Source organism: Centropristis striata, chromosome 11 (genome assembly GCF_030273125.1).
Source record: "Centropristis striata isolate RG_2023a ecotype Rhode Island chromosome 11, C.striata_1.0, whole genome shotgun sequence".
Taxonomy (NCBI): Eukaryota; Metazoa; Chordata; class Actinopteri; order Perciformes; family Serranidae; genus Centropristis; species Centropristis striata.
The window spans coordinates 16,980,224-17,037,653 of NC_081527.1; the positions used below are offsets into that span (position 1 = coordinate 16,980,224).

The 57,430-nt window shown below is 38.8% G+C and overlaps 4 protein-coding genes across 5 annotated transcripts; 1 reads left to right on the forward strand and 3 right to left on the reverse strand.

The window, feature by feature from the left end:
* Positions 1 to 6,147: 6,147 nt before the first annotated feature.
* Positions 6,148 to 14,420, reverse strand: LOC131979761 (zinc finger protein 28-like). Its single transcript, XM_059343777.1, has 5 exons — positions 14,035 to 14,420; positions 12,744 to 12,843; positions 12,534 to 12,660; positions 12,185 to 12,443; positions 6,148 to 10,304 (listed from the first exon to the last, which is right to left on the reverse strand). The coding sequence occupies exons 1-5, from the start codon at positions 14,320 to 14,322 to the stop codon at positions 8,940 to 8,942; spliced, it is 2,139 nt and encodes a 712-aa protein (XP_059199760.1). The 5' UTR covers positions 14,323 to 14,420; the 3' UTR covers positions 6,148 to 8,939.
* A 3,964-nt stretch (positions 14,421 to 18,384) lies between these two features.
* On the forward strand, positions 18,385 to 23,828 carry LOC131980274 (serine/threonine-protein kinase pim-3-like; the record flags this gene model as incomplete). The annotated part of the gene is made up of 7 exons (XM_059344492.1): positions 18,385 to 18,484; positions 20,418 to 20,512; positions 20,607 to 20,654; positions 20,761 to 20,979; positions 23,095 to 23,272; positions 23,366 to 23,533; positions 23,642 to 23,828. Coding segments are annotated over 7 exons (900 nt in total), but the record flags the coding sequence as incomplete, so codon positions are not given.
* Positions 23,829 to 31,560: 7,732 nt separating this feature from the next.
* LOC131979771 (zinc finger protein 3 homolog) lies at positions 31,561 to 39,265 on the reverse strand. Its single transcript, XM_059343786.1, has 5 exons — positions 38,858 to 39,265; positions 36,990 to 37,089; positions 36,791 to 36,893; positions 36,435 to 36,693; positions 31,561 to 33,893 (listed from the first exon to the last, which is right to left on the reverse strand). Exons 1-5 carry the CDS (start codon positions 39,134 to 39,136, stop codon positions 32,523 to 32,525), a joined length of 2,112 nt encoding a protein of 703 aa, XP_059199769.1. The 5' UTR covers positions 39,137 to 39,265; the 3' UTR covers positions 31,561 to 32,522.
* A 4,440-nt stretch (positions 39,266 to 43,705) lies between these two features.
* LOC131980897 (angiomotin-like 2a) lies at positions 43,706 to 53,226 on the reverse strand. 2 transcript variants are annotated; one of them, XM_059345210.1, is made up of 10 exons: positions 52,978 to 53,226; positions 51,659 to 52,456; positions 50,983 to 51,151; positions 48,917 to 49,061; positions 48,480 to 48,569; positions 47,024 to 47,319; positions 46,742 to 46,917; positions 46,341 to 46,600; positions 45,471 to 45,602; positions 43,706 to 44,996 (listed from the first exon to the last, which is right to left on the reverse strand). In XM_059345210.1, exons 2-10 carry the CDS (start codon positions 52,375 to 52,377, stop codon positions 44,911 to 44,913), a joined length of 2,073 nt encoding a protein of 690 aa, XP_059201193.1. In that variant the 5' UTR covers positions 52,378 to 52,456; positions 52,978 to 53,226; the 3' UTR covers positions 43,706 to 44,910. The 2 variants fall into 2 exon arrangements, with proteins under 2 accessions (XP_059201193.1, XP_059201192.1); XM_059345209.1 differs by having other exon boundaries at positions 46,341 to 46,648; positions 52,978 to 53,225.
* Positions 53,227 to 57,430: the final 4,204 nt, after the last annotated feature.

Genomic DNA, 57,430 nt, shown 5'->3' on the forward strand with positions numbered 1-57,430 from the left:
CAAATGACTGTAACTCGGGAATGGGAGGGGGACAGGAAGCAGATGTCAGGTCTTGCAAACATTAACAACTCTCTCTCTCTCTCTTATCTGTCTCTATCTTATACAGACAAGCCTTTTCCAGTTAGAATAATATTAAAGTGTTTTGCTTCCGTTTGGTAGCACCACAAACTGTGAAAAGGGGAGGCAGGGGACATTTATTCTTTCACAAATCAAATGAGGAAAAAGTAAAATTATATATGAACCTGAGCAAGACACAGCAAGTCAGTGCACTTGAAAGCATCTGACAAACTTGTAATAATCATGACATGGAAAATAGGTTTATACTTGTATGACAGATGCAGTTTTCTGCAGTTTTGCAGTTATTATCTATGAGTTATACCTCAAATGACTTCTTTCTCTGTTTCACTTGTAGTCAGAGCGCATTAGTATGCAAGCCACTGGGTGCTAAATATTTTTATGTTATGAATATTTTCATCACTGGAGTTCTTTCTCTGTGAGTGTCTGAGGGTATTATCTCTGCCACGGAGAGAAACATGATGCTGAATGAATGTAATATGCAGGAGATCCTGTATGTTGATATTATCTGTCAGGTAATTCCTATTACACCAGAAAATTGTTAAACAAGAAAATTGACTGATCAGCAATCGATATGGATTCAAATATGCAGCTTAAAACCTAAAACAACACTTATCTGTTACATCTCTCAAGTGGTACCAGTGAGTATTAGGGCTTTTGTAGGTAACACAAAAAAGGCAAAAGTCTGAGAAAAAGTCTTAGGTTGAAGTGGTTACTTCACATGAAAAGACTTGAATTTTTTTTTTGAGATTCTAGTCATACTTTTGTGGGAGAAAAAATGGAAATATTTTGTTTTTTGTCAAAAAAAGCAAGAAAAAAAAGCACATTGCTTCATGTTGCAAGGTTGGATAATATCTTGCCGGTTGATCCAACCTTGAAAAGTGAAAAGTTTTTTAGAAAGTGGTGATGACTATTTTTCCATCTTTCTTTTTTAATTTAATCTCAGAGAGGTTTTTCCTCATACACATACATTTACAACTCTATCTTTTAGAGAGCATAAGTTTTATCTTGCAAATTTACAACTTAACCTCAAAAATTAAGTTGTTTTTTTTCTTTGAATATTATCATGTACCCGAGCTCCTAATTTGTTTTTAATTTACTTTTTTTGTGTGCGTCATGAATTGATGAGATAAGGCATGCATTGACACTAAACAGCTTAGTCCTCAGTCCTGGAATACTTATATTAATGTTCCATAGGAGCTAATCAAATCTGCTTCTTCATTTTAAAAGTCACAGCTGAATGCACACAAATAACTTTACATGTATCTCTTCTGTTAACAGTATAGTTGACAATCTGACACTCACACAGATGCTGTGAAAGGTTTCAGAGTGCTGTTTTCTCATGTGGATTTAAATTCAGAACTGATAACAGTATAGATTTTTTCGGCCCCTCTCCCGTCAAATTTATGCTCGGCTCTGACTAAGATCTAACACATCTCCCAACTCACGGAGAAACTCGCAGACATCCTTGACATACGACTCAGTCCCTGCTGTTTTGGATTGCACTGTGACAGAGAGAGCAAACTAATACTTGCCAGTCAACCAGGCTGGATAGCAGGAGACAAGTGATTGCACAGTTGATGGGGGTAATTCTGCACAGATAGAGGGTGGGAGGAGAGGAGGGGGTGCGACAAATAACAGAATACAAATGCCGCATGATTGATAGATTCTGTATGACAGCACTCTGTCTTCTCTGTGAAAGTCAGCAAAAAAGTCGGCCATTTCAAATCAATGAATGACAAAGAAAACTGCTGCAGTGAAACTTTACAGGAGAAGAGATATACAGATGCAGATATGCAGATACAGACATGATTGCAAAAAAAACAAAACACTTTAAAGATAGACAGCAAAACATTTTTTCATATGATTGGATCTTTAAACAGTTCAGGTAGATAATCCTCAAAACAAAATCTATAAATCTATACAGCAAGGCTTCTTTCTGTATTTTTGTAACTGTTGGAGGTGCCCCCTGCTGGACATTACAAAGAATGCAGGTTTAATTCACACTGGCTTCACTTTTCAGGCCTGGAGGTTGCCGCTTGGCCTTAATGCTGCCGGCTCCAGCTACATATTAAAAATGTTCTCATCTAACTTTAAGCAAGAAGAAGAATAAGCATATTTCCAAAAATATATTAAACTATTCTTATAGTGTGAGGATTATCACATTGGACTGTTCAGTTCAGGGTATGGAAAATACTTATGTTGTTTTCCTACAGTTATTCAACCTACAACTTGTAAATGAGTTACTATTGGACAGAGTCAGACTGACTTTTTCCGACTGTTTCAAGTCTTGATGCTAAGCTAAGCTAATTGGCGACTTTGGATTCACATTTATTGTATATTCCTGTGCCAGTAAGGGCTATATTGTCTTTGTTTGCTGTGTAAAGATTGCTTAAGTTACTATTCATTATTCTTTATAATGAGAACATGGTGATTTATTGGTAATTGGAAAGTGGCATCAATCTCCTCTTCTAACTCGCAGCAAGAAAGCAAATATCAAAAGAGTGTTTTTAGCTTGTGCCCACTAAGAATGGAGAAAATATTATGATTATAATAATATCAGACCAAATATGACCAAACAGCACATAGACTCCTGTAAAAAAATAAAATAAAATCACGTATATTACAACAAGACAGAAAATAGTCCAAATGCTGAGTGAATTTCAATAAACAACCATGTAATGTTATCTGGGAATGAGTAAGCAAGAAAATGTCATTCGGCCCAGGTGGATTTCTATCTGCTTGGCTTATGACATTTTGCAGGCATTTGAGTTCCCATGTGGGAAACCCATTTTCAAATCTGATTTAGTTTTCTGAAGTTTCTAGTGGCTCGCTGCTCGGGATATACTGCTTACTTTCTAATCTCAGCTCATGTTTTTTTTTTTACCACTCTTCATCCTCCTGATGTTCCTGTCTCTCTGATGCACGCTGAGGAAGAAATGAACACAGGGCATCTGCACTCTATCTCAATCAGTAAATTTATGGTGCCAAATAAAATACTATCCTCTCACTGATGCTGCCACAACATTTATTTTCGGCAAGATGAACTCTTCATCTCAAGTCTGCTTAAAGCATTAATCTAGTCTTCTGACAAATGTGAGCAGCTCAAATTATCCAACTGACATCTGAAAAAGACCAGCTTCAAATCATCAGAGCCAGAGAGAGACAGTTACACCAGTAGAGGAGGAGGGACATAATATGTGCACAGCCATGACCTAATAAAAAAACAAATAGAAAGAAGTAGAGAAAATAGCTATCCTTGTGACGTTAATAAATGACAGTGGGCATTGATTTTGCGAGCCTCTGCAGCTGGCTCTGATGTCTTAGTTCTTATTTAATACTTACAAACTTGTCGAGGGGTGGCTTGAGGATATCTGCAAAAACAGGAGGTCACCTATAGAGTACAAATAAAGTGGGAGAGACGCTGCACTGAAAATCTGCTTTCCCCTCATCGCTCCCGGAGGAAAGGACAGGGAGCAAGAGGAGAAAAAGAAGGAAAAAAGAGAGATAAGAGACTCGTTCAACAGCACGGCTCAGGTTCTGCAGCAGGAACAACCGTTACCATAGTAATTGTGTTGAGAAAGATGTCTCACTTATTGTTTCGCTAAAAGAGTCAGTATTTGTGGCACAAGGGGGACCTCTAGTGGTAATCCCGACACTACCAGGACACAATGAATCACTTTGGATGAGCAGTTACTGTAACTGTTCCAACATGGTTTCAGCATTATGAAGGGATGAATCTCTAATGATCAACTGTACTCTCATCTTGCATTTCCACCCTTAAATTTTGAGATAAATGGTACTGTCGCAAAGGATCTTTGATTTGGATTTAATAGTAAAGTGGTTCATAGAGTTGTGCCATTATGGAGCCAATGCTCCATAGAAAGGTTTTGGATTTTTCATTAGTTATAGTTTTAATTTCGTTGTGAATTTTTTTTTCAAATTAACTTAGTTTAATTATTTTTTAGAGTGAGTTTTTTATTTTGTTAAAAATGCTTTGTTTTAGTTTAGTTTTTATTAGTTTTTGTGTTTTAGTTTTTTATGTAATGGGGTATTTGTTGGGTGCAAGATTCAAAAGGGTCACATTAAATTTTGCCTTTATTTCCTTTGCCTTATCCATCTTAGCCCCAATAAGGTTATTAACTTTTGCAGCTCCAGGTGTTTTGAATTTTGGTTCGAGTGAAGTGTTGAACTTTTGCAGGCACTCGACTATCATAGTCGTGTAGACATCCCAGTCTCAGTGAACAGATTCACTTCCTCCCACTTGCGGTGTTCCTGCATGTTCGCTAACCAGCAGCCATTTGGTTACAGCTAAATAAATAGATTTCATATCAACCAAAAAGGTTTCTGTATGAAAAATTTGACAAAGACGAAAATGAAGAACATTTTCACTATAATTTTAGTTTTGTTACCACACAATACCATTTTAGTTAGTTATCGTTTTTTTAAAAACACTAGTTTTTAAAAAAAGTTAATTCTAGTTTTCGTTAACTATAATAACCTTCCTGAACACCTAATAATCTAAAAATCAAAGAAATATTCGTTCATAAATCAACAACACACCTTATGTTACCTTGAACTCTTCAGGAAAATGATATCCAAACATTAATTTACCATCTCTGTCACAACTCGTGCAGGACAATCTCATGTTTCCAGTCAAATGTTCAGTACTTCCCAAAAACATTTTCGCTAGTCTGTGCTGGTCCTTGAGTCTAGACTTGACAAGAAATGCACCTATGTGAGATTGTTTATGCAGTTTGTGTGTTTTAATTAGGAGGGTTTTTAATGAAAATGCATTTGGGAAGTATTCAGCAGAGTTGGACTGGGAACAAGATCCAGCCCTGGCAATTTTCATCTGAATCAGACCAGTTTGTACACTGATATTTTCTGAGTTTTGCTGTTGGTAAACACGGTGCCTATTAACTTCAATTCATCACAAATTTTCAGTTTTTATATTCTTTGTTCACTGTGGAGGCAGGTGAAAAAAATCAAGGTAACACAGGGTGAGTAACTGATGAATGGATATTTTAAGGTTAAAGTGTTATTTTATGTGACCACATGGATTAACCAAGCTTGGAGCAGGATGTGCTGATAACAGACAACTGATTGTGTCTTGCGCCTATTAAATTGTGATGGGTTTTTTAAACAAGATGCATTTCACTCTAAACAGAAAACTAGAGCTGAAAAACACAATTTACAAAATAAATGTTTTATTCTCACTGAACCATTTACCACTTTATCAGTTCCAAGCAGTCTGTCCTTAACATCTAACTTCAGTAACGGAAATTGACTTATGAGCCAAAGTGTAGACCGCTGAAATATTTTTTCACCAGATTAAATTAAGGTCTTAAATTTCCCAATACGTGACAGAACGATAAGATCAAACAGGAGGTTCACTTTGTATGTTGTCTTGTTCCTCTGACCTCTGAAGCTAAAAACTTGTTTTTCCATTGAGGGCTTTTAGTCGATTCACATTGAGTTTAATAAACTCCATCAAGTATCTGATTCAGACAACTGGTGAAATGAGGCTGGATCAGTTAATGTATCAGTAAAACCTTTAAGTGCAAAGGTCTGTCGCTCATTAAAAGTCAAAAGAAATTCCTTTCATTTTAGTTCTCCAAACATTAGTCCATGTTTAGACCTGCATATCTAATCCACTAAGCAGCCTTGGGCGCTCCCCGAGAGCAAAGCTGATAAAGTTTCTCCAACACTTGAAAAAACTTGATGGGCCTTGAAGCTAGCTTAAGCACTGGCACAGAGAGAGAGAAAGAGGATAAACATGTAAGCAGGGGGGATTCATTCAGGGTTTTGATCAAAGTGGGAACTCTGAACACCCGTACATTTAAATTCAAGTGTTGCAAGGTACGGAAAAAGGTCAACTGTGCAATGGTTGTTTCTCCTTTGGCGAGAACTGGAGCAAGCCAAGGACCAGTTTGTCTGAGATTTTTAAGTAGAAATGTGCAAAACTTCTTCCTTTACCATATCCTGTGAGCTGTTTTTCTTTACCACACTCTGTAAGGTAATGGACCAGGTAAGATAACAGACTCTCAAATAGGCAGTTAGATACATTTATTTTGTTTTACTTTTTCTAAATGTAAAAATCTGCAATCCCTTTAAGGCCCATAATATTTTTCATGTTTTATACAATTTTCTACAAATTACATAATACAACCTTGATTCCCAAAAAGTTGGGACCAGTGTATATTTACAAAAAACTAATTAAATATATTTGAACATCTATAATGTACAAATATAATGTCTTTGTACAGTTTTCAATTGAAAATATGTGACATATATAGAAATAACGGATGAAGAATTAGCAAATTATCTATAATTAATTCTGTTTAATTTAGGTTTTAGACAACGTCCCAACTTTTTTGGCTGTACTTTTACATTACTTGCAATTAACGTGCAGAACCTTGAAACTTTCTGTGGACAGGTGGCCGAGTTCAAAAACAGTAAAGAAGTCTCCAGGACTTTATTTATTCATTCATTACCTCATTTATTTATTTCTTGATTAAAATGTATTTTACTTCCTTAGACTTGTTCGGACCATGATAATTGAGATCCACTGGATCCACTGACATTTTTAAGGAGAGTAGTATTTCTGGCTATGTGTTGCATGATCGATAAGACTTTATCCAAACACACCAGGCTTGGGAAACTCAGATCAAACTGTCAAACCAGGCAGTGCTGATCAAACATGAATATATATTTTAGCGTGCTGTTTAGCTGTATAATGAGAACGTTTGTGAACTGACTGCCATGTTGCACTACCCACTGCCTGGAGAAAGAAAAAAAATATCTCAATTTATCTGCTGAATTCAGTGCATCTCCACCGTAACAGAACCATAATAAACTTCTTCTAACTGTCATCAATGAGTTACTGTATCTAAAACTAGTTCCAAGTCTCAGCAAGCTGATTATTGTCACGTTTTATAGGAAAATTTAAACCAATTTCAACCTAAAAGTAGCAAAACATCCATAATGTTCAGCAGCAATGTGAACAAAATCAATTTGTAGTTAAAGGGCTAAACAATACAAAACCATATGGTCCTTTAAAGTGTTCTTTGATAATTATCTGAGGCCACATTGATTATGACTGCAACAACATTCCTACACTTAAAAGGTTACAATCAGTTGGAAAAATCAAACTTTTAATGTGTTTATTTTAATTGAAGGCATTGTGTAAAAAGATTATCATTGATTGAGTCTGATTTATACAGTTAAATGATGGAATATTGATTCAGAAAACAAAACATGTAACAATGAATTCCTATCTGATTACGTCTACAGACTGACAGATGCAGCTTTACAGTGAATAAGAAAATATACAAACTGCCACAGTGTCCTCACCTCATTTAAAAAATCATTTTAGCTTCAAACCTCCATGTTATAATACATGAATATGGTACACCTTTCCCCAAACACTGAAACCCTTTTCTCCTACATTTGGTGACCCAGATTTTCTGATGCTAATTTGCAGCTACCTTCCCCTGCACTGTCAGTCACGTTCTTATAATGCAACCAAAGCTCAGTATTAAATATCTTCGATTTTTAAAAATGGCTCTTACTGACATAATCCTCCATTACTTCACACTAAATGGATGTGGATGTTTTCAAATTAGGGATGCACGATTTATATTGGGCCGATAATTTATCAGTCATTAATGGGAAATTCTTCTTATTATGTATTATTTCGATGTTAAATTATAGCTGATAAACAGAGCTAATAATACAAAGCCAAATTGCTTTTATTGACTTATGCAGCAGTTACAGCAGAGGGCAAATTGCAGTTAGTATTCAAAGAGGAGGAAAAAGGTCTGCGAGTTTTAACCTGCAAACCTTTTAAGTTTGTTTATAAAAGCCTTTTGTATTTGTATTTAATATACTGATGTGTGATTGGACAGATTGCAGGTGCATCTCAATAAATTAAAATATCATAGAAAAGTTTATTTGACACTAATTAAATTTAAAAAATGGAAATAACACATTATATAGATCCATGACACACAGAATGAAACATTTCATGTCTTAATTCATTTAATTTCTTCTAATTATAATGATTCCGGCTTACATTTAATGAAGACCTAAAATTCAGTATCTCAAAAAAAATTTAATATTACAAAAGACGAATTTTAAAAAGTATGTTTAATATGTAAATGTTGGCCTCTGAAAATTATGTCCATCTATATGACTCAATACTTGGTTGGGGCTATTTGACTTGAACTACTGGAAGTGGACTTTTCCATCATATTGCAATTTATTGAGATGCACCTGTATATCAAAGCATTTAATTCCAATTCTAAGACAAAATTCTAGTATACAAAGATACAAAGTATCAGTCTTTTCAAATATGATTCCCTCCTCACTGATACCAAGCCTCCACCTTTCTAGCCCTAATGGCTAAAAAAAAAACTTGAAAATGTTTTTTATGTCTTGTTCAAGGCCCCACTGGGTTATTTTTTTCTCCATTTGGCTCAGTCAATCCAGGGAGCATTCAGCACCAAGTCTGACTGTGTTTCCATTTGTTGCAATAAATGGTAAAATCTATGACCAAAGTGTTCCTTACTGAACAATAGAGATGCCAGATAGATTCGGTTATAGATCAGAGCTGTGGAACATTAAATCATCCATCTTTGCTCATTCCATCTCAGCTGGTGAAGATAAACTAAAGGTTATGAACTTTTTTCTGAAATACAAAAATTTGAACGTGTGTTTATCGGTACCAGCAGAAAGAACTCCATATCGTGCATCCCTATTTCAAATTGTTTTAATATACCTAGTAAAGACATCTCAATCCAGTTTTCTATGGCTACTTTCTTTTCCCAGTAGCTCACACCAAATTAATTCTTCAGCTCTTTTCAGAATTCTAGATTTCTCTTTGGTCTTCCACTATGTTTCTCGGAGGTCTTATCGCTGCTGTACCTTTTTTTCTTTGTTTTGTCTTCTGGGTCAAAATCACTGTCACTGTCATTTTTTGGTCTTGCTCTTGATCTCCTTGTGCTCTTCCTCTCTGTCTCCTTCTCCTCTTCTTCTTCTTCTTCTTCTTCTTCTTCTGCCGAGTCGTAGGACATGTCACTGTATGATTGTTCATCCTCACTTTCCTCATCGCTGGAACCTGACTTCTTTAACTTCTGCGCCTTTGATTTTGCAGTCTTGCGCTTTGAACGTTGGCCTTTCAAGTTCCCTTCTTCATTTCTCTTGGGCCTTCCTCTGGGTCTACCCGTGCTCCTCTTTCTACCTTTTCGCACTTCTGTTCTCTCCTCCTGCACCTCCTCTTCTGTATTTTCTTCGACATTGTCAAACTCAGAGTCGGAGCCTTTCTTATTCTCGCTGTCCTCAGCGTCACCGGTGTCGCTCGCCCTTTCATCTATCTTCGCTTTCTTCCGTTCGCGTCCAGAGCCGGATGAGTGGTACCGCTGGACATGACTCTTCAAGCTCACGTTGTGATTGAAGCTTTTGTCACAATGCTTACACTTGTAAGGTCTCTCCCCTGTGTGCAGACGCATGTGGGATTTCAGGTGGCTTGTCTGGTTGAAGCCCCGCTGGCACACTGAACACTTGTACGGTTTCAATCCTGTGTGCACGACAGAGTGTCTCCGAAGATGATGCACATCCTTGAATGCAATCCCACAAACTCCACATTTGTACTCCTTTTCGGTTCTGTGATTTGCCAGGTGGACGCTGCGTTCCTTACTGGACTTGAATGTCTCGGGACAGTCCGGACATTTATAGGGATCTTTGCTGTCTTGATGGATCTGCTCATGTTTAAGTTTGTCCGCCCGTGTTTTGAAGGTAACGTGGCAGTATTTACAAGGATGGTCGTAGGTTTCATCGTGGATTCTGCTGTGATTCTTCAGAGACGTCTCAGTGACGCATCTTTTGCCACATATATTGCAGGAATAGGGCTTTATTTTGTGCTCACAGGTGTGAGGCTTCTGAATATTGAAAAAACTTCCACACTCTGTGCAGAGCTCATTAATTTTGAGGCCACCCGGGGAATCCAAGTCTTCTTCCTCCTCGCCTTCATCTTCGCTTTCCTCTTCAAGCTCCTTTGTGAGCTCTTCAGCCAGCAGAAAATCCTCTGTTGGATTCCATTCCCCATCTGAACTCACCTCTTCTTCATCACCTTCCTCTCCTCCGTCTGACGGATTGCTTTCTTCATCACTAAAAGTAACAATCTCAGAGGTAACTGCGCTGCTGGGGTTGTCGTCTGTTGGCATTTCCTGTGAAAAATACAATGATGAGAATGAAAACGTAGCATGGGTAAAACTTTTCCAAGTCCATACAGCACAGAATATTACCGCCAAGAAAGGAAACCGATTGAAGTGAATTCTACATGAGCAATCAGCCTGTGTGCAAACGTCCAGGCAGTAATGTACTGCCAGTTTTTGGAAACGCTCTGCGGCTTTGACAGAAAGTAAAGATGATGTGTCACTTTGTGAATTTATTTCTCATTACTCCTTTCAAAAGAACGAGCTGCGACAGTAGACGGCCACTGTGAGCACAGCTGCAGCTGCTCTGTGTGGCTGTGATGTTTGAAGCTGAGGATACGCTTATTGCTCCGATTCTATGATGCCATGAAAATAGCTAGAGTAGTTGTACTGTGACTACTATTTGCTCCTAGTACCATTAGCAAAGAAAACATCATTATTGCACAAAGGATGTTCACCTGCAGTGCTTCTGTCAGACATGACAGATGTGTTACTAATACACCTCAGGAGTTCAGAATGCCAGCAGCTTCTATATCCAGCCAGCACAACTATGTCAATTCACTGCATGCAAAAGAATCCTGCATGGAGTTAGTGTTACACCCATTATAATAAACCCATAATTGTAACAACCAGAGCAGCAATGGTGCTATAGTCAAAGGCCATGTTCAGACCCCACTGGGATCCCCGGGCTCTCACTGTCAGTAGTGGAAAAAGTATTCAGATCCCATACTTGACTTGTGTGGTATTTGTACTTTTAAGTACAAATACCACACTGTGAAATGAATTTAATCCTGTGTTCAAAACTTACTTCAGTGAAAGTACAAAAGTATCAGCATCAAAATGTACTTAAAGTATCAAAAGTAAAAGTAGTTGTCAGCGTGCATGTGTATGTATGTGTGCGTGTATGTATACATAGGCCTATATAATTTCGTGTAAATCTACCTGGTGTGAATGGGTGCGTGTATGAAGGTTTGGGTTCTGCTCTGCATTCTTTATGTATGTTATCATTTACTTTTGTTTGTTTGAATTTTATTGTAAAACTTGAAAACTAATAAAAATATTGTTAAAAAAAAAAAGTAGTTGTCATGCAGAATGGACACACTCAGATCTTTTATATATCCCAAATATATTATTGTATTATTAGGATTATTGTTGATGCATTTATGTATGCAGCGTTTTAATTTTCTCAAGGTAGGTACATTTTATCTTCTTAACATACTGTTATGAGGTCAACAAAACTCTAATCACTGTAAAAGTGTCATGTTTATGTTAAATCTCGACCTGAAAAATAACTAAAGCTGTCATCTAAATGTAGTGGATTAAGAAGTACAATATTTACCTCAAAATGAAGTGGGGTAGAAGTATAAAGTTACATAAAATAAAATAAAAAGTACAACTCCATCAAAATTGTACTTAAGTACAGTACTTGAGTCAATGTATATTCCACCACTGCTCACTTTGCAGGAAACACCAGATATTCAGTGCATGGTAATACCAGCTTCTGTTCATTACTGTATCTCTGTCAGTGCTGCTGCTGTATTTTTCATGTTACAGAAACCACTGAGAGTGAATCTTGTGTTTATCAAACTGTCAGTGATGTGAGACACCAACACATCCATTACCTGGGGAAAAAAGAGTTGATGGCAGCACAGAGGTCCAAAGGGACTGTCGGTTTATGATAAACATATTTTTTTAGGTTTATGAAATGTATCCAAATTCACAAATATGTAGAATATTTACAACAGACATTTCTGTAATCTGCAAACAAATTCTCGTAGTTACTTCCACTCAGTAAGGCATACAACTTATTAACTAAATACGAATTATGTCAGTCCGTCAGATCAGTGCATCCCTACAACATGTTGTGGAATATCTGACTATTTAAGTCCTACCTGTTGGATGTCTGAGGTTACTCCTGTGCCTCCTGTCAGATTTGAATCTTCAGCTGTTGGAACACTGGTGTTGATTTGGCTCTTCCACTGGTATCTGTACTCACACTGAAGACACTGCTGGTTCAACATGATGAGTGCCCCATAGGTGACCTTCTCCATCTGAAGTTTACAGCCACATGAAGGGCACTTACGGCGGAACAGCTGGAGGAGGCACTTTTCATTTACAACATGCTTTCCTGTCATATGTTGAGGCACAGCTCTGAAAATGAATCAAAATTAAGATGAATAAAGCCAAATGAATGTAAACTGTGAAGAAAATATGCAACACAGATGAGAAAGTCAAACTTACTTTTCCTTGTTCAAATCATCCTTCATGCCTTTTTGTTTCTTCCGTTTGGATCCAGAACTGACAGAATTCGAAGCATCAGGTACATTGGACACTGAGACAGGACTTGACACAGGACTTGCTTGCGAACCTTCAAAATAAAGTTCAGTATTCACATGTTAAGAAATTGTTTGAGATAACTTCTTAATCTATAACATACATACGGTGTCTTACCTGTTACAGTATGTTCTGATTTTTCAGAGTAAGAAGTTGGAATAATAATTTTAAAGTCATCTTCCCACTGATGAGGAGAATCTGTGGTTTCTTCAGGCTCCTACACATATATCAAAAACAAAAGCATGAGGCTAGACATAAATACATAGACATGATTTGCTTCATACAAGGCTGCATGTTGTGTAAGAGGAAGTGGATAGTAAATCTGTATTAAATGCAGGATGCTGAGTGGTAGCATGGCTGCATATTTAGTATAATTTGTACAGTTTATTGTCAACGCACAAAGGGAACAGGTATTACCAGTTATGAAGTGGTGGCTTCCCACCTTATTTACGGGTGGGTTAACATATACCTTTAAGACAAAATTAAATATGTAAGACAGTATGCCCAACTCAACTACCACTACACCACAAGTTATTACTACTTATGACCCTTGCTATGTCTCAAATATGTGCCTCTGACAACATTAAGTGAATTGTATAGAATAAAGGAATTAGGTGTAGTGTAAACACATTATCAACCTGAGGCTCTGAAGCCACATGTGGCTCTTCAGGCCATTTGCAGTGGCTCCCTGTCGCTGTGACAACAAAATGATATGAAATGAAACATTTATTTCTTTACACTTCAATGTTCATTTATCTTTGGTGTAGGCCCAAAGCAAATTTGTATTCATCAGTTGTAAAAATGTGTCAGTTATATATGACATTAAAAAAATGTTTTAACATTTTAGTCAACTAAAATGCTTAAGAAAGTCTACGGCCCAGCGCCTTAAACTCTAAATATTGCCAACTTCAAGTCTAGTTTTGAGTTGCTGCATTCTGACAAAATCATATCAAGAAATGGTCATTACGACTTCTTAGTGATGTTGGTAGGATAATTTAGACTTAATAGGCTGTAAGAATGAAAATAAGGTTTGTGGCTCCATTACAACAGTTTTTCTCCTTTTTTTTGGCCAACAGTGGCTCTTTTGTTAGAAAAGGTTGCCGACCCCTGATCTAGGCTTTAATACTGAAAAGAAAAAACTCCTATAACTATGAGTAAGATGATTAGATTCTGTATTTGCCCTGCTTTTACAATGGTGTCGTTTCTTTATTTGATCAACATAAAGAAGCAATGTTTGTGTACATTTAATAGGGGTTCTGTCATGGACAATGAAAGCAGCCTTTGTAAACAGCGAGTCAGAGTGAGAATAAACTATCCAGCTAGATGTGTTTGACATGTATGATCCGGTGGTGTGTTGGGAGGGAGGGGAGGACGGGGATAGTAACAGATGTTGTCAAAGCAGACTCACCACATATTGTGGGCTCTCCAGAGGCTCGTCTGGTTCTGACTTGACACACAGTGATGGGACAGCACTGGGCTTTAGCTGGACCGTGCCAGTCGGAGTCAGGTTTACGAAACAGTCAACAGTAAAGTGTTCGTGACAGATGCTGATATCAGTCCAGGACGACTCTTTAAGTCTCTGCCCGTTGACTTCTAAAATGAACTGAACCCACTCCAGCCTCCTCTCTGGGTCCTCCGGTAACTTAAAGCCTTGCGCACTGCGACGCCACGAATCACACCCGACGACGGAGCACATCCTGGATTTAAGTTCTGCCTTTCCAGTTTTAAACGTGATCGGACTGCGTTCAAGTTTACTGGCAGTGAAGTGGTAGACGGAGCCTCTGGGTCGACTAATTCCCCACGCTAACAACAGTGGCGAGCTAACGGCTAGTCGTCTAGCTAGTGGCTGTGGTGGTAACGGAATGGGCGGGGCTCAACGGCCGGGATCGCGTGATTTGTGATACGGCGTGCCCCGGTTTTATTTGATACAGTCTGTGGTTTTAGGTTCAAAATAAAATTATCATCTGGGATGATTACTTAACATATTTCATGCTCAAATGCACGTATAACAGTACATAGTAGTCTAGTCGTAATCCCCATTGGCCCAATAGTAAACCCAGAAATGTTGAGTACCCTAAAGTTTTATTGCAGACATGTCATCTATAGGCCTAATGGATGGAATTTAACTTGGTTGCTAAAAGTTGCACTTTGGGCAATTTGCATAATTAGCGTAATAAGACAATAAAGTAAAGACACCACAGGTGAATAGGGTAAAAAAAATAAATAATAACAATAGATATCACCATGAAACTTTCTCAGTTGATTACTTATGTTAAGAGGAGAAAAAAATGTATTGCATGTTTTTTGTATTTTAATGTTTACATATGCAGATGAGGCCATAACTCATCAAATATGCACTCATTTGCATACAGACAAAATCAGATCGTTTGATAAAGTCATGCTCAAAATATTTTTTCCAAGAGTAAATATGTATACTTGGGGGTCTGAGTTGAGTCTGAGTTGGTGAAAACCTTTAGGGAACCTGGTCAGGAGGCAGTGTTGACGTATGGACGGACGGATTAAGAAATGAAGTGCCCCATGCAAAATAACTATATAACAGCATGCACACACACACAAACCCACAAGAACTATACCCAAGAATTATAAACAACATGCAAAATGACTATTACAGCATGCACACACACACAAACCCACAAGGACTATATACAATATGCAAAATAACTATATACAGCATGCACACATACACAAATGCACAATAACTATATACAGCAAAAAACAGACCTTTATACAGCATGCACACAGACACACACAACTATATACAAGAACTGCAAACAGCATGCGCGCGCACACACATACTGTAAAATAACTATATAGTATGCAAATGCACACACACACACACATATATTTAACAACAACCACACAATCCCAGTCAATAGCCTTCACCATCTTCATCATTTCTTTCCTCATTCCCTTCAGTCTCATCATCTTCTTGGTCTTTATTTGTGTGTATTGTGAATGGGTTGCAGCAGTGGACCTCACCCCTTCACACTTGCAGTAGTCAGTGCAACTGAGACTTGCAGAATGGCAGCTGCAGTTTCCTTAGCTGCAGGGCTTCAGACTTCAGACTGCAGACTGCGATCTACAAGAGAGGACAGTTATGATATATAACTATGTATTAAAAATGTAGTAATCCAGGTATGTTGTAAATAGTGTGTGTGTGTGTGTGGGGGGGGGGGGGGGGGGGGGGGGGGGGGGGATATCATGATGGGAAGTTGTTGAAATAACGCTGCAAATTTTTTTTTCATGTCTCATTAAAAAAATTCCAGTCAATACATGTTTGATGTCAGATCAGTTCAGTTCGACTGAATACTTTGTTGGTCAGTCTGTGGGTTTGACTCTCATTGTGGAGAAATAAAAAGACTGAAGTGAGATGAACTGACTGAGAATTGTCTCTTATTTGACAAAAAAATCCTGGATTAAATTTAATTTTGTGGACACAAAATGCAGTTAAACAGTTAAATCATAACATATTGTATCCCAATACTCACCATATCACAAAATGCTTAAAATCGCAGTAATATCGTATTGTGACTCAAGTATCGGGATAAAATCGTATCATGGGGCCTCTAGTGATTGCTACCTCCAGTAAATATCCAACATAATATCTCTGTAAAATTGCATAATCTAACACAACCTTTCTAAATGGGGTTGAGGAAATATCTACTGATGTCTGTAAACTCAATCTCAATGAGCAGGTGTTAAACATGACTTCTGTGAGTTTATTCCTGCCTCGAACTCTTACCCAGAGCAAAACCTAATTTAAAAATGAATCCCTAATCCAAAAATCCTAATCCTCAACTCCCAAGTGAACTGGGTGAAGGGAGGAGCACTGGTCCCTACAGCTATTGCTGTATGGGACCAGTGCTCGGTGCGATTGCCCCGAGGCCCTAATTATAGAAACACACAGAAATAGAAATAGTATTAATTGTAGCAAAACTAGTTTACTGTATCAAACCTTGCTAGCATGAATTACTAGCTTTAATTTTATCCAAAACTTATTTAAACACAAAACACATTTAAATATGAAGCTTACTGTGAACATAAAACTTTGAACTCCTTGACGTTGTCTTTACAGTTTAATCTCACTTGAGTTAACATTAGTTCAACAATCAACAGGAAGTCCCTTTTCGTCCTTTGAAAATAAAAGCGTCCGTTATCAAAACAGGCTTTTGCATAGGACTGTATATATATCTTTGATTTTCCCCATGTATGCATGTTTTAGTATGTTTAGTAGTATATAAGGAGGAGTATTTATAAGGAGTATGCATAAAAACATAGCCATTAATTGATTAATTGATCCTTAATGTGATAGATGCTCGAGTTGGCACGTTTCGGATTTGTGACCTTGAGGTCAAATGTGCAAGTGTCTTTATATAAAAGTGTAAATAGTTTATTAAATAAAGTGAAAAGTACTTTTCAGTTGGTGGAGACTAAATCGGCACTTAAATTTGAGAGAATATTACTTATATTCATCAGGTGAATAGAAAAATGCCTACAAATAAAAGCTAATGTTGGACCATAACTATCTGATGTGTGTTAAAAAAAACTCACTAACACATTCACCATTATGATGTTGTGCTTACAGTGCCCAAACAATCCAGAGATAATCATTATTAGTCTCTTTTTATTGTTTTTGATTTAGCTTTTGGACTATTTTGTGTTTTTAGCAGTTATTTTGGCCACTCTAGTTATTTCAGCCTGTGTTCCATTAGTGATGTCAAGGAATAGAACCCTGATCTTCAGAATCAGAACACAGAACCTCAAAAACTCTCAGAGAGATGATAATTCACTCACACTCACATATTATCAGCAGAGAGACACACAACTTCTTGATACTCACAGTGAAATATTTTCTCAAATATTTGTACCGAGCGCTTACAAAGCAACATGGATGAAAAGACTCTTTATTCTCTGGACTCAGAGAATGGTTCAAGTGAGTGTGAAATCCTGTTAAATAACTGTAGACAGAAAGTTCCTGTCTTCTTGAAGAGACATGAACTTTGTTGATATTGATTTAAGTATGTATATATACCTGGTTTATTCTTACTTGTCTCAACATACAAACAGAAGGTTCTTTAAACGAGTTAAATTGTGACTTCATAGTCACTTTTTTCACTTATTTTGATAAATCATTTTTGAAAGACTCTACATAGTGACTTTATCAGCTGGACTTTAGTTGCAGTGTGATAATATTATTTTGCAGGTAGGCTGTGTGCTAAATAAGAGTTAGTAATCACTTAAAAGTATCAGAACTACTCTTCAAAAACACTATTACAAGTCCAGTGTTACAAGATTGGACTCAAGTAAAAGTAATAAAGTATTTATAAGTCAAATGAACTGAACAAATGAAGGTAGTCAGTAGGCTTAATGGCTAAGTATTATTCTAGAGCTGTGAAATAAATTTAGTGGAGTAAAAAGTAAAAATTTACAAAACAATGTTGAACTTACAATACAGAGTTTTTCAGAATCATGCAATATGAACCAGTTATCTGGGTTTATTTCATGTGTAGAGAGCAGTGGCAGCACTACTGAACCCAACTACTGCATGGGGGACGACTGTAGGGTGACAAGTAACAAACGCAAGGCCAGCATAAATTACTCAGAGCCACCCAGAAAAAGGCAGAGGTGTGCCAGTGAACCCGCTGAGGTGCCAGTGGAGGATGTGACAGCTAAAGGGACCAAAAGAAAAGCCAGCACCCAAAGGGGTCCCTCCCCGAAGAGGCGGAGAACTGGAACCTACGACACCAACGCTGGTGAAGTCTCCCTGAGCTCCTGCAGCCCTTCAACCTCCCGGCAGAACAATGAGACGCCATCCTGCTCCGTCAAGACCAACAGAGGTACACTGACAGTGTGAAAGAGAATGAGAGGAGAGTGTGTGAGCATATACTGTGTGTAGTCGGACTCCTAACACCCAGAACTGAGTCAGCAATTTTGCACTTCTGGGTCCCTCATCTAAATTCAATTTCATTCGATTAGTTTTTGTTTTGTTGCCTGAAATAAGGTCTATGGTTAGAACAAGCTTGAGAGTTTTTCTTCTACAACAGAATATAAGCCGATAAGGGAGTCTCTGGTTGGTGACTAACTGAGATACAGAGGTTTGTTGGGGATATAAAAAGGTCATCGTCTACTAGAGGTGTGAATCACCAGAGGCCCCACAATACCATTTTGATGAGATTCAACTTTATTGTTATTGAACAGAGTAACAAGTACTAGGACAATGAAAGGACCACCAACCCGTCCAAACATATGTAAACATACATATTTTATCCAGATTTTAAGCATTTTGGGATATGGTGAGTATTGCGATACAATATATTGCGATTCAACTGTTTAACTGCATTTTGTGTCTACAAAATTGAATTCAATCAAGAATTGTTTTGTCAAATAAGAGAAAATTCTCAGTCAGTTCATCTCACTTCAGTCTTTTTATTTCTCCACAATGAGAGTCAAACCCACAGACTGACCAACAAAGTATTCAGTCAAACTGAACTGAACTGATATCAAACATGTAACTAACTCAACTTTGAAACATAAAAAAAGCCTAACTTTGCAGCTTTATTAAGACAGGATATCCTGACACATGGTGCCTATAGATTCCCTGGATCTTCTAGTTTCATGTGATACCAGTAAATCCAGCATATTCCTGAATATCGATACTTGGCGGCCATGAATCGATATAATATTGCCACGCAAAATATATGATATCCTGACACATGGTGCCTATAGATTCCTTAGATATTCTAGTTCCATATGATACCAGTATTTCAAGTACATAAAAAAATATGGCTCGTCGGCTAAATATCAATAAATGGCGGCAATGAATAATGTTGCCACACAAAATATTGCGATACTATGCAGGATGAATAGTTCCCCCACCTCTATTGTCTACGTATACGGTGTTGTTGTTGAAGTCATATGACTGTGGTGTAGGTCGTTTGTAGTGTTTATAACACTTGCAATTTACTCTGGCAATCGCATTTACGCTTAAAAAATCAGGGAAACATGGTGATTCTAACTCATGGGTTGGCTTAGAAACATGTGTCAACACTGCAGCACTCATACTCATACAGGCTAGCACACAATCCCTGGAAAACTACAACATGTTTTTCACCCTTTTTGTACAGCTAAAACAAACAAGATATAAAGTGTTAATTAGTGAGCTTTAGATGTGCTGGTGCTTCCCCCTGCTATTCGTCTTAAGCTAAGTTAACCTGCTACTGGTGGTATTAGGTCATGTTTTAAAAAAAAAAATCTGTTTATTGATTTCATTAATACAGGCAAAACAGCAACAACAGATGAAACAAGGGACAATTGGACAAAAAGAAAAATAAGTAAATAAGTATAATAATGAGACTAAATAAAAAATAATAGGATCCCTTCTATACTTTAAATAATTAAATTAAAAAGAGATATTGACTTTGCAATGTTTTTTTTAAAAGTATATTTCAATTAGTTCTTGATTGAGCTTTAAATATATATAGTTTTATATTTACCGTACAGACATGAGAGCAGTATCTTTGGCTCTAATTTTTTGGCTAACAGCAATTAACTGTATTTCCCAAAATATCAAAGTATTGCCTCTGTGACTGAAGAAAACTAATACAAAACAAGCAAAAGTTTGTGATTTTTAAGTGAGTTTTGTCAGCTATAATGGGGGAAAAACTAGAAGAAGACTTTACTGAACCACAGGTTAACAATAACTGATTTCAACCATCAAGCTCATCTTTTGTTTAAAAATATTAAAACATGAATCTGTGTTTGTGTTTGAAGAAAAATTTGAGGCCAAGTACCTGCAGCTTCTCAAGCTCGGAGAAGGCGGCCAAGGAACGGTTTATGCTGGAGAAAGAAAAACTGACAACTTACCAGTAAGTAATAAATATATGGTATTCTCACATCACACATGCACACACAGCCGTCTCTCCCTGCACCAACTAAAGTTGTGGTGATTGTGTCCTGTAGGTGGCGATCAAACGCATCCCTAAAGCTGCTGTGAAGACTGGACCAGTGGTGAGTGATTTGATCTGATGTCTCAGCACCAAAATCAATGTTGAACTTTGCTAGAAAAACATCCACAAACACCCACATCTATACTGAAACATTGTGTTGTTTGTAGGTTATAAATGGAAAGACGCACATGGTGCCATTGGAGGGGCTTCTCATGGTGAGAGTGGCAGGTGGAGCGGGGTCACTGGGGAAACATGCTGCCGTGTCATTATTAGACTGGTATGATCTGGGCCCAGAGGTCCTGCTTGTCATGGAGAGACCAGTCCCCTGTGAGGACCTGCAGACCTACCTCGATAAGAATTTGTTCCTGAGGGAAGACCAGGCAAAGGTACTGGAGCTGGCTGGAGCTTGTTTTTGTGTCTATGTGTGCAAGAGGTGACCTTAAAGCTGCACTGAGATCATTATGAATTTTGTCAGTGTCAGAGGAGAGTTTTAAGACCCGAGTCCGTTTGGTTCGTCCCAATCAAGGTTATTATAGTTAACGAAAACTAACGAAATAATGAAAACTAGAATTGAAAAAACATTTTCGTTAACTGAAATAAAAATAAAAACGAGAGTTTTTTAAAAAACGATAACTTACTGAAACTGTATTGTGTGGTTACAAAACTAACTAAAGTTAATTTTTCGTCTTTGTCAACTTTTTTTTCATATGTAAACCTTTTTGGTTGATATGAAATCCACTTCATCTATCTGGTTTTATGACTTAATAAACTTATTGGGGCTGAGATGGATCAGACAAAGGAAATAAAAGGTTTATTGTGACTTTTTTGAATCTGGCACCCAACAAATACCCCATTACGAAAAAACTAAAACTAATAAAAACTAAGCATTTTCCAAAAAAATAAAAACTAATTAAAACTAGCAAACTCACTCTAAAAACTTATTAAAACTAACTGAATTTGAAAACAAAAATTCACAACGAAATTTAAAACTAATGAAAATTCCAAAACTATTATAACCTTGGTCCCAATCAGAGTGAAATTTGCTACATTTGGTTCGTTTTGTATTTAGTCTGGTTTGCTTTCAAAGTGCAGTAATATAAGCGGACCAAATAACAAAAAAAGATTTGAAGAGGGGCGTGTATGAAGGTGGAGAGCTGGAAATCTACTCACACTATTATTTTTTATTGGTTGAAAAGTTGGCGGTGAAAAATGTAAACAAAGCAACGTGGAACCTAGCGCAAACTGAGTGTGTTTAATTTTACTGGCCTTAATCTGCTCTGGTGTTCCGACCAAACTAATTTGGAGAGAAACGCTCAGAAGGAGCTCCTGTTGAGGCTCGGGGTCGTCAATAATGTGTTGATCCATTATTTACAACGAGCTGCGATCAGACAGCTGTATAATCAGAGAAGGCGAGCCTTGATGCTCCTACAACGATCTGCTTCTACCACAAAGGTACATATTAAGTTATTTTGAGCAATTATGATAATTCTGCAATGACAAATTAGCTTTAGCTCAGTGGTAGCCAGAGTGAAACTGAATGACACAAATTTCATCTTTATAATATTACCTGAGTAAATTCCACGACACAGGTGGCCCACAATCCACTGCGTTTTGGTTCATTTCCTTTTACTGGGTCGGATTCTGATCGGCTTATGTTCACAGTGGAATAGAACCGAAGTAGGGTCCGTTTGGAAACGGACCGCGACCCTCTCTGCAAGAGGTCTCGGACCGGTTGTTTTGGTGCACACCAGAGTATTGATTTTATTTCTCAACATCCATATTTTGTACGATAAACACCATAACAACAACCTCAACCTTTAAATAAAAGACAATATGTCTCGAATGCTCTGAAGATGATAATGTAGATGACATTAACTACCCAATGCAGAAATTCGCTAGTTGTTGACACTAGCTCCAATCTAGCGGATCATTCGCACCAGACTACATGTGTGTATTTGTTATGTGAAAAAGTTGAATGCAGATTTTTCTGTATTTGCACAGTGTACTCATTAGAAATGGTGTCAATGCAGTGCATACCAAACTTAGCCTATTTGGTTACCACTTAATAGTAAAGTTTTTCCTAAAATTAAAAAAAATTCCTAAAATGAAAAATGTACGTCGGCCCTGAGAGCTCAGCACGCAGCAAATAGAGAAAAAATTTACAAATTAAGAAACATCTTTATGTGTAGCATTTAGAAAAAAATAACCAACTTTACAACCCACTACACCATTAACGCCAGGTTAGAAAAAGCACTGCAAGAAGCTCATACACAATGGAAAGTGTTTCCAGAGGACAATAATCGATGATGCACACAGCCGTGACGTGCAAAATAATGATAATGGGGTTTTTTTCCCCAAATCGTGCAGCCCTAAACCAAACTCAATCACTAACGTTTTTGTGTGAAAGCTGCAAAACTGTCCCATAATGGTTTAAGTGTCTCCTTACACTTCCTTCTCCGCTCTGCTCCAACTCATCTGTTTCTCTTTATCTCATGAAGAAGAACATCATGAAGCAGCTGGTGGAAGCAGCAATTAAGATGCACTCTCTTGGAGTCTTCCATCGGGACATTAAAGCAGAAAATGTCCTCGTTGATTTTAGCTCGGATGTCCCTCGTGTGGGAATCATAGACTTTGGAAGTGCTTGCTTGGTGACGGAGATACCGCACAACTCCTTCTGTGGTACGCTGCTGGCCTCTGCTCTTCATCCATCAGTTGATCTCTGGACTGATCAGTCAATCTTACTCATGATATGTTTCTCTCTGTGTATTGTAGGAACCCCTTCCTACGTCCCTCCAGAGTTTTTCCGGCTTGGCACATACGAGGCGGGCCCCAGCACAGTCTGGCAGCTGGGCGCTCTGCTCTATGAACTGGTGGACAGCTATTTCACCACAAGAAAATTCCTTCGCAAGAAAATTACTATAAACACTATGCTGTCCAAAGGTAAGAAGCCTCAATACCGTCCTGAGTTGTGGTACTTATAGTGTGAAAAGTTATTTCCTTCCTTCCATTTTCCAAAGAAATGCAGCTTAAACTCTGCTTTCTTCTCAGACTGCCAGGACTTGTTGAAGGTGTGTTTGGCTGTGAACCCTCAGGAGCGTGGCACTCTGGAGCAGATTCTGCTGCACCCCTGGTTCTCCTAATCCTGCACAACCGACCACCCATTGGGCTGAGCCAACTGACTCCAATGAACTCCATCCTTTGGTCTTATAGTCTAGACGGAATTGTCCAAAAAGTGAAAGTGAGGAGCATTTATGGGTACAAGTCGGGAACCAACCTACTTTAGGTAACCATATTTCATATCATATTCATATTGACCTTCTAATTTGCATATCAAAATGGCCTCAGCCTTAAAAAATGACCTTCACCTTAAAAGTTGGTATTTTGCATGTCATCTTGATTGCCTACTTACAAAAAAACTAGGGGAAAATGGTCCAATGACTGTGCAAGATGGGCAATTTGGTGGCCATTTTGATATGCAAATTAGAAGGTCAAAAACTCAAAATTTCGCTTTGGAACCTTTTTTTTTTTACTCCCGACTACTTCCCGACTTGTACCCATAAATGCTCCTCACTTCTTATAGAAGGCCTTTTTTTCTGAAATCCGTCTAGACTATTACACTGTGTTCCAAATTATTATGCAACTGAGTTTTTTCTCAGATTTTCCTAAATAGTCAATGCAAATGACAGTCAGCATAATTTAAGTCATCAACCATTAGTTTAATGAATTGTAATGTGATTGGACAAACCTCTCAATGATAACAGTATTTTTATAAAAATAAAAAACTTAAAATGCACTGTTCCACATTATTACGCACGACAGAGTTTTATAACATTTTATAGGTTTTTAAGAACTGAAAATGCTCATTTTTGGATTTTCCAGCATTCGGAGGTCATATTTACTGAAATCAAAAGCTATTTCAATCAAAATCATCTTAACAAGTCAAGTTACATTTTAACATAGGACCCCTTATTTGATAGCAGCTTCACAATTCTTGCATCCATTGACCTTGTGAGTGTTTGGAGAGTTTGTGCTTGAATTTCTTTGCAGGATGTCAGAATAGCCTCCCAGAGCTGCTGTTTGGATGTGAACTGCCTCCCACCCTCATAGATCTTTCGCTTGAGGATGCTCCAAAGGTTCTCAATAGGGTTGAGGTCAGGGAAGGATGGGGGCCACACCATGAGTTTCTCTCATTTTATGCCCATAGCAGCCAATGATGCAGAGGTATTCCTTGCAGCATGAGATGGTGCATTGTCATGCATGAAGATGATTTTGTTACTGAAAGCACGGCTCTTCTTTTTGTACCATGGGAGAAAGTGGTCAGTCAGAAACTCCAAATACTTTTCAGAGGTCATTTTCACACCTTCAGGGACCCTGAAGGGGCCGACCAGCTCTCTCCCCATGATTCGGCCCAAAACATGCCTCGCCACCTCCTTGCTGACGTCGTAGCCTTGTTGGGACATGGTGGCCGTCCACCAACCATCCACCACTCCATCCATCTGGACCATCCAGGGTTGCACGGCACTCATCAGTGAACAAGACTGTTTGACAATTAGTCTTCATGTATTTCTGGGCCCACTGCAGCCGTTTCTGCTTGTGAGCATTGGTTAGGGGAGGCCGAATAGAATAACTGATAGAATAACGCATAACTGCAAGCCTCTGGAGGATGCTACACCTTGATGTGCGTGGGACTCCAGAGGCACCAGCAGCTTCAAATATCTGTTTGCTACTTTGTAATGGCATTTTAGCAGCTGTTCTCTTAATCCGATGTTTTTGTCTGGCAGAAACCTTCCTCATTGTGCCTTAATCTGCACAAACCCGTGTGTGCTCTGAATCAGCCACAAATCTCTTAACAGTACGATGATCACGATTAAGTTTTCGCGAAATATCTAAAGTTTTCATACCTTGTCCAAGGCATTGAACTATTTCACGCTTTTCGGCAGCAGAGAGATCCTTATTCTTTCTCATATTGCTTGGAAATGGTCATCTGCTTAATAATGTGGAACGCCCTTCTTAAGTAGTTTTTCCTTAATTGGGCTCACCTCGCAAACTAATTATCACAGGTGTCTGAAATTGATTTCAGTGATCCAAAGAGCCCTGAGACACAATACCATCCATGAGTTTAATTGAAAATCAAAAAATGTAATCTTTATGACCCTTAAATACAATTTGCATAATAATTTGGAACGCGGTGTAGTTAGTGCTTGGAATATGTAAATAAATAAAACCTTTCTTCACTTCAGAATCTCATCTTGAAACCTGATGATTTAGTAAATGGTTGACCAACCATCTGAAGGTTCAGACAAAAGGTATTATGCTGAAGTGAACCATCCATCCATCCATTTTCCTCCGCTTATCCAGGGCCGGGTCGCGGGGGTAGCACTGGACAAAAATTGTGACTGTCTGCAAAGTTTTAATTCCAATCAAATATTTATATTCATATGTTCAATATCAAGCTAAAGTAGCTTGTTACGTTAGTTTAGCACAAAGACCTGGACAGAGAACCAGTGAGCCTGGCTGTGTCCATATTTAACTATTGAACTAATGAACGCAACACTATTCAATAAATGAAGCCACAGGTTGTTGTTGGTTTTATGGATATTTAGCTGTGCCAAGGTGCTTTCATCTACTGACACACTGAATTAAAACTGTCTGTTCAATGTAGTTAATATGTTATGATCTCTGAAACTGTTTCATACAGAAATGATGATAGTTAGTGCTATTTCTATCATCAGTGATGATGATTCTGGACCTGTTGGGAAGCTAAAACTGTCTCCTTTATTCTTTTTATTCCTCACACACATCTAGTTCTTTTAATTAAAAAAGAAATCTACTGCACACCAGGCCTGCTGTGGTACACTATGTGGTACCTATTGTGGTAACTATTATGTCCCATTACTAATAAATAAGACTGGGGACCATGTTGCTGGAGAATCACACAAGCCGCAATGCCGAATTGGACCAAGGGCATAAAGGGGCTTCATGTCATCCTCATTACACAAGAAGACATCGCTCATCTTATGAATAATGAGATGTCCCTTGCCCAAACCCTATTTTTGAACCTCACCTTAACCTTTATCATTCATTGTTCGGTAGCTACTAAGTGAAGTCTTGATGCTTCTTCAGTATGCCAGTGATGCTCTTATCTACGTTTGGAGGCTACGTTCCAAGCAGCCTGGAAAGTGAAGCCAATGCAGAATTGCAAAAAAAAAAAATACAGTTGAAGGACTGGCTAGGGCTGGGCATTATGACTAAAAAAATTATCACAATATATATTTTTTCATGTCCTCCAAACTTGATTATTATCAAAAAAATGTACATTGTTTATAAATTGCTACTTTTAAAGCATCTGTACTGGAAACTAAGGAAACTAGAGATTAGTTCAATAGTATATTAACATATGGATTAAATAAAAAAAAAGTAAATTAAAAATTAAAAGTAAATTAAAAGTAATTTTAAAGTAATTAAATAAGATGAACAAAGACAAATATAAAGTCGACTCTAATTGGCTGTTGTCACACACACATTCCCGACATATTTGATAGAGTAAATATGCTCACAGCCGATCACTGTAATCCACCTGAAATTTATCACGATCATATAATCACCCAGGCGAACGACTGGCCACTTGAGGCTAGCTCCACAGACCCCCAATGGTCAAATACCCAACAGAAAAGCAAATTTTTACAGGCTGGTATAAACAGTTTTGGTCCTTATTTGCCCTTTCATGACAACAGGGGTTAGTTTTTATATAACTCTGCAGAGACCTATGGGTGTCATTACAGAAACTACATCCATAGTTTATAAAGGCAAGTCTATGATACATTCTAGCCTGCAGCCAATGGCCCCTTCTCTACTTTTAGCGTCCCCGCTTGTATCAAACCCATCTTTAACCTCAGCCTTTATTTTGATCTCAACTACACACCTGAACACACAAGTTTCATGACTGCATCGTGCACAGTTGTGACGGTATGGCAGAAGACAAAATCTGTCCACAGAAAGACATACGACAACTTAGTGAAGTCCTCAAAACTGTTTCTGTGGTAGTCCTGCTGCAGTAGGTAACCACACACACACACACACACACACACACACAATGTGAAAACACAACCAACCACATGCTGTGGTGGCTGGTAAATATAAACCACTAATAAACAAACAGATTATTGAAAAGTTTTATACTTTTTATCTATTTGTTTATGTGACCACTGATCTCATTATTAAGTCGGTCACATTAGCATGCTAAGATATGCTATTTAGTATTAAGCATAAAGTATAGGTGTGAGCCTGATGATGGGACTGTTATTAGTTTTGTAGATACTCAAAAGTCATAAATCCATCAAATAGTTTCTGTTCTATGTTCAATTACTTCTCAAGTCGATTTTTAACACTGTCATTCATACAGTCATGCTGTGAACATGATGAAAAGGTACTTTCACTCTGCTAAACAAACTTTCTCAATACTAAGAAATCATCGCAACATCATTAATGTCAAACCAAAAGAGTTGTTACAAAACCAAGACATCCAGGATAAGTGACTGAGCTGGGCTCAAAGAATCCAAAACAAGAGCGTCCAGGCTTAATTGGTTGCACAAAGACCAATCCAGGATGAGCAGACACGGATTCATCAAGCCATGTGAAACCTATCCTGGATAAGTGCGCGCTCGCGGCTCCCTCAGATAGACCCCGCCACCGATCACAGATTCACTGATTCACCATGGCTAGTAGAGCGGCTTACTTTTCCCCGTCGGAGGGAGAAATCCGGATGGAGGCATACGAGGAGGTGAAAGACATTATTAAAAAGAAACGCAACACCACCACAGTGATAAAGCAAAGAGAAAACGCTTGGCAAAGTATTGCTGACCGCCTGAATACGTAAGTAGTGCACAACTACACACTACAATCCAGATAATAATTCATTCACATCTCCAAAAACCCAGTTGTACTCTGATTATGAATCAGTTGAATTTTTAATTGAAATGGACTGCAGATATGACTGAAATTGTGTAAATAAAACTCCACCAGACTGTATTATTCTTTGATAAATAGATGAGCAAATTATAGCTTTAATTTATATAGCGCCTTTCAAAGCACCCACGGTCGCTCACTGACTTCATTGGATTTCCTTTTGGGATAGATACATTTTCTCTTTTCTTATATTTAGGGTGTATGTGTCTTCATCTGTAAAAAAAAAAAAGATAAACAATAGCTACTCAATAAAATTGAGGCAACAGATTGCACGCAATATTATTAATTAAATCTAACTAGGCTACATTACAAGTTGAGTTAATAACAACTTAACAGGAAGTGCCTGTCAATTAAAAACAGACTAATTCTATTGTGCTGGATTCATTCAAAATTATCTTGATTTAGAATTACATACACATAAAGATTATATTTAATGTGATCAAAATAAGTAGATTCTATCTCAAACATTTTTATATCAAAGTTACTTAAACAACTGCCTCAAAATCAAGGACACATTTGTATTTAATACATTTTATCAAATATATTAAGTAAAATGAAATGACAACAGAATAAAGTTAAAGCTGTTATTTCAAGTAACGTATCAATCTTCTTCTTTTGAACGTTACCAAGTGGAATGGTGCCTGCCTAACCAAAAGTATCTTCACCAGTTTCAAATGTGCAAAACTGTGACTGTTTCACAGCATTAAATATAACAGTCATGTTAAATTTGTAAATAGAAGATAACAACTAGTGGCCACAGTAATTATAGAGAATGTGAATGTCAGTTTAGGGTGGGTGCATCCAAACAAATTCAGGACTTTGACCCAGGAGACTGACATTTGTGTCCCATGAGAAGCCAAAAGTGAATTTCGTTATTTTGCACAAGGCCTAATTTTTCCTAAATGAAACAAGGTTCCCAACAGAAGCAGTTTTTTTATAACGTGTGGTCCCCACCAGTTAGTTATGTGGAATGAGGAGTCAGCAGACAATGATGTTATAAAATGAACAGTCAATTAAAAAAAATAAAAAATAATAAATTTTCTTTTAGCTTCTTACTAAACACCTTCACTCATAAGTAGAGTTTTAAAAAAGCACCATTTGCTAAATAGAAGAGAACATCTAGTGGCTTCAGTAACTATAAAGAATGTGTGTCAGTTTAGGGTGGGTGCATCCAACAAATTCAGGACTTTGACACAGGAGACATTTGTTTCCCATGAGAAGGAAAAAGTGAACATTGTTATTTTAAGTTAGCCTGTAAATTTAGTTCCGTAAGTAAATATGTCAGGTTATGATTTTTTTTCTTAACCTTAACCAAGTAGTTTTGCTACCTAATCCTAACCAAGTACTTCCATTTAACAATGTTAACCCAAGCAGCAACTTTGGGGTCTAAAAAGTGAAGCCAATGCATAAGCATCTCAAACCTGCATCTTTCTAATGGCCAGCAGGGGGCGACTCCACTGGCTGCAAAAAGGAGTCAGATTCTATGAGAAAATGACCCTACTTCTCACATGATTTATTACTTCTGTAAACATTTTCCTAATGAGTTTATGGTCCCACTCAGTAGTTTCAATACTTCTTCAATACAGCATAACGCTTGTAATTCTTGTAAATTATTGTCTTGTGTAGAGTAAACTAGATGATAAAAAGGGGTACTTCTTCTTGGGTGTGGCTACCTTTTGATTGACTGGTCGCTACCACTTCATGATGTCTTAAATCTTTCACAATTCCAGTTTTCAGTTCGTCAAACTTAACTGGGACATTTAGGGCTCTAATAATGTCTTGTTCAGTGTTCAGTTGTACTCAAAGACACTCATTGAGAACTCTTCTGACTCCCGATAAAGTATAAAAACAGCTTGCCTGGCTCTTTCTAAAGGTAACAAAAGCCAACTCTTAAAGCTTACTAATTAGTATATTATGTCTTGTTTATTTGTGTTTAAAAAAAAGAAAAAAAGTTGATATGGGTTATGTGCCACAACCTCACAGTGACAAAGACACTCCAGTTTATTCAGCAGTAACAGGATGGTGTAAATAAACATGTTGCCTCTGAAGTAAAGGGATTTGCATATGTAGATCATAGGGGTTTTTATTAAAGTTTTTACCACATCATCAGATAAACAGAAAAATATTAAGGATTTTTGAGTACCAGCAGGCAACAGGACTCTTTGTGTTCAATAAATACCCAGTGAGGCCACGAGGGGGCTTTTTGCACATGGATGCGATATCATTCAGTGGCACCAATCATCTACAAGTGCTTTTATGAGTACTGCTATTATGGGGCGATTAAATGGATAGAAAAGCACTTTTATTTCCTGAGCAGTGTTATGGTTTAGTTACCTTTTCTGTGCACAGATGTTCCTGTCCTGTTGTGTGACAGGCTTTCAGTATTCTAGGTCAGCCCTCCAATGCTCCAGTGTGACTCAAGAATGAAAGGGCATGTACAGGGAAGAAGCAAAAATAGCAGCTGGGCCACAGAAGCCAATGCTTTGACAAAAGCCTCGGACATGTGTGTTCCCTGACCTGAATAACCAAGAGAGCTGCGGAGCGCTCAACCAGGTAGGCCCCGGAACGTTCGGGAAATAACACTATTTTTCTCTCACATCCATCGGCACTTTTCATTTGTTGTTTGCTCTACCAACTTACAGTAAGAGCGAGAGAGAAGCTGACACACTATTTTGTTCACTCAAACAACCATAGAGTGTCGAGGAAAGCTAATCAAACCTGAGTTAATTTACTTTAATAAATCTCCACGTTGGGATCATGTTTAATGTGCTTTATCAATTTTTAATGACACTGCCACAGACTTTTATTATTTAGCACTGACTTTTTATTATTTGTCGATTTGATTTATTACCTGTTAATTGTGTTGCTCGTCTACACTGTATTCTTAGCTGCTGCTGGATACCTGAGTTTCTTAATGGGGCTGAATAAAGTCTCTCTCTCTCTCTCTCTCTCTCTCTCTCTCTCTCTCTCTCTCTCTCTCTCTCTCAGAATAATAAATAATACTTGATGGGATTTATAGAGCACTTTTAAAGATACTCAAAGTCGCTTTACATAGAATGCATGAAGAAATGCATAATACAGACACCAAAAACCAAAATAAGAGTTTATGACAGTTCATGTTAGGCAGTGGGAGTGAGGAATCTGGAAATGTGGGTCTTGAGTTGATTTTTTAAATGAGCGGAGTTTCGGATATTTAGCCAAAAGATTAACACAATTATAATATGTCATCACTGGTAAGTAATATGAAGACCAAAACATGATTCATATGTTGGTTTGTTGTTTATCAAGCTTTTGAGGTGTCTTGTACCCAAGAAAAAAATACCATGTCCATCATTTGGACACATTTTGGCTTTAGGGAAGACGACACCGAACAAAAAAAGTCAAATGTGAACACTGCATCTTTACAGTAGAGACCACGTCAGTGAACTATGACTACGAAAAACAAAAATTGTTCATTAATTGTAATCGAAGTAAAATGTTTCATTATTTGTGAGATTTACTTGAGGTCGTATCGCCCAGCCCTGAGAGCATGTATACATTATGTTTCAGTAAATGTGTTTTTGAATCACTGAGACCAGCACTGTTCCATTTCTGGGATTTTCACGAAACAACAAGCTGAGGATAAATACTGATGGTTGTATAATGAGCCACACTGGGGTGTGCCTTATTTTGTGCACAGCCTTTATTAACATAGCACCAAAACAACACCAGCCTGTGTGTCTTTACTAAAGGCTAAAGTGGTGGATACTGGGACGATCCCGAGGAAACCAGAGAGCTTCCATCAGAGGCATGCTGGTTCGGGACAGGGTGAGCATATTCAGATTTACACACCCAACAATCTGTCTCCAGCATTCACAGCAATTATTGAACATTTACAACACAAAGGAAAACAGGCACTATATGTCAACTGTATTTCTCTCAATGAATGCTCAACTCAATAACTTTTGTTTTTTAGTAACTGCACCTACTTGATTGTTTCCTGATCATCCCCTACATCTTTTCCCACCAATTTGGCTGCTTTATTTCTTTTTCTCTCCGTTTTTATTTCTTCTGGGTCAAAATCAGCATCAGAGTCTCTGTCAGAAATGTTTGCCTTTTTTCTCGATCTGCTCACACTCAGTGTCACATTCTCACTGTTCTCCTCTTCCTCCTCTCTTGACTCAAAGGACACATCACTCTCTGTTGGCTCGTCCTCGCTTTCTTTATCACTGGAATGCGTTTTCTTCAACTTCCGCCTCTTAACTTTGGCAGTTTTTGTGTTTGAGCGCTCTTGTTGCACGTCTTCTGCTGCATTTCTCTTCGGCCTTCCTATGGGTCGACCCGTGCTCCTCTTTCGACGTTTTGGTGTGTGTTTTCTCCCTTTCTGCACCTTCTGCACCTCCTCTTCGTTATCATGTTCTTCCTCAAGACCCATATCTGAGTCTGTCTTGTTCCCATTCCCCTGATCGTCACCAGTGTCGCTCAACGTTTTGTTTGTTTTACCCTTCTTCTGTTCGCGCCCAGAACTGGATGAGTGGTGACGCTGGACATGACTCTTCAAGCTCACGTTGTGATTGAAGCTTTTGTCACAATGTGGACACTTGTAAGGTCTCTCCCCTGTGTGCAGACGCATGTGGGATTTCAGGTGTCCCGCCTGTTTAAAGCCACGCTGGCACACTGAGCACTTATACGGCTTCACTCCTGTATGCACAGCTACGTGTCTGTGAAGAGAATTGGTGTGGGTAAAGCCAAGCCCACAGATGTGACATTTCAACTGCTGGGGGCCTCCGTGCTCCCTCAGATGGATTCTGCGTTGCTTATTTGTGGCAAATGTCTTGGAACAATCGGGACATTTGTATGGTATTCCTTGATTTAAGTGAGTCTGTTCGTGAGTGATTTTGTCCACCTTTGTTTTGAATGTAACGTTGCAGTATTTGCATCGATGTTCGTAGTTTTCATCGTGGATTCTGCTGTGAGTATTTAGTGCGATCTCATTCACACATCTTTTCCCACAAATATTGCAAGAATAAGGTTTAACTTTGTGCTCGCATGTGTGAGGCTTCACCGTGTTAAAAAATACCCCGCAGTCTGTGCAGAGCTCAGTGTGTTTGGAAGAAGGTGGAGGATAATCACCAACTTCTTCTTCTTCTTCCATTTCATCCTCAGATTCCTCACGGAGCACGCTAGCCTGTAGAAGCTCCTCCTCCGGATCCCAATCCTCGTCTGAATCCGTGTCCCCTTCATCACCCGATTCCTCCGTTTCATCTGTGGGATCGCTGTTCTCATCATCATCAAAATTGGCATCAATCTCAAACCCTTCTGTGATGCCGCTGTGGTCGTCATCTGTTGTCACCGCCTGTGAAAGAAATGACAGTGGGGATGATAAACATTTTACATTTTTACAGAAACAAAGAAATGATTAATCAGTTTGACCTATGAAATAATTATTAATAAATTGTTTAAAATGCCAATACAAAACTGAGTCTAACTGGGGTTTTTTTCTGACAAAAAGTCTGACTTAATAATTTTAATTTTAAAATGATATGACAAATACAAAGAGCAAAACCTCCCATTTGAGGTTTGAGTTCAAGAAAGATTGTGAAATACAGCTTTAAAAAGGCTAATCTGGGATAATCAAAGTACAACTGTTAAGAAGGGTCAACTTACTTTTTCCTGATAATAGAGCAAAACCTCCCATTTGAAAAATTAAAAAGAAAATCAATATATATCATCATCAAATTGTCAAAATATTGGACTTAGTGTGGATTGTGAATGATTTATGTTTAAAACTTTCTTGGACTCCTAAAGGGATGGTTTCTTCTTTTCACAGCAGCAAAATGTATTTTAGTCCCCCAAAACATGTAATAAAATCATAGTATCAGTTAAAATGTATGCTATATTTACAATAGTTACACAGCTTTACCTTGCTGTGGGACAGCCCTGTTTAAGTTTATGCTGGGGGAATTGAAGAACTAATCTATACCTTCTTCAAAGCCATAAAAAACAGCAATAATTCCACGCAGAATACTCGTTATTATATATATATATATATATATATATATGTTGGAGCTATTAGTATGTAGTTGTCTGTTTAGTTTATTAATAACAATGAGTATTGTTTGATTATTCTAGACATTTGTTAATTTTGATTATATTTTGTTTTGCTAGTTAACTGCTTATTTAATGTTTCTTTGTTCTCTTTGTTTGCCTGCTCGTAATGGATAAAATAAACCTTTTGGAACTAACAATCGTGCATGGACTTCACCTTCTTTGCCTGCGTACATCAAACGCCCATGGTGCATCAGTGGCATTTTGATTAAGTTTGTTTTAAATTTAATTTTAAAAATGCCACTACATGGTGGCTTTAAAGGGAGCATAACCACTTTAGTTCTCACATAAACAGGGCTCTCTCATGACAAGGTAAAGCTGTGAAAATATCCTTAATATAGAGTACACATAAACTGATATTTGTTTTTTAGGTGGTTAAAATATGTTTGTGCAATCCATCCACATGCATACTTCTGTCTGCTTCTCTAAACGTGGGGACGTGCCGGCCACCATCTCCTGCAAGTAACACACAGACTGAGGATAAGTAGCTAACAGAACACCAACCCCTTAAAGTATTTGAACTATCCCTTTAAGACAGAAGTGTGTCTGAATCTTTTTTAGTTTGTCTGACTTAGGGCTGGGCGATATGGACCAAAAGTCATATGCCGATCACAAGTAGTTTTATTGAAACGGATTATTTAAGTGAACATAAAGACTGTATAACAACAGGAGTACCTTTTTTTTTTTTTTTTTTTTTAAATCAAAGCTCCATAAAGTGCACATTTTAATAAAAAGATATCTTAAATAAAAATAGCTTATGAAATAAAACAGGTCGATCTTTTTCTGAAATAAATATATTTAAATGAGAAAAGAATAACGAACATTACAAAAGAACTAAATATGACTAACCCTAGTAAGGGCAGCATTTATATATAAAGAAAGAAAAATCATCTCTAGCTTTGGGAAGATTTCGGGCTACAAAATCAACCTTACTAAGAGTCTGCTCTTCCCTATTAGTGACCAGGCTCGACAGATGTCTTTCGACAGAAACTCGTGACACTTTTACAAATCTTGGCATATCAGTAACCCATAAATACAGCGATTTATTCAAACAAAATTTTTAAACCAGCCCTAGAGAGGGCCAAGCAGGACCTTGTCCGTTGGTCAGCACTGCCTATATCACTTGCCGACAGGGTCAATTCTGTCAAGATGACAATTATGCCCAGGTTCTTATTTTTGTTTCATACAGTCCTATTTTTATAGTGCAATTAAAAGAGTACACTCAAGTTCAATCTGTATCAGACATGGTTTGCTCCAGTTTCGGTTGGGGATGTAATGGCGCATTTGAAACTTGAGAAGTTGAAACACTCAATCAGGGGATCAACCCAGAGGTTTTACAATGTTTAGCAGCCATTTTTGAACTACTTCAATTTGGAATTCCCAGCTAGGGACACTGAGACTACTACTTAATTGACTCACGATCTCTGTAATGGGTTAGAATTTGTACTCTTTATTTTTATTTTTTGTTATTGTTTTTATTATTGTTATTATTATCATTATTATACATTTTCTGTTTTATACGTATATGTTTATGTTACTGTTGTGGCTTTATTTTCCATATATTTTGTGACTGCTGTTTGTGGTCTTGTTGGTTGTGTTGTATGTGTTTTCAGAATAAAAAGCCAATTAAAAATATTTGAATAATATAAAGAAAGAAAGAAAATGTGAACTATATCGATATATGCAATATGGTCTAATTGCATATCACATTTAAAAATATATCGATATTCTTTTATATTTATTTTATTTTATATATCGCCCAGCCGTAGTCTGATTATTCAACTCCTACCTGTTGGATCTCTGGAGTCACTTCTACTACTTCTGTCAGGTGTTGATCTTCAGCTGTTGGGACTTTGGCCTTGACTTGGCTCTTCCACTGGTTTCTGTACTCGCACTGAAGGCACTGCTGGTTCAAGATGACAAGCACCCCATAGGTGACCTTTTCCGTCTTTACGTTAGAGCCACATGACGGACACTTATGGCTGAACAGCTGGAGGAGACGTTTTTCATTCACCACGTACTTCTTTTTCATCTGCAGAAGTGCAGCTCTGAAAAAAAATGAGTTCAAGAAAGATTGTGAAATTCAGCTTTAAAAAGGCTAATCTGGGATAATCAAAGTACAACTGTTAAGAAGGGTCAACTTACTTTTTCCTGATAATATCAATGTTCACAACTTTTTGTAGCATCTGTCCATAATCATACGTGAAAGCATCTGAAGCATCACTTGGCGCAGGGCTTTGTTGGGCAGCTGCGAAATAAATTTAACATACATCAGTCACATGAAGAGATCTGAGTGAATAGCCACTCTACTCTTATTAACACATTGAAAGGTAAAGTTTCTCACCTGCTGAAGAGAGTCCTGATTCTTCAGAACAGGAAGATGGGCTATTACATTTCTTAATTTGATCGCACTGAAAAGTAAATTCTGTGGTTTCTTCATACTCCTACACAAAGTTAAAAAAAAAAAAAAGCGTTCAATTTTAGCATTACCTACAAGCTGTAGTAACAAGAGTTACACATAATACAAAAAAAGATATAATCATGGTTCGTTTATGTGTCATTACTGTAATCAATAAATAATGAACAAATAAAAACATCAAACAATCTACTAAAAAAACAGCATTTACTCTATTTGACAATTATAATTGCATTGTCACTCTGGTCTACTTATGGTTGATTAATTAAAATGATGTATTCAGTTAATAAGCAATTAATTTCCATTCAAAAATCTTTGTAAAAACAGTTCAAGCAACTCAAATAAATGAAATGGTAGTAATAACAATAAATAAAATAATCTATAAAGTATATAATTATATGAATAATCTATAAATAAATAATTCCATAAATAGTAAAAAAAATTGTTGTTGGTTCTTTCCTTTTTATTATTCCACACTCAAGTCTAGCTGGTCACAGATATGGACCTCTAAACTGGTTTGTGCCAACGTAAATATGCAGAAGAAGAATATGTGGAGGAGGAAGAAGAAGAAGAAGAGTGTATCAAAACAGCCAAGTCCCAAAGTAAGTGTCGTCACCCTGTTAAAATAATCGCCTAACTCATTTTTTTCAATTTTTTGATCATTTCACTCAAAAAGGATGTAACAAAGGATGGCTATGGCATAGTAATAACACTGTGTGTAAATTATGTAACTTAAGAGAAATAAATTACTTAGGCAATTTTTGAACATGCCTTTGTGACTTAAGCGAGATATGGTAACACTTTATTTTGAAGGTGTCTACATAAGAGTCACACAAGCCTGTCAGAAACATGACATGACAAGTATCATGAGCATTAATGTTACTTCAAAGTGTCATTAATGTTCATGACACATCCCATGTCATGTTTATGACACGCTCATGTCACTCTTATGTAGACACCTTAGTGCAGGGATGGGCAACTTAAATGCTGGAGGGGGCCACAATTTTTCATCGACACTACCACAGGGCCACATATAGGACCGTGCACTTCACCAGATATGAAACATATTTAAAATTGCAGTTTCAGCTAACAGTGCAGTAACTTAACATATTTCATGCTCAAATGCATGTATAACAGTATAAATAGAAATACAAAAGGTTTGAAGCAAATAAAAAATAACCACTTACTCTCAATTCTTTCTTTTTTTTCAGTGCAAGAACAGCAGACCAACATTAATGCAAGAAGTCATTTTGTGCATTTTTACACAGCACTTTTAAGATTTCATGCAAATGCATGTAGTTGTACTGAGGGCCACTTCAAGTGAGGGTGCGGGACATATGCGGCCCCCGGGCCTCCAGTTGCCCATCCCTGCCTTAGAGTAAAGTGTTACCAATATTAGTGTCAACAATAAAACACTGACAAACTAAACTGATAACTTAACAATCTCCCTCTAGCTCTTCTTTGCTGGGTTCTTATCTGATGCCTATGAATGTGGCAAATTGTCAAAGAAGTGATGATCTTAAAGGGGTAAAATAACATGATCTGATCAACTGAGGATGTAGGCACAATTTTGACCAAAAAAATACTTTTATTATTTTAACAGTGTGACGATATGCAGAAGAAGAGGAGGAGGAGGAGGAGGAGGAAGAAGAGTGTATCAAAACAGCCAAGTCCCAAAGTAAATGTGGTATCAGTCTGTGGTACGAGGTTAATAATTGGGAACTTGTGTATTCCTGTGTCCTTGGAGCAGTAAATATCAGCCCCAATAACAGAACCACCACGTTTTGTGGCCTCACCTGATCCAGCTCCGGGTCGTCTGGTTCTGACTTGACACACAGTGATGGGACAGCACTGGGCTTTAGCTGGACCGTGCCAGTCGGAGTCAGGTTTTCAAAACAATCAGCAGTAAAGTGTTCGTTACAGATGCTAATATCAGTCCAGGACGACTCTTTAAGTCTCTGCTCGTTGACTTTTAAAATGAACTGAACCCACTCCAGCCTCCTCTCTGGGTCCTCCGGTAACCTGAACCGCTGCGCACTGCGACGCCACGAATCACACCCGACGACTGAACACATCCTGCATTTAAGTTTTATCCCTGCAGTTTTAAAAGTGGACGGTCAGGTTCATGTTTACAGGAATCTCTACACGGACTCATGTCACAACATCTGCAACAGTCAGAAGCTAGCAGCTAGCCATGTCTACTCCGGCAGGGGCGGGCACTGCTGTTAGAGGCTGAATGGGCGGGGTTTAATGGCGAGGTTCGCGTAGTGTGATGTCAGGCGTGTCCCGGCTTGTAGCACTCTATAATGCAGAGACGAGCAACTGGAGGCCAGTGGCTTCAATTCACTGTATTGACGTCGTTGCTAACGGGGAACTTTAAAAACCAAGCAAGATGACGGTTGCCTAGTTACAAAAAAGAAAAATTGACATTGAACAAGCTAGCTGTGAAGCGTCTTGAAGCCATACAAGTAACACTAATTTAGCATTAATATATATAACAGCTTGTGTTCTATTTATTTTTTTTATTTTTTTCCCCTTGCTGTGCGGGTTCACGTTCAGACACAGACTATGATGGCCATGTGCAGATGTGGACAGTATCCAGCAGATGGCGCTATTCAGCTTCAAAAGTTTTAACGTATAGGCCTACAGTCTATGATTATGCCTAACTATTTTTTTAAAGAGATTGTTCAACAAAATCAACAATGCATATCCCCCCCCCCCCCCCCCCTCCAAGTCAATGAACACATGTTTCAAAACATGCCCATTCATTATCTTGTACATGTGCAGTGATGCAAGCTCCTTAAATGTTTTGATGCAGATGATTTTCAACAGATGAACATCTCGTTAAAAGCTAAATATTGCAAAAAGTGAGATTGTGACTTCTTTTTCAAATATAAGTTAATTATAAGGTCACGGTGGTATATAAATACTGTTAAAGTATCAAAATGCTCAATCAGCAAAGAAGTGCAAACAGTATTCAGAAATTCACATATTCAGAAAATGTGTCTTTAGACGAGCTGTCAGTCTTGTCTTGTGACAGCCTGGTCACTGTGTGAATATGTTGGCAGTGATGGTTCAGAAGATGCAGAAACTCAATTAGTCAGAGCAGACTTGGCTTGGTTTCAGAGGTAGGGCTTAAAGAGTTGAGTGTTTCAGACAGACAGTATGAGAAAAACATGTTTTAGAAGAAACTTAAATTAAAGGTTATCCTAAAATGTATAATTAGCCTACATATCAGAGTGTGAGAAATAGAAAATTGCCTACTTTTAAACTTCTAAGTGCTTTAAAATAGTAGACATGCATAGATATACTGGCCTATTGAAGTGAATGAAGCGCACAGTAGGGACGTGTGGCGGAAATATGTGCTCAGGGTCATGTCTGTGGGTTTAAACAAATGGCCCCTGAACAAGTAGGAATGCCACTCACGACTGCAGCCTTTGCAGCAGGCTTGTGTAGCAGGTGGTGACACTCTGACATGTCCCTCTGGGCATGACACATGTATCACCAATGTCCAAAAACATAACAGGAAAAAGAAATGATAGAGCTTTGTCGATTTACTTACATTCTCGCGGGGTGTTTGGAGGATGTCTGCTTCCTGTCTATCTGACAAGTTATTCCATGTGTCCATTAATCAGTGGTGCATATATCTGCCCCGAGGAGGCCAGTCAATCAATATCTCATCACACTGCCTCAACATTGTGTTTGTTTGTATGTGTTTTCATGCTTGTGATATGTTATTTAGTCAACAGAAATCTGAATTATAGTTTTTTTCCCTTAATGAGTGTTTGGCCTCACTCAGGAGCAGAATAAGCCCATAATAATTACCATACCAATGTGAGTCAAGGACAATCTGCATTCCTAAAAGCCCTCTCTCTACTCTCTTACTTTGATATCATCATTCACCATCAGCATATTTGCTGAATGTGCTGAAACTTCAAAGGCTGATGCTCAGTAGGAATGTGCTGTTAAACTGTAAACATTAGGATGGGGCAATAAACCCGTCAGTGCACACAAACACCCAGTGTGAGAACATTATTTCCACGGTTTACACAGCAACAAACCCATTCCTTTCATGGTGATTGCGGCCAATATGAAGGTCCCATGTGACTAGGCCAGAGAAACAAGAAGAAACACTACACAAAAGTGTAGAAAACATAATTTTTCTTGGATGTTCGAGCACAACAACAGGAATTTGACCCCTGACTCCCATTTACGTTCAATCCTCTCCTTCATCATATCAATTCTGGGAAAAGAGAGAGAGCTGCAGTCGAAACATGTCAGCTGCCTTTCACATTCACAGAGGAATGCTGGCGAGTCTTCACAATGTTGTCAGTCAGCGCGCCAGATAAGAGCTCTCAGTTCATAAATAAGATTGATGGCATCTCACATACCACCAGTTCCTGCTCTGTGTTTTCCCATACAAGCTTCCCTGTCAAAAGCATCCGCACTATCTCACCAGCTCATATCCTCTCTGCGCAAGTTCAGGCATGCATTAGGTGTTTTAACGTATTCTTCATCCAATTATCAAACCACACTACAGCAAAATAGACTCAGCCTTTGCTTGCTCAGGTGTGAAAAATGTTTCAAAGCTGGCACAGATGATTGACGTTAATGGATAACCTTTAAACACTGTGTATCGGCCCCGTGAAGCCAATAAATCACAGTGATTTAGGAACCTTCAGAACAGTTTGGAAATATAAAAAAAAATTGATTTAGTGTATTTAATAGAGTAATTACACACTTTTAAGGGATAGCTCTGTTTTTTTAAGTGGAGTTGTATGAGGTTCTTATCCAAAGTCAGTGAATTACTGACAGTGGATGGCAGTCGGCATGTCTCCAGTTTGGAGAAGCAGGCATAAGTACAGACACAGAAACTAAGCAATGTATAGCTGTGGATGGGAGACAACAGCAAAATGTGTTTTAGCCAGCTAAAAACAAGGCCAATATCAGTTTTATTATTTGTTATATTATGAATAGATTGACAGCTTAACCTTGCCACCAGAGGTTATCGAAAAGCATTGTAGTTTAATTTGTAGATAACTCAAGTAATTGTGTGCCGGAAGGCACAGCTTATTATTACAACCCATTTTGACGTTTGCTGTTCAGCAGTGGCCTCTAGTGGCCGTAGTATTAATGACAGCAGCAGAGGAGGAAGTCATGCAGTGCAATATAAAGACTAACAAAGTCCAAAAGCGGGGTGCAATCAGTCAAATGTGAACGTGACGTTTCACAATCACCTAACTGTGTCTAGTAGTTGGGATTAAAATGGAAGTAGCTATTTGAACTCAAACCCTGATCTGCTTCCTAACCAAGTAGTTCTGTCTCACAGCATAAAATATGTAATATGTAATCAGTATTTGTAAGACATCATAGGATACACTGTTGCATTTTACATTGAATGTTGTCAATAAACCAGAACAACCACTGTGGCTGAAAACATTTGCTGAATAAAAGTAAGAACAAATTAAGTATGATGTGTGAAACCCATAGCAAACATGTAACCCTGCTCCAAGTTAAAGTAATCTCATTAGTTATTGCTCGACTCAGCTCCACATATTTAGCAGTTAAAATATGTGAAATCTTCTCTACCACAGGCCATTTTATATTTCACACATGTTGCATGCACTGCGATGACTGGTGAGACATGTGAGTGGACACACCATGACGGTCATTGTCTGTCTGTTTTTATCGTCCTGCTGCATTGTGAAGCTACTGCCCCAAACTGGTACAAGTTGATATCAGTAACTCTGTATGTGTGTGTTCATGCACGTGTCTGTGTGTGTGTTAGACAGATCCATCCCGAAACAGACACCACATAGCGCTCCATTCTCTCATCTTCATATCCAATGGCACGTCCTGAAATAGTTCATAAACACCTCTGGGTGTGAGTTGAGTTCAGTTGGAGGCAATAAAAGCATTTCAGAATGCAGCTCATGTTAGCGAAGGTGAACGGAGGCACACAGGAATTTCAAAAGGCATTAGCAGCTAATCTGGGAGAAACCTGTCTTTGTCACTTATAGGGTTACGTGTCCCTATGAGAATGTGATCTATGTCAAGCATGCTCTTCATGGCGAGAAGAGAACAAGAGAGCAGGCCACCCGAGAAAGTTGAACCCAAAAGAATGCAGCTCTGGTATTCATTAATGAAGAGCACTCTTCTCTGTGCTGGAATGAGAGGACAGGAATGAGGAGATAGGGTGACAATGAGAGAGGAGGGAGTGAAACAGGAGGCAACATTTACCAGAAAAACTGTATTAACACTTTAAGCAATTTTAAGTCAAACTTTGTCACCAAATTAGGGCTACATGTTGGCAAGAATCTGGCAATACGACATGGTATGATGCAAGATAATATAAAGAACAAAGCACCATATGCATGAAATCAGAGTTTTATAAAAAGGTAACAGTGGGATCTACATTTGCATTTAAAGTCCCTGTAACATCTAACATCCTAGTACTACTTTTTTGTGCTATCTCTTTGATACAAACCTTTTGATATTTTTGCAAAAACTGCATTTTTTATGTTTAGTTTTGCTAAACATAATATCATGTTACTCAAAATACTATCAACATTTTCTTATATTCATACATAGACAATAGAAAAAAAGTCCAAGAGTGAAATGAAACACACAAGTCAAAGAGCCAGTTAAAGTATATTAGAATATTTTATTGCCTTATGAAATGTTGCATGAATTCAACTGTAAAAACCTTCATATTGTTTGAAGTTCACAGAAATGTCTTGGTTGGTTGTGTACAGCTTGACATAACCGTGATTGTCGACACATAACTTACAACAAACATACATAAAACTCTTTGGCATCCTGCTCAAAGCACTATCTTATCTAAAATAACAATACAAACATCTGTATAAAATATAATAATTATAATAATAATAATTAACCTGTTTGTTAGTTCAAAGCTCACAGTAAACAAAAAAAAACAACACGGTGTAGTTTTCAACTTTTTATCCCACAGTGGTGACCGAACCAGCCGAATCACCACATCAGGGAACACACTCACATACTGTAATCACACATGCAAACATACTTAGAGAAGGAAAAAGTCATCAGAAAACAACACCCTTTCAAAATTACAAACAACACCATGTCTGGTGTGTGTTTTATATATTATGCATCTCACTGTTCACACACCTCTGAGCCTTTGCAGAACCAGCTACTAGTGCTTCAGAAATATGGACAGCGAAAGCATTTAAATCAGCAGTGTTTCATGTGTTAATTAAATTACTGAACAAAGGGAAGTCTTCCAAACAGATAAGATCCATGTGATGGGAATGAGGTTACTCAGATTGACATTTTTTTTGGATAGGAGGGGAATGGAGGTCACATAGATAACCTTTTATTGAATATTTATCTAGAAGAGGCTTAAGTTAATATTTGGGGAATGTGGAAACCAGATAAGATAAATATGTAGCTTCTTAATTCACTGGGTTGGGGGAGGAGATAAAGGACATAATAAAGGAAGGGAAAGCAGCAATAATATATATATATTTATATAAATATGTTGGCATCCACTCTCTGAGAACAAGTTGCCCTATAACAATCCACAATACTGTCCAAGTACCTCAGAAGATTCATCTTAAGATTCATCTTTTCTCTCCCAGCCGGGCAGACTGCCTGCAGCTGTCCAGCTTAGTGAGAGCAAGTGAGTCGGAGCACAGCTCTGCCTCTAAAAAATGTGAAAACAGTCCCTTTTTTTCGTGCGTTGGCCTCTTTCCACGACATTCTTGCATCCAATATTTAATCCAGTCTCTATTCAAAGACTTGCACTCTTCACAGATTCTCAGAATAGTTTTTTTCTCTTTCACTCATTCAAAATCCACCTCTCAGTCTTTTAAATGAAGATTTCCACTGCCTCTGACTCCAGCTCATCCAGGCCTCTGAAGGGGTTTAAGAGCAACTTCTTAGGCACTGCCTTGTCTGGGGAAAAAAAGAAGAAAGAATGAATAATATGAATAATTATAGAAATGCTTTGAGGCAAAAGACAGTGGAGAAATGTCCCATATACACTCAGCTATCAATGACTAAAGGTTAACAGAGATTTTCCACTCTCAAACACACCACTCTGGTAAATATGCTCAGTCAACAGATCCGCATTATTTCCTAACCATGCACATTCCTCAAAGCCCACATTATGAACCATGACCTGGACAGAGGCTATCTGATTGGCTGCTTAAGCTGCAGCATGGTTAATCAATCTGAACATCCATGAAGTTGAGGTCCAAAATTCCTTTCATGACGAGTGTACTTAAGAGCTGCATGTGTGTGTGTTTTGTGTGATGGATTCATGTGTGCAAATCATTTATCATTCTAGCTTCATACTGAGAGCATTATCAGATGGGTTATTGGCCGCTGTAAACAAACACACTCATGCATATTTGATAGATTACTCACCACTGTTGAGCTTAGTTGTGCTGGCAGCCTCTTTGGCCTTCGTTCCCTCCACCTGCCGCTCTAGTGTTCCAGGTTCAGACTGAGCCGAGAACTGACGGTTTGGCAAAGTCTGATCATCTGAAAGATTCATACCTAAGAGACAAGAGTGACTGTTAGTGGTGTGTCCAGCTCTCATCAATGGCAGAGATTTTATGAACAAAAAATGTGACTTTTTAGCAGCTTGCACCTGGGTTAATAAATTTAACTAGAACTAAAACTCTGGGTTCATTAGGCTATTTGAAATTAAGATTCAAGCACTTTCAAGGTACTTAAACTAAACATTTACAGCCTCTCGAAGCCTTTATCATCACATCTAAATCTTCAGTAATCAATATATCTTGGCACTGCTTTATTTTACCAGCTGTCTATACCGACTTTAATTGTGTGTTTTGATCATTATTATTTAAATGTTGCCAATATCCAAAGCAGGGATCAACATAGGACTTATCAAGCTATTAGCTAGCTTAGCTCTTCTGGTTTGAAACTATTAATATAATGACAGGGTTTTTTTAAGGTCAAATATTAAAAGATTATTAGCTTATATGAAAGATTATGAAGATGAAGTATAGTCAAATTTAAGCTTATCCCTAACACAATGGCTAAAATCAGACTTTTTCCAACCTTCGAGACTTTGTACAAACCCTGAAAACTATACATGTAAAAACAGAACCATCTGAAAAAATCACAAGAAAAAAAACTTGCAAACAAAATAAAAAAAACTGACTAAAACAAAACAAAAAAATCAAAAATATTCCAAACTACATCAGAAGTGTATTTGAATTGAATATACAGTGTGTGTTTGTAATGTAAGAAGTACAGTCGGCTGCTTACCTCTTATCCTTGTGTTGCTCTTGGCTGTGCTGATGGAGGGAATGGAGGGGGTGGAGGAGGCGGCTCGGAGAGGTGCCCCCGCTGTGTTCAGGAGGTTTGCGCGAGGACTCTGCTCGTCTCTCCGCCCCTGGTCCTGATGCAGCCGCTGGTTAAGGATCTTGATCACAGCGTCCTTTTCCAAGATCTGAGCGTAAAGAGCACGAATCCTGTTCTCCATCTCCTGATTCCTGTAGTCGGCCACTGGCAGCTCCTCGTTGAAACTGTTGTTAGAGGAGTGGCAAGGCGAGTGGTTAATGATGGTGGTGTCTCTGCAGAGGAGAAGATAACGTCCTGGGTTTAGCTCAAATTCAAATGAGCTGGAAAAATGTGGCGAATGTCATGCAAAAGTCTAAAATGGTTACCTCTGTGCCGCGGCAGTGGCAGCCACTTCCATCGCAAACTGCCTCATGGTACTTTCTTCAAGGTACTTCTGCTCCCATCGCACCATGTCTGCCTCAAGGGCCAAGATTCGCTCCTCACGCTCATGCAGGCGCTCTTGGAGGGAACTCATGGTCACTCCTGGTGGCTGGGACTGCCTCTGCAATGGAGGGAGAGAAGATTTGAAACAAATTGTAAGAAATACTAAATTTACTTATGAATCAGTACAGAATTCATTTTTTGTTTTTCTCTGAGAGGATATTTACCTGTTGTGCCCGCAGACTCCTCAGCTCCTGTTCTAGTCGTGTCCTCAGTTTCATCTCCAGGCTCTCCCTCTTCTCACAGGTGGACTGTAGCTGAGCCAGCGCACTCTGAAGTCTCTCCACTTTCTCCACATAAGCCCTCTTCCTCCTCAGTTCCTCCTCGAGCTGGCGACCTCGCCCACGAGCTGAATCAAGGGCCTCCTCGAGCCGCTTCGCCCGGAGACTCTGCTCCTCCGCTGTGGATCGCAATCGCTCCAGCTCCCGCTCCACACGCTCCCGCTCAAAGTTCTGCTCCTCATCTGAAACAAAGGAAAAGTAAGTTGGCAGGTTAGTCACACGTTTGATGAACATGAACCCACTGAACCCTAAAGCAGCTTCAGGGCATTTTTTTTAACTTCCATCACATTTTATTGACTGTTGCCTTGTTTTCACTGACATATTTAAGTCCTGCACCTCAATCATAGCTAGACAAAATGCCATTTGTGCAGTATAACACAATAAATATAATATATATACATATCACAAATGTTTTGTCATGCAACTGCTGGTCTAAGTAGAGTCATTCATGACATCCCAGTTGCGCAGCACAGAATTTAGTTTTTTACAGGATCTGGTTAACGTAAATAGCTTAATTTTGGAAATTTTGATAAAATCTCACTATTTTTAGCTTCAGCTTGTTGTTTTTCCTAATGGAGGCATTGAAGAACTTTATTGAATTTAAAAATCCAATGATTATTTGAGCCTTTAAAGTCACTGGCTTCGATAAAGAGTGTAATTTTGGGGATTTTTTCAAAGAAAACATGGCTTCCAAATCTATCAGCAGGTTATGGGGTTCAGAGGGTTGATAGTACTTTGGAAATAAGTGCTATGAGATGAAATATAAAATCATTTCAAATCTGCCTGAGGTTCTCTCTCAAACACATGAGCAGCAATCTATAATTTTTCCCTCCTGAGTCCAACCACAGTAATAAGTACCAGAGTTGCTACATGGTGGCCGTGTTCTTCATTTAGCGAAGCACTCCTGGAATGCTGAGAGGAGGAAAGGGGAAGGGGGAGAAAGCCGCCCTATCCCTTTGACCCACATAGCACATAGCATTCCTCATCAAGGCCATACAAACACCACCACTCTGCCTGAGTCCAGTTCCTTAAACAGACAATATAAATCACACTAACAACAGGTGGGGGAACCTCATTTCGACCACTTCCACTGCTGCTCTGTGATTTAGAGCCCGCTCATTTCCCCTTGGAGAGAGGTGCGTGGATTGAATTCCCTATTTTTAAGCCTTCTCACCAAATAAGCGCAGGTTACGTAAGTGAAATTCCTGCATGCAGGATTCCTTTCGCTACAAAAAGGGCCCCATGCTATGCTGCGATCTGGTCCAATCAAGCATGTTGATTACAAAGGAGGATGTAAGAGAGCCGGGGATAGGAGTCAAGCCCGATAATGTGACATACTTACTTTGCTCAAGGAGTTTCGCCATGATGTGCTGGTTATGGTCGGCTGCTTCTACTTCTTTTGCAACGTGCGTTCTGGCATTTTCCAAGTTTTCTGTAATGCAACAAAGTTTTAGAATTAAATTACATGTGAAATATGTCTGAATCTGATTTTATGGTTGGATACTTTGAAGCTGTATGATGTGTAGAGCCAGACTGATTTATAAAATCGGCCTACCACAGAAATATGAGTATGTATCATAGTATGTATCAGTCATTTGCTTAAGGGTGCAGCCTTCGGAGTACCTTTGCATAGTCATAAATGTGCAATTTGGTGCACAATCCACATAAAAAGGGTCGTTTTTGTTCCAGAAAAAAAAAAATCACTTTATCACTTTACAGCTTCAAAACTCCCATATCAGCCTGGCTCTGTTATGTGCGTTGCATGGCAGAAGTCCATACCTCTCAGGTCTCTGTTGAAGTCCTGCAGCCTCCTGATCTCAGCCACTAGCCTCCTCCTCAGTGTCTGCTCCAGGTTCTCCCTCTTAGAACTGCCCTGCATCAATGTCTCATAGGCCTCTGAAATACGCTGGATCTCCTGCTCCAACTGAAAAAGGGAAGAAAAGGGTGGAAAGAAGAGCAGAAGGGGGAAGATTGAAGGAAAGGAATACAGAGAGGGAGAAGGTGGAGAAGTGGAATTTTTGGTTAACCTACTTCACATGCCAGGGAGGAGCTGGAATGTTGATTCATGTTGTTACAGTACATAGTTATACATATAGGTACGATATGGGTACATATGTGGCAGTGTGTATACAGTACACTCAGTGTGTGTGTGTGTGTGATGGGGGGGGGGTATAATTCTGAGAAGGAATTCAAGCCAGCACCACTCCCTGTGAGACTGATTTATATCTACATTCCTGAGGGCTGATAGCTCTAGTTCCAGGTGTGTGAGCGCACAGGAGCGCGTACGTACACAACACATCACCAAGCACAAGTTAACATGCACACAAAGACACACACACACACAGAGGTCTGGGAAGGCTGCCAGTGGAGGGAAGGTGTGCATGCCTGTGCCTGGGTTGTGGAAACGGCAAAGAGAAACCCACCATTATAGCAGTCACACAGGCATGTTTACTCAGGGCTGCGGCCTGACGGAGAAAACTTTCCAACCCCGGTAATTATCATTCTTTTAGGCTGAGACAAGGCAATGGCCATGTGACATAACTCCAGCAGAGAGCGGAGTGGATTTTACAAAGATTGGCTGAGGTGTCAAATTTCTCTGAAACTGTTGAACAAGAAAATATGCTTATTTTAGTTAGGGCTGCTTGATTATAGGAGAAATTATATGACTATTGTCAACCACTATTTTACGTGATTACTCATTGACTTTGGGAACATCATGCATTTATGGAACTGTGTATAAAAAATTTTTTAACAGTGTTTTTTTTTTAACTTAAATAATCATTAAACAAAAATAAATAAATATAATATATTCAATTCAAAATAAATAATTATAATGATAAATAAAAATAAACCATATAAAAATGAATAAGTTAAGTTAAGTTTAATATATTAAAATTTAAATCAAAATAAATTACATTAAAAAATAGTGTCATGCACTGCTGCAAACTCCAAAGTATATTCAAGATTTTGGTAACTATGTTCAACATATTCCAGTCAGTGACTTTGCAAAAACGTGCGAAGGTGCATCGCTGTAAAGAAAGGGGTGTGTTGCATTTATAACAAATCAAAAAAAGAGGATCATTGTTTAACGGAATGTGGCACAATGAACATTTTATCTTGTTTCTCTTGTTTTATAATCCTTAGAAGCCAAAATCATAATTTAACTTAGATTAACTGCCCTGCCCTAATTTTAGGTCTGTTCGGTCACAAAAACAAGCAGGACACAAAAAGAGAAGGTAGTAAAAGTGTTGTTTGTTGAAAAAACAAAAGAGACCTTTCACTTTTTATGCAGCAGCCCACCACCTGCCACGGACCCCCACCGCCCATCAGCTGTGTGTGCGGGTCACAACCTGATCGACTGCACTCTGACAAGCCCTAGATTACGCTGAAAAACTATGGCCTCCCTGAAACTAACACACACACACACACACACACACACAAACACACTCTGGCCTCCACAAGGTCAGCTCCACAATGAAAGGCGTGTGTAAACACAGTAGCAGGCTGTGACCTCTGTTTGTGCCTCTGTGGTATGAGAAGGTAGCAGCTGCTGATCTCATCTGTCCCATCCAGATGAGGGAGCGTGCCTGGAGTTGGACTTTGGGGAGACAACTGTTGACTGGGGTTGTGTTTCATAGACAGGTGGCTGAGATGGACCATGATGTCTGGCTGGTCAGCAACTAATTAACTTTGGAATATATCCCTCTGAATTGAGTTGCGGATATTGTGACAACCTCTAATTTTGAATTGTGTACATGTATGAAAAGCTAGTTTGACCTGTGAGAGATTTCAGCTGCAATAAATGAAAATAATATGATTTTCTCTGATGGATATCCTCTCCTTACCTTCTGAATACGGCCAGTCTTCTCCCTGTGGGCTTCCAGCTCTTGCCTTAGCCTCTCATTCTCCATCAGCAGCAGCTCCACCTGGTTGGGCTCCTCCAAGCCAGCAGGTGGCAGGCTGGTGAATGTGCTGTAGCAGGGGACTTCAGCTGGCTGACCAGACTGGACATACCTATGAGAGAGACATTGTTGAGTTAAACAAGCTCATATCTGCATCTGAATCAAGAAGTGTGGGGGCAGCCGGCTAAAGCTAAATGTGTGTGAACTTCATTTTTGAGCACATGCAGCTAAAAATCACTCTATTCTTGTCAGTGAGCAGACGAGCTGACGCCAGTGTAAAGAATGTAAAAGCCTATATCAGGAACATACTTTTGTAAAAGCATCCAAGGCAACACAAGCATGTGAAACTATCCTGTTCCACTATGCCAGGCATTACAAACACCTACAGGGCCGGACTTGTTCTCCTCTAAGTATTCCAAGAAGCAAATCGGTACGCAGGCTACGGTGTGACTCACATTGATAAGTATGTGTTTACGCATGTGAAACACAATGACAAGTCCTGGAAGATGATTGCTAGCCTGGCTCTAGCACAAAAACTACACCACAGAAAATGATGTCATGTTAAAGTAGTTTCAAAAGCACACACATGATCAAGCACTCTCTGAAGACGTCTTTGTACCTGTGCTGCTGTGCCTGCACAGGCTCCTGGACCTGATGAGAGATAAATCCCTGGCCCTGGATGGGGGCTGAGTACTCTGGAGGCGGGCTGCGCTTGTCCAGGCTCTGCCTCGTGCTCTGAAGGCCTTGGGGTGCATAGTAAGGAAGCTCGGGGTAGCTGTGAGAGGTGCTCTTAATGGCCTCTGCTTTAGCAGCTGCATCATTCCTCTCCAGAGAAATCTGCATGCGATGCTCGCTGAGCGACCGCACATGGCTGCACTTCAGCTCCATCAGATCTGCCTCTTCATGGAAGGCCCCCTCATGCAGGAGCTCATCGTGGAGCTGCCTGATGGGGCCTGTAGGGGCCCAATGAGAGGCCAGATACTGAGAGTGCACCTTAGCCTGCTCATATGTTGGCAGCTCTTCCCCATGCAGCTGGTAGAGCTGGTAGCCGCTCTCTGAGTGATGGTAGTCGCCCTGGTGCTCCTGGCCCTGGGGCTCCTGCCTCGCAGAGAGCTGAGGGAACTGAGGGTCCTCCTGGGTGAGACTCTCCAAAGAGGATCGTGGGCTCCTGCCCATTTCGCCTCCGCTGCTGGGTCCGCTGTTGCTTCCACTGCCTCCGCGCAGGGCCTGCTGCTGGATGGCTAATAAGGTGCGGGTGTCTGTGGGGTTTCCGTAGCGCAGCTGCTCCTGGATGAGCCGGTGCAGGACCGTGCCAGACGGCTCTTCAGTGGACGACATAATGCTTTGTTGTTATCTTCTCTAAAGACTGTTGGGCTCTTTGTTATCTTAAATTTTTTTTAATAAATCAGCTGTGAACCTGGAACAAAGCAGAATGAGAGAACACATCAGCCAAACATGAATAACATGAGAAAACCATTAAAGAATACTACTAATAAAGCCACACACAGAAGAAAGGCTGTTTGAGGCATGCAGGCCTCAGCAATAACAACACTGACTTTAATATAAAAAACTTTCTGATTAAGGGTTTTAGCTCAAAGACAATATAAAAGCAGAATCCTTGACTTCACTAACACAACAGCGACAACACAGAGATGTGGAGACATTTTCCACAGCAGGCAAAAAAAATGCATGCGCCAAAAATTCCAATCTCATGGGGGAGCAAAAGCGCACAAAACCGCATTGTAAAATAACTTCATCTTTGTTCTTAAAGCGCCTTTGTTGTATTTTAAACGCCGTAAATAGCTTTTAATTCCCTCACAACATACTTCAATGTGAAAAAGTTTGAACTAGAAGTTTCGATGTAGCTACTTTACTCATGTTTGTGCTCGTTATTTGTTTCTCTTGTGTTAAAGTAAGGGAAAGAGACGCTCTTCTTACCAGCTCACGCGCTCATCATAACCAAACGTTGTTCTCGGTCTCGAAGTTTAAAAATAAATCCACTAAATTCCACTATTTCCATGAGTTTTCTCGAGTCAAACGTGTCTCATGTTGCTCCCCCCGGACGGGCTGCCGCGGTCCTCCCTCGCTGTGAAATGATTGTGGAGAGAGCAGGCGGCGATAATAAGTAACCGAGGAGGGACTGAGGTCGGAATGCCAGGAATGTAAAACGCGAGGTCCCTCTGGGATCAAAAGCGTAAAACCACACGGGAGGGGGGAGGAGGGAGGCAGCAATGCGATTTAGCATTACCATGAGGAGTTAAAAAGAAGTTTAGCTATAGGGTATTTGAGCTTTCAGAATAAGTGCTTTTAATGCTCGGTGAAAAGGCAAAATATGTCCTGTTTTCTGGCAGTAAATCATAAATAAAAATGGCCTGTGAGACTTTTTCAGCGGCAGCGTTGGTGCTTGCACTATTTTTTGCTTCTCTGATGAACTCATTCAGTGCTTGAAGAAGTATTTACATCATTTAATTAAGTACAAGTGTAATATCTCACTGTTAAAACATTAGTAAGAGTTCTGTGCAAAGTTTGGATAGAAAAAAAAACTATTACCTAGGGGCTAAGGGACAGTTCACCCAAAATCAAACTATAAAAATAAATATTTTTCCTCTCACATAAAGTGCTATTTATCAATCTAGATTGTATTGGTGAGAGTTGTCGACTGTTAGAGATATCATTACAATATGTTACGTTTTTTTTTCTTCAAAATTTGATACTATAAAACTGACATGTACATACACTCAAAAACAACTTTTAGATAGGTTAGCACAGTAGATGAGTGCAGTTCAAGAAAGCAAACATTTTTATGTTAAACTGCTGTTTCTGTGACCTTCAAAGGACTACAAAATAGCTGTGTGCCAACCAATCTCCAGTCTCCCCAATTTAAATGTTGCATATAGTCAAAGTAGAGCCAATGTGATCTACTCAAAGAGTTGTTGGTTTTGTAAACAACAATGATTCATACTGATAACATGTTTTGCATGTAAAATTGTCACCTGAAAAGTAATAACTATAGGTATTAAGAAATGTAGTGAAGTAAAAAAGCTTTTTTATTATTATTACTTATACGTTTATTTTAAGTATACTTCACTCTAAATAGTTGTTTAAAGAGATATAATTAAAATACCTCAGAATTGTACTTGAGTAAACGACTCCATTAAGTTGCTCTCTAATATGTAAGAGAGCTCTACAGCTTTGACCTTTGCACTCCTGAAATTGTCTTGTTTGTAATTTCGGTGTCCTGAGGAATTCAAGCTCCTACCGTTCACTGCAGGACACTGTGGAGGAGGAAAAACTCTTGTCTGTGAAAGTGTGTGGAGGCTGTGCATGCCTTAGTGTGTGTGTGTGTGTGTGTGTGTGTGTGTGTGTGTGTGTGTGTGTGTGGTGTGTGGCAGCTGTCCACTGGAATCTGAAGTCTGCATGCGCCCCATTACTACAAACACAGTGGCTCTTTGTGCCCGACATCACACTACACGGTGCAGAGCAGAGCCTAGAGAATGCCACACATGGGCACAAATCTCAAACATGCGGGGGTCGTCCTCCTGCAGAGATACACAGAACATGGACAGACGGCTGGACCGCCAGGAGGATACTTAACCCACCCACTGTCACACTGTTTTCATGCACAGTTTGTGGATATTCCTACAAAAGTAACACACTGAAATTCATATATAACAAACTACCTTTTGTCCACTGACGTATAAATAGGGGGCAAGAGTGGTCAAATAAACACAGGACTTTTGCCAAGGTGACTGGTGTTTGTCTCCGTCTGTTAGAAACTGTGTCACCAATGTAACTGTGTCCAATAGTTGTGTGTGGAATTTGTTATTTTAACCCAAACCCTGCTCTGTTCTCCCGACCTAATCAAGTATTTTTTTGGCCTAAACTCAACCAAGGGAGTTACTTTGTATTGAAAAGCAGTGGAGACATAAGGGTTTAGATGAAAAAAACATGTTTTATAAATAATGATGCTGATCAATTTATGAGTTGAAAGTAGATAATGATGGGAAAGAGAATGTATTATGGTGCATTAAAGGCTTCAGCACAATGCACAACATCGATGACTGCAGCAGAAACATCAGTATGCATCACATGCACATTTTTGGGTCATTTTAGAATTAGTAAGCTGGTTTTTTTATTATACTCATAGAATGATGGGAACAAAATCAGTCACTTCAAAAATGGGTGCAGAGGTTTTTCCAGCATCCCCAGTGAAAAAGACACCTGTGAACCAAACCTAGTAGCTCAGTTTCACAACCGAAACCACACGTTTTAAACAGCAACTGTACCATTTTTAAAAGAGCAACCTTTAAATACAACAGTCATATTTAATAATATATCTTACAAACCATTCAAGAGAATACGCTGCTTCCACTGAAGTTGTTTCTTTGGTCATACAGAAACATTTCTTTCTGCATCTTCTCCAGATGATAGAGCACAGCACTGAACACACATGGAGATATAAACTTCCCGCCTCGAGGGAGAAAGCAAATCTTTATGACAGGCTTTATTTTTGTCTGAGCCAAAAGACAAGACAGAGCTATTTATTACCCGCTTGGACCTGACTGCTGCTGAATCGAGGACTTTAGACAGGGACTCTGACTCTTACTGTGGGCCCTTTAAATAGCAGACATTTTAGTCATAACAGACTATCATGTCTTTGTGCAGTGGAGGGAGAGAAAGAGAGACAGAAAGAAGGGAGGGAGGGTTGCAGATGCTATCCTGCATCTGCATCATCCATATTTTCCCTGCAGAAACAGACAAAACACATGCACACTGAGTCAGTAGAGAAATTGGTGCAATCAAAGCACAACAGTTATTGATTGTCATACAGTATGTGGCCACTGGCCTCAGGCTGATTATTTCATTAACCCTAAAAATCTATAGAGCCACTGAGTTGGTATTGAACTGACAATGGTCACACAATTAAACACACACACACACACACACACGCACACGCACACACACACACACACACACACACACATTCCCGTCATGTTTCAGATGCTGCATGCTCCTAAACGGCTCTTTTTAAAGAACATGCAGACACGACGTCTCTGTGGGCGGCACTCACATGGGCGACTGGTCAGCAAAGTCGAATATGTTTGCATTTCCCCTTCACTGTGAAGCAGCACAGTCTCCACCTTTTTAAAAGTCTGCCCTTGTCATTTAACACCACCTCACTACTTCCTCTACTCCCTGTGTGTGGGTGTTCGTGTGTCTCTGCTGGCGGACAACGCCTCTGGCCATTTTGTCCTCCATTGTGTCACACTTCCTGTGAACTTCCAAAGGAATGCAAGGCTGACCTCTTTGAAAATTATGGACGCTTTCAAAAAGTCATTACAAGAGATGAACATCTAAAATGGCGTGCCACAAAAATTCCTCAGTGACTTTCTGTAGACGACTCCAGAGCAGACAAAACTTTTTTGTTTGTGCAAAGAAGAGTGGCTTTGAGGAAAATTAAACACAATTGTGTTGTTGCTATACACAGTAAAATCATATTGCTCTTGAGGTTTTGGTGGAAACATGAGCACAAATGAGGCAACAGAGAGAGTAGTCAAACTACCAGTTACACAATTGGAAACAGTCTGACTCTAAATTTAATCATCTGAGCTGTGTGTTAAAGTCAGTATAAAAATGTCTTTGTCAAAGGGAGGAGGCAGGAAGAAAACGAAGGGGGAGCATTTAAAGACACAAACTACTATTTCTGTTGGTGTAAATAAGGTCTTTGGACAAACTTTATACAACTTTATTGACTTCAAACTCACCGATGTGCCTGCAAAGTAAACAATAATAAAATAATATATTAAAATATTACACCATGTGTCTGCTGTTTAAGTTTGTCTGTACATCACATTGGATTCATTGGACATTATGCATTTTCTGTTGTGAATTTCAAGAAAGTTCTGATGTTTCACTTTCATGCACTCATATATTTAGGAGTTAACGCCCAATTTGATGGTTTTCCAAAAGACTCCCAGATTTATCTCTGTGCCCAGAGTCAAAACTAAACATGGAGAAGCAGTGTTTAGTTTTTCTGCACCGTGTATCATCTATCTGAAAGAGGTCTGCTGCAACTCTCAGTTCTTCTGAATCAAGTTTGAAGACTTTTATGTTTAACGCTGCCTTTGATTAAATCAACTGATTCTTACCGCACTGTAACTTTTATTTTTGTTTTTGTTGCTGTTCAATTTTGTTGTAGTTTGTTCTGATTTTGATTTTCTGGATCTTTAAAAACTGTACCCCAATGCACCCCATTGCACCCCATACATTTAAAGTGATTGGACGTTTTTTCATTAAACCTCATAACAGTATATTAAGTAGTTTAAATGAGCCCTATTTGGACAACAGTAAAATGCTGCTTAAATAAATACATCAATAATAACAATCCAAC

What these genes read in the sequence shown, in the direction of transcription:
- LOC131979761 (XM_059343777.1), bottom strand. Translation starts at nt 14,322, where the DNA reads ATGTGCTCCGTCGTCGGGTGTGATTCGTGGCGTCGCAGTGCGCAAGGC. An exon ending in TGGAGAGCCCACAATATGTG is followed by an intron (nt 12,844 to 14,034) that starts GTGAGTCTGCTT and finishes ATATATGTGTAG; the next exon opens with GAGCCTGAAGAAACCACAGA. An exon ending in ATCAGAACATACTGTAACAG is followed by an intron (nt 12,661 to 12,743) that starts GTAAGACACCGT and finishes TTTATTTTGAAG; the next exon opens with GTTCGCAAGCAAGTCCTGTG.
- LOC131979771 (XM_059343786.1), bottom strand. Translation starts at nt 39,136, where the DNA reads ATGTGTTCAGTCGTCGGGTGTGATTCGTGGCGTCGCAGTGCGCAGCGG. An exon ending in ATTGATATTATCAGGAAAAA is followed by an intron (nt 36,694 to 36,790) that starts GTAAGTTGACCC and finishes ATTTTTTTTCAG; the next exon opens with AGCTGCACTTCTGCAGATGA. An exon ending in TGACTCCAGAGATCCAACAG is followed by an intron (nt 33,894 to 36,434) that starts GTAGGAGTTGAA and finishes TTTCTTTCACAG; the next exon opens with GCGGTGACAACAGATGACGA.
- LOC131980897 (XM_059345209.1), bottom strand. Translation starts at nt 52,377, where the DNA reads ATGTCGTCCACTGAAGAGCCGTCTGGCACGGTCCTGCACCGGCTCATC. An exon ending in AGACTGGCCGTATTCAGAAG is followed by an intron (nt 49,062 to 50,982) that starts GTAAGGAGAGGA and finishes TCCCTTTTTCAG; the next exon opens with TTGGAGCAGGAGATCCAGCG. An exon ending in GGAGTCTGCGGGCACAACAG is followed by an intron (nt 46,918 to 47,023) that starts GTAAATATCCTC and finishes CCTCCATTGCAG; the next exon opens with AGGCAGTCCCAGCCACCAGG.